The following is a 70,383-nucleotide window of genomic DNA, read 5'->3' as shown; positions in this document are numbered from 1 at the left end:
TTGATTCAGAGGTATTTTGTGACATAATTACTATTCTCTTTGTGTAGATTTAACAGCTTACTGCTGTGTAAGGTAATTAAGTACATTTATAGGCTACTCAAATAGCTACTTAATTACAGTTTTGACCTACCTGTTCTTTACTTGAGCAGTTTATGTTATACAGTAATTTCACCTTTACTTTTAGATTCAAAACATTTGATGATCTTTATAATCTTACGAAATATGATATGATTACCCAATAGTGTATGTGGTTAAACACTGAAGTACCAATTACACATGTATTCATCTGTTATATCACTTAAACAGGAGCCACTCTGTCTCCTCATACTTGTACTTTCATTGCTTTTGCAGATTTACTAGGCTACTACTTTAAAACATGCAGCAGGCAACTTGTAATGGAGTGTATTTATAGTGTATTATAATAAATAGTATCACAAGTAGGAGACAATGATGAAGATATTGCATTACTCTATAACAGCCTATATAGTATCACAAATGCATAAAGGCACTGGCTCATAATCTGGAGTTGGTCCCCGGGCGCTGCACCGCGGCTGCCCACTGCTCCTCAGGGATGGGTTAAATGCAGAGAAAGAATTTCACTGTACTAGCTGTATATGTGACAAATAAAGTAGCCTACCTTTACCTTTACCTTTACAAATGAATGAATGAATGAATGGATTTATTTATTTAAAACAGGGACAATGCACAAAAAACATTCATCTTGTAAAACAAGAAGAAATGCTTTGAGCCAGGTTATAGCAACAATTGCTCATTTCCGCCTGTAGTCCCTGGGCAGGTAAAGTGGGAGCAGATAAGGTATTAAAATCATTGCAATAGGACATAAGTGACATAATGACCATAATATTTTAAAAATTGACAGAATACACTAATAAAAGCAGGGAACAGGAGCGCCAAATCATAAAGTGCACAATAGGGATTAATAGCACATACACTCTCTCTTACTCTCATCACACATTCAAACACAAACACAATACACAGATAACAGTCCAACTATCCCCATCTTCCTCTAATAACCACACAAATACAGACAATGATGAAGACATTGCATTAGCCTATTCTTGAAATTTTGTCTAGATTTAAAGAAAACCAGGTGTAACATATTCATACCTAACAGAAATCAGAATTGGATACATATCTTTTCTCTTAATTTAATTTCAATAATATTAGTGGTAAACGACCTCTTGAGGATTTTAGGTTTTTGATGAGTTTTGATGAGTATCCTCCAGGGTTTCCCCGGCAGCTGTGGTGCAGTTGCGGGGCAGCGGCCACTAGGTGTCGCCCGCAGACCGCTGATGTGCGGCCGCAGTGTGTACAGTGAACACCAGGTGGCTGGGAGCCTGGGATTAGCAGGCTTTGGGGGCCGGCAGTGGCGCTGTGTAGCTAAAGCAGCTTTACTGTATGCGCACTTCTGGTTGTGCTCGGGCCCACACAGACACTGATCAACAGCTGAGAGCAGCCACGATGCGCTGCAACTGTTTCAGCATAGTTTCCCTTTCCTGCCACTCAGCAGCACAGTGATCCGCTGCAGTGTGAACAGGACCATTTGTTGGCCAATAGAGGGGATGTGTGTGTGTGTGTGTGTGTGTGTAAACAGTCACCATTTTAACTGCCTCTCTCAATCTGCTGTTAACTCCTCACACACAGCCACATTCTGCATGTTACAGACAAAAAAACACACACAGTGGGGGAAATGATAATGAGCAGTGACAGCAGCTTGCAGCTGTCACATGTTTGGTAACTGTATATGTTTGCCTGCAGTTAGTAATCCATGCTGCTCTCCTGTGTTTCAGGAACAACAGCACATGTAGACAACACACGCATGATATGACCCAAGGCTGAGGTTAGAGGAAATGTCACCATGGCTATATCAACACCATCACCCACTGGACTCAGCCTGAAACAGGGGGCGGTAAGGGGAGGAAGAGGGATGGAGGGGTGGGACAAGAATCAGCAGTGAGCAAACAGGAGGAATGAGGAATGAGGAATGATCATGGATATAGCAGGAAGCTATGACACCTTCAAGGACTTCACTGGGCTTTTTTATCAGAGCAGTGCAGAGGTCAGCTGCTGCCCCGTGTCTGCCTGTGCTCACTGCTCTGGCTCACTTGATATAGCAAGGATCATCCAGTAGGCCAAGGCTGACATCTGTGCACAGACGGGACCAGATATGCAGCAGAGAAGGAGGAGAAGAAAGACACATCCTGGTCATTTCCAGCAGCACAGATCAGAGACACGTCTGTGCCGCTCCGCTCATTCCTGAGAGTTGGTAACCCCCAAATGAATAAGCTCTCTCTCCCCTGGGTGTGGAAACTGTGTTGTTGAGACCATCATCATGTACAATACGTGTGTGTCTCTTTTAGGTTTGGGCTGCGGTGGTACACATCAGCCATATTCTTATGTCACTGGGTTTTTCAAAGCACATAATCCTTCTTATATAAATGGTCCTGTTTTTATTTATTTATTTATTTATTTTCACCCTGAATGAGACCTAGAGAGTACGTGAGAGATGAAGCAGCTGTATCTAAATAAAACAGGAAGAGTCAGTGATGCATGTTGGCATGCAGGGCTGACAACAACGCCACAACTTTCAGTGTGCCTCCACCAAGCCAGGGAGACTCAACACCACCACAGCCTATTTGCATACAACCACAGTCAGGCTAAGGAACACAGGATACATAAACAGTTGTGGTGATGAGTCATATTTCATAGGAACAGCTTATCAAGGGTCTGGGTAGTTCAATGCTTTCCTGCTCTATTTAATTTTCCCCGGGCACCACAACGTCAAACCAATTTTGCTCCACTGAGCAGACAGCGATGCAAGTTAACACACGTCTCGTCTCCATCAGAATTAACCACTCCACAGTCTCAGACATTGATGCGCACAAAAGTCCAACTCACTCATGTTTATTTCCAAGCAGGATTAGACTGTTGAGGTGTTTCATTTCCTATCATGTTTTAATTGCTACCACTGTTTCCACAGAGCTGTTGACCCAACATCTTCAACAGCAGCTATATTTATTTACTAGTGCAATAATGTTCATTTCACAAATTAACTCTGCTCTTACTAATAAGCCATTTACTGTAATTGTGGAGAAAAGAAAACCTGCAGGATGCTCATTAATGTTTAAGACACCCAATACAAAACCGATTTATTAAAAAAAAATGTTTATTGACATCAGAAGCAATTTAAATTTCAACGATAAACAAGGCTTTTTTTTATTTTTGCTATTACAGTGGTACATAAAGATCAGTAAAACAACTGTGATACGTCAATTTTGATAATGTCATTGAAAATAAAAACACACAGGAAAAGGAAAAAAAAGAAGAAACACTCAGCTCTAACTCGTTTTCAGAACAGTTTTTTATGTGCTGTGCACCTCTAGCTAGGGTAAATACTATAAGCCCACCCCTTTACACTGTACCAGGCAGGATAGTGGTCTAGGAACTACCACTAGAAAAATAAGACTGGCAGAAAGATACAGACACGATACTTGTGTAGTGTTAACTATACAAAAAGGAGAAAAAAACTGTACAGCATAAAAACAACTGATATACACAGCCTTTTTTGTTGGTTTTTTTACCCCTTGAATACTAATGTATTTTCTTTCAGTAAGTGAAGTGTGTCCAAGGGGGTTAAATGCTTTATAAACAAGAAAATGACCACTATATATGTCGCTCGCAATCTACTCGTCATCATCGTCGTCGTCGTCTTCCTCCTCCTCATCATCATCGTCATCGTCGTCGTCGTCATCATCGTCCTTCTTCTCTACCTTGGGCGGGGCTTTCGCTGGTGCTCCGCCGCCTGTTTTGCCCTTAGCGCGATACGCTGCGATGTCCTGTCACAGAGGGGAGACGAGGTATGAAGTCAGTCTCCAATCATGCACTGGGGTCATTGGGAATTAAAGCTCAGACAGTGAGCTGTGTTTCAATAGATCATCTCTTTACCTTCTCATACTTCTCCTTGAGTTTAGCGGCCTTCTTCTCAAAGGGCTGCTTGTCCTCTGAAGCGGTGCTGTTCCACATCTCGCCCAGCTTCTTGGCGACATCGCCAATGGTCAGTCCAGGGCTCTCGCCTTTCACCTTAGGGCGGAACTCGGAGCAGAAGATGAAGAAAGCAGATCTGGGGGGGGGGTAAAAAAAGTTTGTCATTTGCACAACAAAATGTGCTTCATTGCTGAATCTCAACATGAGTCAGCTTTGTTTTGCACATATTTTTCAGTTCTAAGTGGGTTTGAAAATTATCACAGTCAACTTGCAATACTTACGGAGGTCTCTTGGGGGCATTAGGGTCCTTGAACTTCTTCTTCTTTCCCTTGGCTGGGATGTAGTTCATCATCTCCCTCTCGTAACGCGCCTTGTCCTGCTTGGCCAGGTCCTCAAATTTGCCCTTCTCCTTAGCAGACATGGTCTGAAAACAGAGTGGGAACTTCCTAATTCCTCAATCAATAGGAGGTGGCATATTGTTTATTGTCAGGAATTAAATTCCAGACTATACAAGTTTGTAAAACCATAATCATCGTCCATCCAGCCCATCATCTCTTACCTTCCACCGCTCAGAGCACTTCTTGGAGAACTCGGCAAAGTTCACCGAAGCTTCAGGGTGCTTCTTCTTGTGCTCCTCCCGACAGGTCTGGACAAAATAAGCGTAGGAGGACATCTTCCCCCTCGGCTTGGTCGGATCTTTCCCCATCCTTACGGTAGTATCTGAAAACACATGTTTCAAATTAGTTGTGCAACTGCATAAATATTGTATAATTATATTAACTGTATTCTTAGGGTCATTAACTTGCTATGCAATTGTGCTAAAATCAAAATCCTAAATGTTTTGTTAATCTAATAAAGAAAATTGATTTTTGAAAAAAAATATTTAATTTATATATTTTATTTCTTATAATTAATTATCTTTTTATTCTAAATTTAGATCATTCAAATCAAACAAAGCAGATGAGTTGTGTTTACGTTCACTCCTCTGACCCGCCCATACTCACACCTACACAACCAGCCCGTCTTTTATTTCTCTCCATTGATCACTACTATTGATAGCACTACTTAGGTGACCCGCCCTCGCTGCTGTCAAACCGCACTAAGCCGGGGACCGCTAACGCAGTCCGCTAAAATAGAGACCGGCCAGTACAGACCGACCTGATGCGATCAAAAATACTTTTATTTATTGACGCAATCTGTGCTGGTGGCCTTCGGAATGAAAGTCAGTGGTCCGTGGTCCGGCTCCCATTATGCTGCTTTGTAAATGACTTCACCGCGGGATTCAAGGAGGATAAATCACACTAACATCTATAAATATATCATTCTTTGCAGCGACACACTTTTCCGGTCACTTTCACATCTAAGTGCAAAAAGTTGTCCAAGTTCAGCAGCATAACATAAACCACAGCCCTGTGTGGAGCTATAGCAGCGGACTTGGCTTTAAAAAGAACATGGCTCGTGTTTTTGGGAGAGAAAAAATTAAATATATATTTATATATAAAATCATCAAACCTAATCTGCAATAAGAACAGGCATCTGGGAAACCCCCCGTATTATTATTGTGCATGTTTTCATCAAAGAAACAACTTTGACACAAAAAAGACACAATTACACATAAAGACGTATTTATTGAAAATATGTCACTAAAAACTGCGATCAGACATGATTTAACACTCCTCTCATATCACTCTTTCTTTTGCGTTATTCTGGAAAAAATTCCGTACGATTTGAAAATATGTTAAAACTGATCATTTTTTCCTTTACATTCGCCCATTAAATGCTACTGTAACTCCCAAGTAAGCTGCGTCGACCGAAGTAGTAATGGCGCATAGGCTCTCGTTGAGGAAAAGGAGGTCAACAACGACGGCAATATTTCTTCTTCCATTTTGTGAGAATGCCTTCTTCATGAAAGAAAGTCCCCCTCAAATGTCTCCTCCCGCCTCCCAGTTCGCTTTGCAACACGACAAATATGTTTGGAAAGCCGGCGATCTTGACAAAATATTTCCCCGATTGATTCCTATTGCACTAGCCGCCTTGTATAGTAATACATTGGGTCTGTACTGTGTCTATGAGCGGGCTGTGCTACTGCCTTGGTTTCTATGAGCTCCTAATGGCCGCTCGTCTTCATCCACTAACATGGAGAATATGGCTCCTTCTCTTTGTGTCAGCGCACAGCCATTGCACTGCATGCAATAGAGGGCAGAGCGACCGCGGCGACCACTTCACTTCAAGCCCCGATTTAAACCCTTTACAAGTGTCGGAAAAATCCCACAAGGGCGTCGTTGGAACCACGGAAGGTTGAACTTTCTTTTGCCGTCGTTACATGTTATAGTTACGGGTTTGTTTCTCGAGAAAACACGGTTAGAAAAAGTTGAAGTGAACTGCGCCTCTGTCACTGGCTTCCCATTCGCCTCGCTGCCTTGTTTCCTATGCGAATACAGTCAGCCATTACAGTAAAGCGCAGATCGTGAGGTAATTTTTTCACCGTCTTGTCGGTTGAATTGTGCCAAACAAACACACGTCCTTGTATATTTTGAACCCGTCTTTCTTTTTCTCGCTTTTCCAGAAATTTTTAATGTTACTCCCACCACCCGCACGCTCCCTGGTCTTCACATGACAGGCGTTCAGCTTCGCAGTGCACTGCAATGCCAATGGCTAGCTAACGGTGAGTCTTCTACCATTGTCGCTAACCGTGTTGTCCGCCAGACATTCCAGAATTTTTTCGCGATAACGACCGTTCGATTCGACTCCATTTTGTACAAACGTCAGGACAGTAACATACAAAATTATTCCTCTTTGACAAAATCGACAATTTTCGTCGAATTTCGTCAAGGTTAATATTAATTTCTTCCCTTTTTACTGAGCGTCTGTTCCACACTCCCAGGCAAAGTAATGTAACGTTACCTGCTTTGCGCCGGCTATTTCTTTTTTTTCTTGTTGTTGTTTTTTTTGTCTATGGTTCCCCGCAATAAAATTCTTAGCAAGCGACAAAATGTATCTCAGTCGACAGTGGCAAACATACAAGTAGGATATTTTTGAGTGTTACCGTCGTTCTCAGCCTGACGGACACTTGGATGTTCGTGTGTGTGGTATACTTACCTAGGGACTATCGCTGGATCTCAATGCTCTGCAATGGCTGTGTATGAGGGAACACAGGCGATACGCAATGTCTTCAGTCTTCAGCTCTCTAACATTACTCTCGGCGGGGCTGGCGCGCCATTGGCCAGCGCCTAGTCTGGCGGCGCTGCGATTGGTCCGAGGCTTTTCATTGTCCTAATAGAAGACGAGCTCCGATTGGCTGTCTTTTGTGAAACGTCACTGAAGTTTTCCGAGGCGCGTGGATACGAAAACATTTCAGTGCAGCATGCTGGAGCTGGTAGTAGTGTAGTGTGTTTGCCATAGTATTGAATTCACTACGTTGAGCACAGTGTACAGTAGGCAAGTTAAATGAATGAGACGACGCTTGTAGCCAGCGAGCGAAGCAGCTGTAAAATAACGTGCGATTGCGTTGCACGGGCCGTCCTCTCCCCTCCATCAAACACCTCGACAGTGGATTCTCTGCAATACACGTGAGCTTATTTGCAAATTATACCTGTTAAAATGCATAAGGAAAACATCGCGAATTCACGTGCGCAAGGTGTCAGAAGCGGCTGCTGGTTCCTTATCGCGTTTGATGTGGCATTTTAAAGGATCTGGCTCTGACTTTGAGAGGAAACAGGAAGACAATTCAGCTAATGGTGTGACTTTTGATTGCTGTGTTTGTCTTTGATTTTAATTTCAATGCACTATTGAGAAAACGGAACCACGCATGGATATAGCACAGTGTTTATTTTAATTCTCTTGGACAAGTGGGCATAATAATCGTGTGTAGCAGGTACTCATTATGTGCCATAGCTGTGTTTACTTTTACTGCTGCAGACCCCATTAAGATCAGCAGAGACTATGCTATCACAAATGCATTAGATATGCGCACTAGACCTCTAGATATGTTCTTATTTTTATTCTCTCAGCACAATATGCTTATTTATTTATTTATATATTAATTGCCTATGTTCTATAGGCTTCATTTAGCTGATTGAATAATGATGGTGTGCCTCAGCCCAATTAAATCACAGACTTAGGGAGAGGAAGGCTACTCATTTAAAGCCAGTGTTACTAGATAAAGCAGTTTATGGTCAGAAAGAAGGCTATACAGGAAATTAAATTATTTATTAATGATATGACAGTCTGAGGTGTTGCTATTGGTTATGGGTCTGTTGTTTTGCAATAATGAATTCAGACTTGCTAATTGCAGGTCCCATGGATCATTGCAGATGGCTTTTTATTCCCATCCCCAGACCCATTGTTGTGTTGTATGATATACTTTAAGAGACAGCACTGAAGAATCCATTAATTTTAATGCAACCAACTTTTGCCAGCTGTGTAATATAAACAGACCAGGGAAAGATATGCTCTTTCAGATGAATAGCAATACTGCTAATTATATGTTGTTCCACTGTATCTTTCTATCTGATAATTTAACACTGATTGAGTGATACAACTTATCATGTAAGGTTCTTCTAATTTTTGCACCCCTGCCTTTTAATTATGTGTCTGCTAGTAATCCAACAACAGTCGAACCCCACATTTAATTCAGCTGTTATTGAGTTGAATAATTTATCTTACTAGCTGTGTCACAACGTGTCAGGAGGTCACATGATTGTGTCTGTCTGATCAATAACAGATATTGAAACATCCGGTCATGTAGGCATAAATTGTGCTGTGCACATTCATGCTATTCAAAGAACCCTAATGAGTTTCATGACCCTGTGACCTCGCTCTAGCGCCACCATCAGGTAAAGGTTAGAATTTATTCAATGAGTGTGTGTGTGTGCCTCCTGTTTAATTATATGCCTTTGTGCTATGTCCTGATTTGTAACTCAGACATAAAACTTGTTATATTGTGTGTATATGAGTAAAATGGAGTATAACTAAGTGTTACACCTGTTTCTAATAATAAATATTTTAATCCTTATGGAACTATTGTGCATAAAAATATGTTTCTGTTTTGATTCCTATCTCCAGTAGGTACAATTTTGAGTTTTGTGACCTAGTCACCTGAGCTCTAGCGCCACCATTAGGAAAGACTTTTAGGGAAATGAGCGTCCTTTGTAGAAAATAGGCGTGACTGCTAAAAATTCAGAAAAATGATTTCAGACTGTGAAATGGGCCTTTCTCAGGATGACTTTCTTATTTTGCCCAAAGCCTAGGTAATGTAATTATCTGTCATTAAAGGCTGGTCTGTGTGTTTAAATGTAGTTGTCAGGGTGTGGGTGCTAAAATAAGATACATATAATAGAAAATGTCCATTTTCATTATGATTTTGCAAAACACAGTCACACACCCTCTGAAGATAATCTTGTAATCATATGTGCATAAGAAACAGTTAATTATTTCTATATACATTTGATAAGAAAATTAATATCTACAGTAATTAAAATGCCTCTGCTTAACAGCTTATAAAGAAACAAAGGAAAATGGCTGACACATAGTTTGTTCTTATCCTTGAATTAAGAATGGGAAGGGTGAACTGATTCCAAATGCCAATCACAAGCCAGACTCAGGCCACATGTCTGCCTGTGATGCTGCCTGTCTGTGTCTCATTTTGCACCAGGAGATGCCACGGCAGAAAGCTATAGCCTGCTCATGAGGCTTGGAGGCGGCCGGTTTATGCATTCTAATGAGCGCTCCCTGGGAAAAATATGCAAATTCATTTTGTCATCAAGAGGAAAATAGAGGACAGGAAAGCAGCAGATACAGGAGGGGCTTAAGGGAGGAGGGCACATGCAAGAGGCGGGATTGGGTGGAGGGAGATAATGTGTGTGTGCATGTTAGTGAATGTGTATGCGTGTGGGTAGGGGGATACAAGAGCAGGAGGTGTCAGAGCTGGGCTGTATTAAAGAACCAGAGTGAGGGACATATGTAACCCCCATCCCTCCCCCTCAAACAACTCCACCCCTTTAATCATCCCAAAGCCACATATAGCAGTTGTACAAAAACAAATTAATAAATAATGTAAGGCTGCTATAGTCAGCTTTATAACAGACTGGATTAAGTAGCCTAACAATTTCCAAAATGTAAAATAGAGGTTGGCCTAGGAGAAAATTAAATGGATACATTTATGTTTTTTTGTTTTGTTTTGTTTTTTAATGTCAGGTCTACTTTTTCTGATTTTAAGCCACCAATTTACTTTCAAGCTATCATAGGGAATAGTAACTTGCAATAGGCAAAGCTGTTATTAAAGTGAAGTAAATTATCTAAAAAAAAAGTTCATATGAACCACTTCTACTATTAAAAATAATAATGTTAATAAAGTTGAAAATTAAGTAGGCTAATCTTGAAAATTGAACTTGTAGTCGATCCTGTGATTTTTTTTTAGTTTACTTTGAGCTGTTTATAGGCCTATTTTACACTTGCAAAAAGATGCCACACAAAGTTACTCCCAGAATTATTTAAATACAATACACATTTCTGTTAAGTGATAATATTGATACCGCGAATAAATATTCAACATACACATACAGGCACGGATTGGTGCTGGTTTTACGGGCATTGCCATAAAAGCCTACCGCACAGCACTAACATGGAACACAACTGGAGCTCAGGCTTGTGCAGTTCACCTGAACGACCGGGTGGGGTTCAGCGGAACCTTTGTCAGTCGGGGCGGGGGAAGACAAAGGCCGCTGCACCGCCGGCGGGTAACGGAAAGAGAACGTCGGCGGTACGAACGGACTTAACGATGCACATGGACTCACTCCGCAGCCCGGGACTAACGTACTCAGCAGCTCCGTGTGGATGGATTTCACCGACCAGCTCTGCAGAAACACTGATAATATAACTTCAGCAACGGTACGTACAATATTTATTCACCAAAACAGTGAAAACGAGTCCGCAGCGGCTCTAGGCTATTGTGTTAGCATGCTAACGGCTAGGTGCCGGGGACTGGCATTTTGGATCATGTAGGCTTGTTATTAGATGTAGTTTCACTCAAAATAAAACACTACTGCCTTAATACATTAACTGAATCCTGGAATATAAGCTTCATGCAATTCATTACACATTGTTTGGTCTCAATAGGAATCAGCGTTGTGTGTGTGGTCGCCTCACTGTGTATTCATGAGTTGCCTTTAGCAACCATTGTCACAATAAAGTGTGATACGAATCCATTATGATTTTACTATCATAGGGACTTTTCAGTGCTGTTTCTATAAGTCATAGTTTCAGGGTTACCAAATAAACTCAGTTGATGACGATATTCTAAAAAATAAATAAGAAACCCTTCAATATGAAAATGGCACGTGGTTGATGAAAAACCAAGGTACCCTCTTAAATTAATGCAAACATCAGGTACAGGTAATATTGTCATTGCTGACTGGGAATAACATGCTCCCACGTGTTGCTGTGTTTTTCCTCAGCTCCTACCGAGGTGCGCCTGGTTGCAGTGACATGGTGATATTTTTTGAATGGCACCTCACAGCTGTGGACCAGAAGAGAAGCGGTGGTTTGCCAATGACTGGTGAAGACACTAGTTTGGAGGCTTTGGCCTCGCCACTGGCGGGGTATTTGGGAAAAGTCAGTAGAGCTCTTTCTTTCCTCTCAACTCTTGTCACCTGCGCAAAGCTGAATTATAATTGAGAAATACTGTGAAAGTGCAGTATCAACCAAATTGACCAAAACAAACATGGAAATCTTTGATGGTAAAAGGCGAAAGTATATGGGTAGACTTCAAGTCTAAAAAGATGTGGAGACTCAAATCTTGTCATATTTCACATCAGAGAAAGTTGAATTATCTGTTTTCCCTCAAGTATTTTTTTTTTCCAAAGAAAATGGTGCTTAACCAGCCTTGTTTGTTTAATACCTAATATGTATTTGACATCTACTCATGCTCTAAAATTCCAATTCACATGTGCTGCGGTCTCACCGATATGGATGAGTAGACATCTGAGGCCCCAGTTAAACGCATCGAAACATTTAATCTGACGGTTATGTTCAGAAGTTTTTACATTTGTATGCATCATTTCCATAAGGTAAATCAAGGTAAACCTTACTAATTTACTCATTTATATGTGTACAAGTGAAGATGTGAAAATGAAATGAAAATGGGAGATGCAAGAGATGCCAAGAGTGAACTTGTTTTAAAAAAAAATGTATGCAGGCTAAAATTAAACGTCTAAGAAGTAATTTTATGTTTATGTGATTTTGGTTTTTAAAGGTTCAGGAAAGAGCAGCTTCACTGGAGCAATGTCCTTGGTGTACTTCAAAGGGCTTAACTTATGCTCTGCGCTCTTACCGCATCAACCTCCAGGAGTCAATTACCCTCTGCACAAACCCACAGGTAAGTCAAAATATTGCTGACAAACACACACACACACACTCAGCTGAACAGACATAGTTCATGTCTTTTTTTTTGCTAGTTGCCGTACTAATCCTCACATATCCATTTCCACACAGTGCCTCTTCCCTCTGGTCAGCCGGCCCTTGGAGGATGTTTTGGCTTGCTTGGTCCCTGCGGAGACCACGGTTGGGAACAAAAGAAAAAATTCGCTGCCGTTGGAAAAAGAGGAGCTGGATCACGCACCCAAACGTCTGCGATCAAGTGAACTTTGCAGACTCGGCGCACAGAGTGTGACTGACACACCGCTCATCAGCCAGACCCAGCTCTGTGCTGTAAACACTGTCGGCACAGGCCAACATGCAGCACCCGAGATAGATGCTGAAAAGACAAATGGAAACAGCAGGGATTCTGATTGTCCAGTGAAGGAGACAAAAGGATTTGACTCGCTTCCAGATGTTGATGTTGTCCTGGAGGAGGAACCAGACAGTGCTGCTGGAATAGAAGGTTCTGCTCCTCCTACGCGCTCGGCCTCTCCTGGACACCCGCAGAGCTCATCAGAAGCTTCGTTGACCACGGTTGGGGATGAGCCTGCATCTCCTCGCGCCGATGCAGTCGCTGCATCAGAGACGGAGCTGAAGTGTCCTCCTGAGGTGCTGAACAGACAGCGCAGTCTGGCCCCCAATCAGTCCAGCTTGACTAACACGGACATTTATTCAAATCAGATCAATACTCCTTCGTGTCAGCTCAATGAGGAGACGGCGAGGGTGGAGCAGCAATCACCGACTGCAGACATCACCACATGTGAAGACTTAGTAGGCATTAAGTCAGAAAGTGAGGATATGTCGTCTTCCTCTTCCTTTACGGAGTCAGAGGGGCTCGTGTCTGTTCCGAGTCAGCTCTTCTGGAGGAACAGAGATAACCTGTGTTGGCTGGACTCGCTGCTCGCCGCTTTGGTAAAGTGTAAGAGCTTAAGAAGGAGTAAACCCACAGATGAGCCTCAGCGGTCATCTGTCTGGCAGCTGATGAGAAGATATGAAGACATCTGTGCTGCCGTACAAGCCCATCAGCAGACCGGCAGAGGTAAGTTGGTGATTTTCTTTCCATTTTGCTGGTATAGTTCTAGTTTCTAAAACCACACGAAACTTTAACTACTAATTTGACTTTTAAGGGCCAAGCTGCCTCCATTTCTCACTCGCTGTTCCTCCAGTGGGATCTGGCCTTGCACTTATGTTTTTGTTTTGAGTTGCCATGGTTTTTAAAAGGTGTCTCTGGATTGTCTTCTTCCATTTCAATATAAAGCTGAACAGAGCTTTCTTTGTGCTGCTCAAAACATTGAATGAATACATTAAAAAGCACTTGAAAAGTATTGTATTTAGGGGCTGTCCTAATTTTCTCCTGATTAATCTATCAATGTATTTCTTTGATTAATCGATTAGTCTAACGATTGATTTTTCTACTAATCTAGCGATTATTTTTTGTTTGGTGATTATTATCGGTAATTTAAAAATACACTGTACGCCATATCCATTTTGCAAAAGCTGCAGATAGGGATATATCGGTAATCACATTTTCTTTTCATTCATGATCCTCACAAACATTCGGCTGACACCTGTAATGGCACATTCCAGATTCTTTAGGTTTCCCCCCATGTTTCACCAATGTTAAAAATGCACATGAGCAATTAGATGAAACATTTACTTGCACTGTCTTAAATTTTAGTGGCAAAAAGCCAAAAAGGGGCAGCCTGGAGCTCCTTATGTCAACTCATGGGGGCGTGTCGACACGTACAGACTTCCACTCATGCTTTCAGTCATATTTCGCAGCAAAATGTTACACTTGAGGACTGACAGTATGTGCCAGTTAAGCAGCGCAGTCCCTGTGACAGACATCTGCCTGTAAGGATGGTGACACTTAAAAAAAAAGGGGGGGGATGTCGCTCCACTCTCTCTCCAGCCGATTCACCTGCAGCTGACCGAGCTGTCATAGTAGCTCTGCTGTTCCTCTCTTTGTAGCCTGGTGTTTGGCTGCACTTTAGTTTGTATACAAAGAGTTCAACATGTGAAGATCTAACCTCCATCTGAGCACTGTCAGCTGAGCGAAAGCTCAGCAGACGTGGAGCTGCACAGCTGGAGCAGCGGTGTGTTTTTAAAAAAGCACACACATCGTTGATCGTCTTCTCAATTGAGGCTCACGTTGCTGATCGGCACAAGTCTAGCCACACATCCAGTAGAGCATTATAAACTTATCAGTTAATGGTTATTAATTGGTCAACGTGTCTCCACTTCTGGTTATTAATTGGTCAACGTGTCTCCACTTCTGTTTAACATAACGTCTACTGTGCGTGTTTGCATAATCAACGTTATGTTGTACATGTTGACGTATTTATGTAATCGATGTTAATCAGGACAGCCCTAATTGTATTGTAACTGTGGCACATGATAAAAGGTACATACGTCTTAAGACTTGCACAGATAGAACTAAATATTTGCTTGATCACAGAAAGTTTAATCAAGGATAAGTTGTTTTTATTGAATACCTGCAGATAGTTTCTGCGATTTTGCTCAACGGACCCCCTAAGTTTGATTATGTTTATGTTTGCATGAAATTAAAACGGTTCAAATGTCACACCCCCAGAGCATTGTAAATGACCAGGGGCAGTACAAAGCCTTTTATCTTACCGCTAGGAGTGCTCCTAACTAGCGCTAAAAGTTTTTACGTAGGAGCTTTTAAAGGACAATTCCAGGTGAATTCAACCCGGGGGTGTATTTTCCTATCATTTAGGGTCTAAAAGAAGGAATCTGAAGATTTTCAGTTTAATTGCTCCTGTTTTGCGGTAGTTGCGTCTGTCCCCGCATCGCCACGGCAGCAATGAATGGGAGTGGATGTAAGTTCCGCTGTTTAGGCTGTTTACATCCCTCAAAGCCGCAATTTTTTTCCACAGACAGCGTCAGATGGCTACTCAAACATGCACCGAGAAGTTTATTTACTTCAAGCAAGCCGACATGTTTGTAAAACTAGATCTAATTCAAAGTCTCCCGGAGTCTCGCGCGAGACCCAGTTGCCATAAGCGGTGTGCGGTGTGTTCACATGCAGTGGGAAAAGCTACCGTTTGTGTCATAAACACAGGAATATCAACTCTTTACTTGCTTCAAGTAAAAAAAACTTCTCGGTGCATGTTTGAGTAGCCACCTGACGCTGTCTGTGGAAAAAAATGTACACTTCAAGCAAGTAAAGAGTTGATAGTTGAGTTGAAGCGGTAGCTCCAACTGCGCCTGAATACACCAGCACTGCAACCTCGGGCTCGCGCGAGACTCTGGGAGACTTTGAATTAGATCTAGTTTTACAAACATGTCGGCTTGCTTGAAGTAAATACATTTCTCTGTGCATGTTTGAGTAGCCATCTGACGCTGTCTGTGGAAAAAAATTGCGGCTTTGAGGGATGTAAACAGCGGAACTTACATCCACTCCCATTCATTGCTGCCGTGGCGATGCGGGGAAAGACGCAACTACCGCAAAACAGGAGCGATTAAATTGAAAATCTTCAGATTCCTTCTTTTAGACCTAAAATGATAGGAAAATACACCCCCGAGTTGAATTGTCCTTTAAAAGCTATTCACAAAGCCGCTGAGACCTACTCTTACTAAGGATAAATCACTAAGAGCAAAGTAAGAGTGACGCCCTGGTGACGCCCCGTTGCTATGGATTACGTCAATTCTCGTGCACGAATTTGAGGCGCTCAACACAGTGATTGGTTGTTGAGTGCTGGCGGCGCACCCCCGCCCCCTCCCCTCCCTCCTCCGCGGTGCCGCTGCCCGCTCCGCTCCACTTTTTTTTTTTTTTTGCGCTGTGCAAATGCAATGAGGGTCAGTGCGCCCACTCGCAAAGCAGCCGCTGATTTTTTTTTCTTCCCACATTCGAATATTAATTTTCACATTCGTTGACAGCCCTCATATTAGAGGTCGACCGATTAATCGTTTTGGCCGATTAATCGGCGCCGATAGGACGTTTTACAAACTATCGGAATCAGCGGAACTTGGCTCCGATAGTGGCCGATGGCTGCAGTTTTTTCCACAGCGCCATAAACTGCTTCTTCCCTGCCGCTCTCTGTCTCTCTGATCACTGAGGGGCGGGGCTGCTCTTCACACACACACAGAGCATGGGAGAGAGAGAGACGGGGCCTGTGCAGCGGCAGCAGCGGAGAAGTGACCCAGGTGAGGGTAGGTACTGTAGGTGCGGTGCGACCACAGTAAGAGAGAGGCGGCAGGTGGAGGGGCTGACTGGAACGAAACTCTCTTGTTATTTAATGAGAAACACTGTAGTATTTTCTCTTAATCATATATGTACAGCCTGGGTTCCTGCATAGATAATGTGGTGGCGGCTGCCACGCTAAATATCTCACCGCCACCAGCTCACGAGTCAGTGTTTTTTTTTTTTTTTTCCCCCTCCGGCTTTTTGTGCTTTTATTTTGAAAGGACAGCTAGAGAGAGACGGGAAGGAGGAAGAGAGAGCGCCGCAGAGTTGGGGCAGACGCACAATAATGGCTCTTTACACTACAAAGTTGGGCTCTATGGGCTCTACTCGACTTGGTTTAGGTCCTGTTCCATAACAGCAGAGTTCCTCCTCAGCGGGGACGGGGTCGTCATATCACGGCCGCTACGTGCGTCTCGCTCTCTTTTTTCTCTCCTCCCGTCAGCTCCAAACACACTCGTTCAACTCGATCACGATCATTACAGCGTGGTTTTTCTTTTTACAGTCTATGGGTTTTCCACACAGTAGGCTAATTGTAGTGAAACAGTCACCTGTTAATGTACGGCGTAACCACACCACGAGCTAACGTCCTGTTTAGTTACAGTCTCCTCTCCTGCAGCGTCACGTTCTTGCTACAGCTGTTCAGTGTAAACAAACTCACGTGTGGAGTTCGGCTGTTCGTCACTCACAGGGTCCAGGGATGATTCAGTGTCCCACATCCTTTAGTTTTACACTAGCTAATAGCTATATATTATTATAAAAAAAAAAATTAAAAAAAAATTAAATTAATATATAATTTTTTTTTCGTGTGTGGGGGGGGGGTATCGGCCGATTAATCGGCTATCGGCTTTTTCCTGCTCCAAACTATCGTTATTATATCGGAATTTAAAAATCCACTATCGGTCGACCTCTACCTCATATTATATATGGTGATCATAATAATGATGAGACCCAAATTTGTAGCCTATAGCAGGATTCGAACCCAGACTGACAACAAGTTTGGATTACTAGGGGAGCTGCTCTATCACGTGAGCTATTACTAGTAATTGAGATGTGTCTAGCGCACCCACCAACTTAAAAAAATATTTTTGGCTCACATCAGCACGACTGCATCGCAGCAGTCGCAGTCACCTCGGTCCGACCGTTGTGACGCCTATATTGGACAGTCCGTCACTACTCCCACTTTATAGCGAAAATGTTGTAGATATTGTTGCTGTAACAAAACAAAAACAAAAAACACAGATAAAAAGGCACTTTGGGCATCAATGGGCAAAGGGTCAGGTGCTCCAGCACTCCCCTCTGCAGCAATTCGCAGTCTCCAAAACATTTGCCTGGCTGCAGCCATTTCTGATTTTTTGTGAATAGGTCTTACTGAGTTAGGAGTCCTCACAAGGACTTTTAAGCTCTCCCAGACTTAGGAGCTACCTTTAGGCCTAAAATACTTTGTGAATTACTCTTATTTTAGAGTCCTAAATTTAAGACTGACACGCCCACTTTTTTAGGAGTTGCTCCTAAATTCGGCCCTTAGGAGCTACTTTTAACCCTAAGATTCTTTGTGAATACTGCCCCAGATCTAATTGTCAAAAAAACTATATAGGCGAATATCTTCTTTGTTTTTCTAATATATGTCTTAAGGTTTAAGGTCTAGTGACTCATCTGTCATTGCTTCTTTCTAGATGGCGTGGTGGTGGTGCCAAACCATGTGCTGAAAAAGGCCAATGCAGACCTACAGGCTCTGAGGATGTCGGCCTTCAAACTATTGCAACCCAAACTGCAATGCACACTGGGTAAGATCACTCACTGGGGACCCATCATGCAGCAGCCACACTAAAATCAGTTCAGTATGAGAAATCTCATACTTCTCAAGCTTTACTGAAACTTGTACATTATAGTAGCAGGTTTCCACATTGATTAGCCTGCAGAGACCGTGCATGTTTCAGTGCTGCTAAGGATTCAGTGTTGTGACCATATCCAAATGTCGGTAGCAGACGATGATGGTGCTGCTCGGCAATGAATTCAAAATCAATTTAGGAATCCATCCCGTGTGGATTATGTGTCATAGGAAGGTATATTTGTAGTGTGCACTTGTTCTGTTCAAGACGTATTTTCAACGTGATGAGAAAGGCTAGAGGAGGTTGATCTGGTTGAGTTGTTGAACGCTACACGATCACCATTGCTTTCTCACCCATCTCTCTCAGCCTGGTATAGAGAGTGCCTAAAGCATCATTTCACAGTTGCTATTTTCCTCCTACATCACACTACACCGACTAAACAACAAAAATGGTAATATTGGAATCAGCCTTTGGCCCATTGGAGTTCATCTTTTCAGTCAGTTTCATGAATTTGTACCTCCCCCTCAGGGTGGGAGAAGCAAGAACAGCCTGTCCCAGACAGCGGGAGAAAAGTTTGATTGATATAAAGAAGTTACTAAATATAAATACAGAATATGTATTTGGTTGAACTCACCAGCGTTGAGAGGAAATCGGCGTCAGATCTTCAACAACGCGCAAGCTGCTATGAGCAAGAGAGGGATGTCTGAGTGAATGCTATTCAAACTTTACAACACAATGCTTCCCCGGCCCCTCAAGCCCTCTCTTCATGAATATTAGATTTCATATACCCTAATGCTGTGCTTTTTGCCAAAGAAATTACAGTGACAAAAACAAACACATAAAGAAGTGGTCTGACTTGTTCTGGCAAGTTTCCACTGTAAAATATCATCACATGGCTTATACAGAGTGTGAGAGGCTCCCGTGTGAGAACGTCGAACATCTAAAGCACCCAATTACCTGAGATGCTTTTGTGGTGTTTTTCCTTCGTGCTTTATATATTTGGCAGCTCACGTGCAAACCACAAAGCTTCACTGACTCACGCAGCCCTGTTTAGTATCCAAGAGTTAATCTTGACTTTTCAAAGTAACCATTCTCACCTGATGAAACCCAAAGGTGGCAGGTCTGGACCTGCTAGACCCGGGTTTGCTCAGCTTGTTACAGTCAGATCTTTATGTTGTATGAAAGTGGGAGAACTTGCTTTGGTGTTGTTACTTTGTCATTCTGAAAGTGAGTGCACCGAGAGCCGGGTAGCATGTTGCTGCTGGAGAAGCAGGCCGGCAAAGCTCATTGGTTGATTCTTATCACATGACATGTGAGTCGCTTCAAGCGCGTCTACATTGAAAGTGATGGTTTTGGGCGCGCAATAAAAGCTACCGTACATCTGAACTGCCCTGTACAACACAAGGTACGACGGGAGTCATGAATATAATAAACAAAGATCAGACCACAAGTACGCTTTGGTTCTTCTATGCTATGATTGGTCAGTGCATTTGTAGGCAAGTTAAAATGATATCACCGCCTGCTGGTCTCGCATGCAATGCACAGTGTATTTTGTTTTGTTTTTTTGCATTTACATGTGGATGTGATTTTTTTTGGTTGGAGATCCTATTCTGGAGCATTTTTTTTATAAAATTGTTTGAAATCCTCTTTACACTCCAATTGCAACCTATTAATTAAATGCTTTTTCACAAAAATGAAAAAAGTCACCTATGGGACGGACAGTCCTGTAAAAACAGCATCTAATCTTCAGGAATGCGACGTTAAAGTCGATTGGATCGTGATGTGTCAATCAAGCTGCCGTCTCTGTCCCTCTCTCCCTCCTCTGCAGTGCCCGTACCGCTCTTCGTGCACTAATCGCGTGCATGTTCAGAGTTTTCAACGAGTTACAATGCGGAAAAGACAATGCCAGGCGATGCAATGTACCACACTTAAGTCTGGTATTTGGCGATGTAGCTCCAAGCTTTATGCTGGGTGGTTTATTATGATGTCAGGTGTAGGGATGCACATGATTAACCGTTTAACCGTTAACCGATAACAAGAACTTTGACCGATTAATACTATCGGTTATTTATTTATTTTATTAGCTCCTTATGTCGTCAACTCATGGGGGCCTGTCGACACGTGCAGAGTTCACGTGCCTTCAATCATATTTCGCAGCAAAAAGTTACACAGGAGGACTGACAGCAGGCTATAGCAGCCCCCATGAAGGAAGATCAGACAATAAATGTAGCCTACACGGACATAGATGTGCATCACCTGTAACAACGGCGCTGAGAGAAGAAAAAAAAAAAAAAAAAGAGGACGTCGCTGCTCTCCAGCCTGTTCACCTGCAGCTCTCCTGCAGCTCCACAGAGGAGCTGTCAGAGGAGCTCTGCTGCTCCTTCAGCCTGGTTTTTGGCTGCACTTTGTATAAAAACAGTTCTACATTGGACGATCTAACTTCCATATGAACATGATCAGCTGAGACATCTGATCAGTGCGTTACTGATCAGCTGTCGCGGCGCACGTGTGTATTTAACGGCAAAAAAAAAAAAATGGAGCGATTACATTTTTTAGCTGTGTGCAGCAAGCTTCTTAATCTTATCGGTTAACGATTAATAATCGGTTAATGAGTGTCGGTTATCGGTCAGGAAAAAAAATCAAAATGTGCATCCCTAGTCAGGTGTTTTCTTTCATGTGACAGCCACAAGAAAAAGCTGGCGGACAGTTAGTGATGCTGCACAGTGGCACAGTGTTCGCTCACATTGGGATTACATTGGGTCGCGAGAGCAACACCTTCGCAGCTTCACCTTGATGTGAACCCAGCGCTGAACAAGTGCTGCGTGTTACTGTGCTCTGGAGGCTTCAGAGAGAGGTCTGAGGAAAGGGGACTTGTGTATTTTCAAAATGTGGCCTGCTAGAACCGTTGTTCAGGATCCTTTAAACTCTGTTTGCAAAGGTTCAGAGCTACGTGTGGACTAGACCTTAGATTCTGTTGAACCAGCGCTGATGCTCTGTCTGCTGCATGTCCCTCCTCAGGTAAGAGGGAAACTCCGGTGTTTGCCATGCCCCTTCTGCTCAAGATGGACTCTTGGGTGGAGCCTCTCTTCCAGTCCACCTTTCACTGGGACTTCAAGTGCAGTGAATGCAAAACAGTTTCTAAAGAAAGGTAGGTGATCACCACATCAGAAATTAGAATGATTCTCTATGATTTAAAAAAAAAATGTATTCCTCCTTTATGATAACGGTCTAAACTGTATGAATCCTGAATCTGCTTCATGCTGTACTTTACAGGAGTGTGAAAACTCTTCCCACCTTCACCAATATTCTGCCTGATTGGCGCCCACTCAACGCAGTTCATTCAGCCCCATGCAATGTGTGCTGCAAGAAGGACCAGAGGAGGACTATGGTGCCGGAGAGGTGAGAGCTATGTTTTACATATTTATTTAATGTCTGTGTATATACACAACTGTATAGCTGGTAAAATAGGACTTCTGTGTTGTAATGGCATCAATTGAATTAGTTTTTAATCAGAACACCATTGACCAAATACCGTAATTATACTCACAGTATTATGATGATGTTTGGCATCTTTGGGTAAATTACACTTGCATTTAATAATTTAAAAGTTGCAATGACAAGAAGTAAAACCAAGCATAACAGCAAAGAAAGATTAAAACGAGTCTTTGTTCAAACAATTTTTGATTCGGTAAATGTAAAGAGCAGATGATACGAACGGACCCATAGCTGGACACACTACTAGGTTGGGGCTTGGTAACCCCTCCATGCCTGATGGGCACAGGGCTGGATGTATCCTGCTTTGGGGTTTTGAGGCAGCCAGTGACGGAGGAAACATTGCACAGATAGAGAGTGTGGGGAAAGTGACTTCCAATAAACAACAACAAACCCTGGATGCAAATATCAAGCAGTCAGTCAGGAAAGCGAAAACTGGGAAGAGGCTGGCTCCTCCAGCAGGACTGTGAACCAAAGCAAACCTGAAAATCCACCATGGACTTCTTGAAGAAACACAGGCTGAAGCTGTTGGAACGGCTCATGACCTGAGCATGATTAAAAATCCATGAGTAGATCCTGAACGTGTGTGTGCACAAAACAGCCTATAAATATCTAAGACGTTAAAGTGATCTGCAGGAAGAGTGGGTGAAACCTCCTAACAATAGAACAATAGAGAGCCGGCTGCAGAAAGTTTGTAACATGTGATATCTGCCAAAGTGTGTGGGTGGGGCTGGGGGTGGGGGGTCACTCAGCATCAGTGGGGTGGCCAGACGTTTGCACAGGCCACAGATAATATTTAGTTATTTATAATATAGGAAACACAACGTTAACATTTGCATGAAATGTATAGATATTTGTGATCTTTTTGCTTCCTTTCACATCACATCAACAAAAATGTCAAATTGTTGCCCAAACTTTATCCTGCAGCTGTTCTCTTCAGACATGATTAGCCTACACTGTGGCCGTTGAAGCACATGTTGATTACAAGCTGTTATTGATTACTGCCAACAAAGGGTGTCATTTTAACACAGAGTATCAGCCATTAAATAATTAATGACTCTATAGCTGCAGAAGATCTTGCTCGTGTCCGTCCATTGTCTCCAGATTATCCACACCAGACTCAGTTGTATTGTTTGAAAAAAACAAAACATTTATTTCCAAGTCCCATCATTAATGTGCAGATCAGCAGGGCCCACCATGCATTACAGTGCAACAAAGACACAATAAAGAAACCTCCATGGCTCCAGAGCGACACCACACACTAACTAATTAACTTAAATTGTTGCTTTTTGGTGAATGTAGTCACTAATTATTGATGAGTCATACTTGAGAGTCATTGCAATTTAATTATTTTCTAATCTTTTGAAAAATAATAGATTAATCAATGTGAATATTGACAAATAAGTGTTAAATGCAGTTATCTTATAAATTACTGTATATATTCTGCTAATTTCAATTCAGTTTTCAGTTTACATTTTTATTTATAAAGTGCATGTCATGCACAAAGCAAACTTGATGTGCTTTACAATAGTTAAAACAATTATAATATAATGCAATAATAGTGCAAACAACAAAGAAGTGCAGAGCTTTTAAAATGAAAACAAAACAAAACTAAGAACATATTACATGTGCATTAGCTGCAGGTTTAATTAGAGAAACTCTGACCTGGTCTTCACCTGTGCATCTGTTTAACCAGAGTTCACTTTGTGTTTTGTTTAGCGTGCCTCCAGTGTTTGTGCTACACTTTGTCGAGGGGCTTCCTGACAGTGACGTCAGACTCTTCACCTTCAGCTTCAAAGGGAAACGCTATTCGGTCACCACGGTGATACAATACAACCATCGACTAAAGCACTTTGTCACCTGGCTCTGTAATCCTGATGGTAAGTATTCTGACAGTTTTGGCTTTCATCTGATCTTTTGTCACCAACAGTATCTAAATACCAATACTACTGACTCTGCTGAAATGTAGGTCAGGTAATGGGCTTACAGTGGGAGCCTGGTTTGCATGCAACAGCAATTCTAAATATGTTTAATGAATGACTCTGCCATATTTAGTCTTCAGAGGATGCCATCTATTACAGATTGGTCTCCACGGATAACTCAAGTCAAGTGACACTGAACTTTCTCTGAGCTGCTTTTGCTCTTGGTGTGAAACCACAGACACTAAAGCTCATATAATAGTCACATGAAGCTTCATATTTTTATTTCTCCTAGTTGTAGTTTGCCAACAGCACATTCTGCTGGACAGTTAATGTAATGTTGAACTTGAGGAGGGTCCAGCTGTGTAGGGCTTGCTTTGCTTTCATTAATATAGAAATTATTTACCAAAGGTTTTACTAATGCGTCCGATTACTCCGTCTGTATTCGAACCACATGATTAACCTGCACTTTGTACAGTGTTTCCCTGTATGTGCCTCTGCTGTCATGTCAAAAATCTCCTGAGAAAGGGATGATTGGTCTCAGTGAAATGACGTCTTGCTTAATTGACAGAATAACATGTTTTTTGGTCAGAAAATGTTGCCATTGTCAAGAGGCTCAGGATGTAATCATAACCAGGGGTGGGCACCAAAGCCTGTGTAAATGGGCTGCAGGACTATATTTTTGCAAGACTTGGGTAATAATATCAGTATTGAGTTGATAGGCTCTACTTTTATCAGTTCTGCTCTCTGTCTTTGGGAAATTGAGAAAATGGATAAACTTAAGCCTGGCTTTCTCAGGTGAGCTTGGCTTTGTTTATCAACCCCTCGTATGTTGTGTTGTCCCTGTTGCTGATCTAATATAGGGGGTATTAAATGAAGCAATGATAGTTCTCTTTTTTCTTCCTGTTAAAAAATCACACTAAGCACTAATAATAACACTACTGTCCAAGTACCAGGACGATGGTAGCACCATCTTCATCTTATCAACACCCATCCCTAAACCCACACAGCAGTAGAAACATAGATGCTAAACCTACTGTTCTATGTTGTGCACTTGTTCCTCACAGGGTCGTGGCTGGAGTACGACGACTTGAAGCATCCAGACTGTGCGACCCATCAGAAACTCCCGGTCCCTGCTCAGGAGATGCACATCGTCTTCTGGGAAGCGGAGGAGGATGAGGAGCCTCGTGTGTGTTCTCCCACCAGCACGTTCTCCGACTCCACCCCGTCCATGAACAAATCCAACCTGAGTCTCAGCGGCAGAGACTCGGCAGCAGACGAACCGTCGGCTCTCTCTCCGGATCAGTCTCTCCTCGTGTCTCACAACGACACCGACATCGTCTGCGCGCTCTCCGTACCCGAGGACGGCGGCAACGTCGCGGAAACGACCCTTGCGGCCGGCTTCGACACATCCATCGGCTCCACCACGCTGCTCGACGCCTTCGAGGGGCTCAGCCACAACGACATCGTCACGCTCACGCTGGTGGAGATAAAACCGGATTCAGAACCGGAGCCTGTGATTGACAACAAACAAACTCAGGATTCGATTGTTCCCTGTGAATCTGAGATACCAGATAGCTCCTCCTCCACGTTCAGCAGCGAGGTGGGTCACGGCCCCGATGCCGAGCCCCCGGCTGCCCCCATCGAGCCTGAATCTGGAGACGACTTGTCTAGTGATCCATCATTCGTGCCCAGTGCCAGGAGAGGACGAGGGAAAGGGAGGGGGAGGGGGAGAGGAGCAGGGAGTGGAAGTGGAGCAGCTCGAGGCAAAACTGCTGGTGGAACCCGAGGTAAAAGATCAGCCTCGTCAACAGCGGCTCCAGAAACTCCACCACCCGAGTCCTCCGTCACATCTGAAGTCACCAACACCAGCCCAGTGGCTGCTGCTCCTCCGCCCGTTGAGACCACAGAGAAAGCCAGCAGCCCCCCCGAGCCCCGCCCGGCGCCGACGCTGGACCAGAACGCCCGCTGGTCCTTCCTGCTCAGCAAACACCCGCTGACCCAGATTCACAAGTCCATCGCAAAACCCACTGCCGCCCACACGCCGCCGCCCGCCCCGGTCACACGGGCCAAACCCGTCCGCTCCACCCACTCCACTCCCAACCCGGTGAGGAAGCAGCAACCCCCCGCAGCGCCGATCCCCACGCCACAGCTCAGGATGGAGGGGAGCGACGGCCTCCCCATGAAAGAGGCGGAAATGTACCACGCGTTCGGCTCCAAGATCTCAACCGCACCGAGCCCTCTCCCGTCGCCCATCGCCCCTCGCCACCAAAGATCCCCGACAAACACAGCGGTGGTGTCTGCGCTCTGCTCTCAGAAGGTGAAGGGGCTCACCGAGATCTCCTCCTCCAAGAAACAGAGCAGCCACTCCAAAGCTCTGTCCGGTCTCAGTGAGACCGAAGCCCTCAGGTTGAAGCTGATAAAGAAACTGAAAGCAAAGAAGAAGAAGCTCGCCAAGCTGGATCAGCTGTTGGGCCAGCAGGGGGGGGCCAGCCTCCGACCGGACAGCACCGGCCTGGGCTCCCCCAACACGGTCACCTCCAGCACCTACAGCGGCTCAGCCTGCGACGACTTCCTCTCAGACCTGCTCTCGCCGGCGACAACGGCCAGCAACCTGTCGCCCGACAGCACCGGCTTCCTGGAGATGCTCGCCAGCGCACAGGACGGAGCGCAGCAGCCCGAGGGGGGGATCAATCCCGTCGGCACAGAGTCACAGACGAGCGGGATGCACACGGAAAACTTCCTGGAGGAGTTCCTCTCGCAGGCTTCGGCTCAGAGGCCGACGGAGATGGAGACGGAGGCGCTCAGTGCACTTGAGTTTTTCATCTAAGCTGCAGGGTGTTACTGTTGGGAGGAAATTATGCAACATTTAACTTGTTTAACAATCAGACAAACCTCATGTGTCAGTAGGGATGAGTTCTGATGGCAGGTTCCACTCAGGGTCTGGATCCAGTTTGGTTAAATAAAAACGTTTAAGATGCCTTATTCCTTCAAGAAGTGTTATTTAAGCCAGCGTCTTTATCCTCTCATTGACACTAAAGCTTGCACGTGTAAAATGGAGTAAACAGAACTGGCTTTTCACAGTTAGACGAGTGTAGAATTTTATATTTGTTATGAAATAATTTGTTTAAATATTGATCATGTTCAAGGACTTGTGCTGTTTTTTGAAAAAGATAAGTGGTGCGCCATCCACTGACTCACCTGTATCAGTCTTTATTTAATTGATGTACACTGACTGAAGTAGAATTGATATAATTGACAGTTTCTTCTCTTGAGCTTCTACAGCTCTGCAGCTGAGTGAAATAAAAACTGCATTTTTAACAGATGTGACCACTCCACATTAAACTACCTGAATAGATCCTTTAGGGATCTGGAACTGGATTCAGATTTTGAAAACATGCTATTGAACTTCATCCCTATCGATCAGTCAGACACGTCAGTTTGTCAATGAGCTATGATGTTTGCAGGTTCAAGTAGTAAAATTCCTTAGTGTATTTATGTTGTTGTTAATTTAGATAACTTCATGAAGTTTGTATGTATGCCAACAATGTTGGCGAGTGTATGATCACTTTAGGATAAAATATGTAAATTGTATCTTGAAAGGTTTGGCACTTTGTTGTTTATATATACTGTATGTATGTGGCTCATATGTTCACAGCAGAAGCTGTTGGTTTGGTCTTTTGACAAAGTACTTGAAGATTTTCTTAAAAGATAATAAATGATTTAGATGACTGTTTGCAAATTGTGAGAATTATTCTTTTGAAATTCACCTTAAAGGAAATTTTTGTCCTTGTTTAGTAGAGTAAAATATTAGTCATTTTGTTTTTTACTGTGCAAAGTGTAATTTTATTTTTATATATTTAGTATCCAGGAAAAGGATCAGATATATTTACAACAGAATAACAATTACTGTAATTGCAATCGCCAATACAATATTAGCAGAGAAACAACAAAGCTTCAAAACAATGAAATAAAATATCACAGCTGTATACATAGCTAGTTGTCACAGGTGCAGCTGGTGACTAAAAACTCAAATTTTTGTATAAAACCAGACAAAGGGCTGAGAGATGAGCCCATCCTCAACCTGACCTGTCTGTCTGCACAAGAGGAACCTTAAACCACTGGTTCTGAGACTGTGTGTGTTCGAGAACTTGGAGCAGATGTAAAGAGGCATCTTAAAATAACCTTTTATATTGAAATATACCAAAGCTGCAACCTGCAAATATCTACTAGAGAAAATCCAGATAGTGTGTGTGTAAAGTGTAACGGTGAGTCTGCTGGAGCAGCACGGTACAAAGGGTCCAATTTAGCTAAGGTGGTGGGGCCGGCATATCTATTGATAGTGTCACTGTGGTCCAACTGTGATAAGAATAGGCCAGTGACTAAACGCTCACAGGAGGCAGCAGAGGAAAAGCATGTTTTTAATCTGAACAAAAAAACACTATCTGAACTTTTTTAAAAATCAGATATGAGATTATGTTTGATATTAAACGGTGAGTTATCATCATAGTTTGTTACGCGATCAAACTATTTTTAGCTCAAAAGCAAAACATATTTAATGTTAAATTACAAGCTGTAAGTAAAACCTCTTTTTTAAAACTGCAAAATCCAGAATTCAGTATTATTTAGGTAGAACCCAGATGATAATTTGTCTTAATTATAGTCAATCTTTATCTTCCTTATCATAATCAGTGCTGTTATAGAGATTTCATAATACATAATATATTTAAAAATTCCAGACATTTTTCTCTCTTAACTCCACCCAATATAAAAAACCAAGGTCTTTCTCTGCTTACTGAAAATAAAGAAAGATCATTTTTGTGGTCACTAAATCTGCCTCTGGTGGTGCAGCAGAGTGCACTAACATTTTCAAAGCACATTCACAGATTTTATATCTGACCAAATAAAAAAAATTAAAGAGGAAAACAAATGAGAAACAAATTATTATTATAACAAACAAATAATTAGGCTATAACTTAATATTAGATACTTGATGTTGATATTTCTTATATTAGCCGTTTTTATTATTCTACTCAATAGGCTACTTAGAATTGGTGCCTTTAGAAACTGGTGTAATTGTCGTAAACATGAAACGATGTGAAAATTGTGTCGATATCCTGCTCATTCTGTGTCAATACTCATTCATTACAAGACATCAGCTGACAAAAGAAGCCGTTCCCATACCGGGAGTCGAACCCGGGCCGCCTGGGTGAAAACCAGGAATCCTAACCGCTAGACCATATGGGACTCGATATCCGCGTGTTACCCAACTGCAAACAAAACAAGCACACAACCTGCGTGACGTGTCTGATTTCTCTCTCTTCGGGCTGGATGAGTCTGACCCGAGGTGATGGTTCAGGCTGCGGTGTCAAACCCCCAAAATGATGCGTTCACTGACATAAACAAACAGCAACAAAAAAAGACAGTGACAAATAGTCTGAAGCTGAAGCCACTGAACTGAGTGAATATAATGACTGTTGTTCATTCTGAAGGTAAATATGAGCCCAATTATTTGGGGCTTAATCTGGGCATGATTGTTTATTTTCTAAGGGTTTGATTAATTAGTTACACTTAGCCTACATCTAAAGGTAGCCTATTACAAAAATATAGGCTAATTTGTAGTTAATTTGATGAATGATTGATTTGCAGTTTTGCAGTAAATCAAAAATCAAGTGTATTGTGTGAAAGGATAATTTACAATTTTTAAAAATCCTAAATTTACCAGTAACTTTTAGTTAGTGGTTGATTAAATATATGCGTGTAGCAAAGAATGTAAAACTGCATTAACTCCAGACCCTGCACAACATCTGGCCTATTTAGTCAATGTTTTGTTAATAAAAATGTAGAAGTTCATTCGTGAATTGTGTCACAACCTGAGGAGGGGCATGGTGGCGTGGTGGCGTCGATGCGATGGAATTAATTTCATCAAATGAAGAGGTGCAGCTCTCTCTGTGCACAAATCTGTTGGATTAATTTGTGGAGCGATGGTCTCTGGGGAGGAAAGGCAGGGCTCAGTGCATTACCTTGTCAAAGCACATGCAGGTGCTGTTTGACTGTAGGTGAGTCAGTCACTGACACAGCCTCCATAAAGCTGTTTTTTACTGTAATGACGTATTTTCACAGCACTCTGTTGGTGGAAGTACATGCACCACTGTAACTGTGCCTTAGTACATTTCTATTATATATACATATTACGTTTTGTTACAGGTAATACTATTACTCCAGATATTTCAGAGGCAAATTCTCCATCACATGTATTTGATTACCATTTTTAGTCAACTGGTTATTGTTATTGCATTAGCCTATAATGTTAAGGTGATACTGTTTTTTCATGCACTGATCAATTTTGAGATTTTGGGCTATTTTTCTTCTTTAACATGTATTCTTTTATAAAAGTCAAGTGAGTAGATTTCTCCCAAATTCACCAAAAGTTAACCTGAATACTTCACAAAAAGGTCAATTTTGCTCATATAACTTCTCCCCATGCAAATTAAGCTACACAGTATGTAGTCTAAATGACTAATTTAAGTTTCCACTGAAATGCACATATTGGGTTAGAGTACATCACAGTGTATTGACTCTGTTAGATTAATTCAAAGACAACTATTGTACAGCCAAGCTCATATGATGAGTTAGAATAATTTTGCTTCTCATACATTTGTACTATGTTTCTTCAGCTTGTTAAATGATATTGTATACCTCTACAGTGAATATTTTGAGTCCTGATTTAGCTGAGGTAAATAACTTCAAAATCATCAAACTGTGTGAGTGAGTCTGACACGAACACACACAGAGGAAGTAACAGACCTGCCTGCAGCGCTCTGTTTTGAGCCACAGGGTCATTTACATAAAGGGGAAGCCACAAACAACAGTGTGTGTGATGAGGGATGGAGGTGAGACAGGGACTGCGTGACACCACAGGGGGACAGACCATCAGGTTTATGATCAGCTGCTGACTCGTTGCTGTTCATTCACTGTCCGCCTCCCTCAGCCTCAACATCCACCTGCATCTCCAGCCTTGACCATGGACTCTCACGAAGTGGTGAAGAACATCTACCTCCTGGTCATCGTCACCCTCCTCAGCGTCCTTCAGAACGGTGAGAACAAGAGGGATTTCTGCCACAAATAACAGTTGTTGTTTTTTTCAAACGTTAAACTTTTTTTTTAAGACAGACACCATGGTTTTCAGCTGGTTTCTCTCTGTTTCTTCAGCATTCTTTGCCCAGAAGGTAGAGAGGGAATGCAAGAGTCAGGGGTCCCACACGTCTTGTTTCGAGCGAGTGTCTTGTGCCAAGTAAGTGCCCTTTCTTCCATCAGCAGCCATAGTGACACAGTCGGCTACTTTGTCTGTTACTTTACTTCCTACTACAAACTTTCCATTTGGTTTCACACTCGCCCATTGTTACTTTGGCCATGAGGCATGCAGGCCTCATTTGCCTGAGCACTCCCAGCCATGTTGGGAAATGGGGGACTGCGAAAGAGCTCATTTGAATGTCGGATGGGAAAGCAACAAAAGCCATTAGGAAAAAATATTTTCTCTTAGTTTCTCAGGAATGTGAGTCATCATCATCTGTTCAATTGACAGCTCGTACATTTGCAGTCTGTGGCCGAGAAATTAAATCTTTAGATTTACCAGACCACCACTGTGATTCCTCGTTAATGAGGGGGGCATAGATAAATGAGGCCCAATTAATCCACTGATTCGTCAGCTGTTCAGTTAAAAATGTTTAGGATTTTCTACTTTTAAGGTCAGAGATGGATTATTTCTGGATGTTAGTACCATTTATCACTTGTTTTTGGCATTTTAACGATGAATTAGGAAAATCGTCCATCAGTTCATCAAAGGGGTTAGGGTTGGTGTTGGGTTTAGGGGTTAGGGATTTTGGGTGCTCCAATGGACATGTATCCCTGGTTTTTGGAAATACAAAGACACACAAACAACTTGTCAATCAGAAAAGTATTCAGTAACTTCATTTATATGATCAGTGTTAAGAGTCAGGGTTAGGGTTAGAGATGCACTGTCTACATTTTCCAGATTGCAATGAATATTGAACACTTGCATTTGGCATAAAAAATATAGATTATTAACTTGTCAATCAGAAAATTAATCAATCAATCAATTCACGAGGATTGAAAATTATGCAGCACTATAAGCGATAACACTTAACACTAAAGTCAGAAATGGAAATTCAAACTCTAATCCAATCCAACTGAAATCTAAAAGCTGTAGGCTAACAGATACAACAGTTCAGTCCATGTTTGAGGGACACTTCCTGTTTTTACGCGGAAATGTTTCTGCCACTCCCCGTCCTCTACCTGATGTTGGGATTTCCAACAAAAAAAAAAAGATGTGATGCAAACATTTAATGACACTTTCAAACTGCCCAGATTCCTTCAGCCAGCTTGTAAAGTGTGGTGTGTTTTGGCCTGATGCTCCTGACATGTGAGATTGGAAAAGGTTTGTGGGCCATGGTTCTGCACAACACGCTGTCCTGATTATTGCAATTTATTGCACCAGCCGGTTTCAGAGAGCAGCCTCAGTTTTTCCTGGCCGTCCACTTCAGCTTTGCTCCTACATCGCTCACAAAGCCAAAGGATCGTTTTCTCTCTCTCTGTTTTTTCAAAGCCACTTCTGCTCTGCAGCTTCAAAACATTTCCCAACACCCGTAGAAAAGTCTCTCTGTATGGCCTGCTGCTGTCAGGAACAGATCACCGATTGCCCCACACATTTGTCGTTGCGCGTTACTTCCTGGAAATTGCAGTGTTAATCACAGATCTTGTTTGTCTTTCTTCTAGTCGTAACTGCATGGATGCTTACCCCACGTTCCTGGCAGTCATGTGGTGCGCCGGTGTGTGTCTCAATCAAGGTAATCATTAGTCAGTTGCCATAAAGGAGACAGTCACACTTTTGTATTGTGAAAAAAACACACCCAGCCGAAGTCAGTGGAGCTGTGGAAGGTCAAGTTCAATCAGTAGTTTTTGCTCACGTTTCGTATAGTGTTTGACCTACATTCATAAAAAAAATTAACAACATTTACTTGATTTGATTATGACACATTTCATTCAAATTCTAGGAGTTGATGTGTTGTCTTCACTGGCTGCAGGTCCTGATGCAGGATGATCAGTCCTGACCTGGTTTATGAGCGTTAGTAGACTCTCTGCAGGCCTCTCAACTCAAAAACTATTTCCTCACCATTTCTTCACGGCCCTCTCTCTTTACAAATGGTAGCTGCTGAAACAGGAAGGGGCTTTGACCAAACCGTAGCTATTGCAGGTCTCAGATGGCAGGACAAGCAACCTGATATAATATCAAGGTTAAAAGGAGAAATGAAATGAAATGATGTTCAGTGCTCTCTATTCACTTTAGGTGCAAAAGAAATACACTGTCTTTACACTCTTTACACAGTTAGTCCAGAATGTTTTTCGAGTACCTGACTGAAAACAGCAAAATGCAAAATGCAATGCAAAAATAAAAACTATACATTTAAATATGTTCTTCTGATATAAATATCACATTTATTTTATGGATTTTAACCCTTTATTTTCAATATATCAGCAGAAACCTTTTAAGCCATGTTGCCACATGTGTCATCCACTTTTTGTTGACATAAGGCTTATTTACTTGCACAGGTATTCATACCACCCGGTGCCTGAGAGCTCCACGTGTCTCTGTGCAAATTCATTTTTCATTCCTTTATTTTGCTCTTGTTTAAACAGTACCAAACATTAAAAACACCATATAGACAAACAGAAGACAGAATAGACAGACAAAACAAAAAACAATCCAGTATGAGGAGGGACAGAAAGAAGCAAAGCTTATCATGTCCTGCCCCTTACAGTCCCATAAAACATTTTATGTGTGTTTGTGTCAACCATGGGTGCAGATCCTGGGGGGGACTGGGGGGACATGCCGCCCCCAATTTCTGAAAACATGAATTGTCCCCCCCAATAAAAATACCCTAAATTATTCAAAATTGAATAAATGTTCAGACTTCACATTCTTCACATTTTAGATTCACATCATTCACAATAAACAAGTAAGGTAAGCACAATGTGATTCCCTGTCCAGGACTTTTTGAATGATATGGCGAGCCTCTACGAAGTTGTGATATGATGGCATGGTAAGAGTTGTATACGGGCAAAAAAAAATCACTTTTGTACCCCCCCCCCCCCCCAATCCTTACATCGGATCTGCACCCCTGGTGTCTCCGTAATAAACCAAACTAGACAAAATTTCAGGAAGAAATGAATTTTTAGATCTTGTCCAGATCATTTCTCTTGTACAGGCCAATAAAAAGCTGTTTATAGCTGTGCTTGAAAATAATGATGTTCTCACTCACTTTTCAGTCTTTCGTGTCTGCAGTAGGAATTCCCAGCATGAATAATGCATAAATGAGCATGCTGTAGCCTGCAGAGTTTTACCTAATTATTTTCTGTTGTCTGCTCAAAGCTCCTGCTGCCTTCGCTGGGATCATCTACCTCCTGGTCAGACAGAAGTACTTTGTGGGATACCTGGGACACACCTCTCAGAGGTCAATGAACACAAACGATTCGGTGTGTTTGCATGTTTTGAAGAGGTACGGTGTGTGTAACTTGTTTTATCTCTGTGTAGCACCCCGGGCTACCTGTTTGGGAAACGCATCATCTCCTTCCTGTTCCTCATGTGCGTCGTTGGCATCTTCAACTACCTGCTGCTGCATTTCTACGGCAGCGACTACAAAGAATACGTGCAAACCATCACCGGCGCTGCGTCCGCTCTTCTCCTCATCCCATAAAACAGCATGTGTCACCATAGAGGCAACGTCACCCAGCCCACATTTATGCTTTATCTGATAAGAACTGTTGAAATAAAACGCAGTCTCCTTTTTTGTTTGTAAAAAAAAAAGGCATTTATTGTATTTGAATTTAATAAAAAATTCAAAAAAGGTACAAAAGTTTTCATGGAATTGATTTTTGGACACAGATTTGACCCCTCGAAACCTTCATACATCCATAGTACATGAGGTAATTGCATCGTCAGTTACAAAAACATGTTAAACAGTCAAGTTACACATATAATTTGCCTGAATAATCTTAATGCCATCCAGAATTTCCTCATCAGTCGCGGTCAGTTCAGTTTCCATCCAGTGGACTGAAGAAATATAGGACCCAACAGCACTTATAAGTCCCCAGAGGTAGGCTGGTGCTTCACCTGGCAGGCTGCTGTTAAAACCACACATCTGTTTTTTTCTTTTTGCAGCATTTTCTTGAGGAAACAGACCAAACATCCACCAAAGACACGGCAGATGAACTTGACTTTTACTGTCTCTTTATCCACTGCTGGCTCAGGTCAGTCTCAGCTTTAACAGAAAGAGATTCAAGTTGATCAGACAAGACAAATGTAGAAAATGTGAGTTATTATTAATATATAATAATAAAAATATGAGACAAGTACCTGGAAGTTTCTTTTGCTGAGGCCGAACCAGAATGGGAAATCAAACAGGGCATCGGAGTAGTATTTGAGGGTGAAGGAGGCGTCTCTCCACACAGGTGTGACTTTTATGAGGTCGTCAGTTATGATGCGGATGTTTTCAGCCGCCCAGCTGTCCAGGGCTTCAGCCAAGTCAATCTGACGCAAGAGAAAGACACATTTCAACACTTAAATCTGGAAATCATCAGCAAAACACAAATCCCTAGAGTGCAACGTCCTGCTTACATCCACCCTGTAGCTCTCCCCGGAGACTGAGGAGATGGTCCAGTCCAGGCCTCTCTCCATCTGCCACCTGATGAGAGGATCGTTGCCGTCGATGGACACCACGCACTGCTGCAGCACTGGAACAGAGATGCGGATCATTCATGAGGAGAGGCAGGAAAAACGTTTGCAGAAAAACATGTTGCCCTCAGTACTGTGCTGTCATTGTAATTCCTCCACCCCACCCATTGTAAGCATCCAGAGTCAGACAGCCACCATGAGTCACTCATGCCACTAAAAACTGCATGAGCTAGCTACTTTGCAGCCTACACATCGGTTTCAAAAAAGCAAGAAAAAACAGCAATGGTGCATTTGAGGACCTTTTTTTTTTTATAACTTTCTTTTTTCCTTTACTTCATAAACAGATGGCTTGAGTTACCTCTGGTTTCTCCGGCTGCTCTCTTGTTGCTCTCTGAGAAGTTTTCCTGGCAGGCAGACATAAGCAGATAGATCCTCTTGGACAGCAGGCTCTTCCTCGTGCTGGTGTACTCCCACAGATTGTGCATTTTAACTTTCCTGTCGTTGGAAACAATAAAAACAGCTCCATGTGAGTTTGTCTGTAGGCTACACATAATAGCTACATGTGTTTATGGATAAAGCTGTGTTCAAGTGTTTTTTTTTCTTTCTTTCTTGACCTCTCACCTTCCCAGCGATTTCTCGAAAACTATTTTCCCTCTGCAGGAGAACAAGTCATCGATGAGCACCAGGCTGGTCTCAGGGTCGCTCCGGACCCGGTACCCGCAGCCGAGGGGCTTCACGGAGAAACCCGCCGGAGGATCCCTCAGAAACTCCCCGAGCTCCGTCACCTCCACCCGGCTGTGGGACACTGTGTTCGGCGTCATGCTGTCACTCTTCTCTCCTTTGCTTTCCAGCTGCTGCGGCTGCTGCTGTTTATATTTGCTCGACTCCAGCAGCCCGCAGCTTTAATAACTCCCAGCCACCGTCGAGTCTGACGCGTTTACCACACCGCACTTCCGGTCTGCGTTCTACAAAATAAAAGTCCCTCAAGGAACACGACACCGCTGAAGTTATAATTATGTTGTTAATGATTGAAAAAGAATAAGCAGCTTATTAAGAAACATTGTTAGTAAAGAAAACAACAACTGTCTTAATTTGCTGCTTATGTCTGATTTCCAATTTTGCCACTGCTATAACCCTAACCCTAAACAGAAAATGCTGTTTGTAACACTTTTTATTTTTACTATTGACATTTTCTAAATACTTTGGTATGAACAAACCTAAGGCTCTTTAATACTTTTGACCTTTCATAATTAATTGAATAATTGAGAAATTAAAAGTAACCTTCACTGTCTGTGAGTTGCTTCAGTGTTTCAAAAATTACAAAAGTGAATATTGACAAAACTCAACATCCAACAACACATTATTTAATGGTAATGTCTCAGATGTCTCCCATTTATTCATGCAAGTAACAAGCATTGTGCTTTTATCTTTAAAGCAGATGTAGCCTATTAACTTCCTTTTGCATTGCACGTGACACAGCTCCTTCACAGCACTCATACAAATGTTACCACTGATCATAAATGTAAAGGCCATGGGAGCCTCTATGTATAAATCTATGCAAATATGACATACACCTAAGTGATGTGTGTATTGTCTGGTTCTTTACAGGAAGCTAGGCAGCACTTGGCCTTGTGCTCGGAAAAAACATCACTCCTCAACCCAGAAGGAAAAGTACAGCACCTAATTTGAAACTTAAGTGAATTGTGAGTCACCTTTGACTGTGTGTGGTGCAGTGAAAACATGCGTATTTGTGTTTCATATCAGCAACATGTCTAATCATTCATTGCTTTAGTTCAAACAAAATGTTTGCTCAGACCTTTTTTCCCTCAACTCTATCTGACAACATAGATTTGTACTATTTATACTCGGCACATTACACAGGTTCATAAATCACCTATTGAACCTAAATGATTTTCCGTCAATAGCTGTTTGACAATGTGGTACTCACTTGTGTGTTACAATAAACCACAATAGCCTATGCCTCTGTAAATATACACCTACTTGAGAGTGCAGCTTTCCCATCTGGATTTATTTCTGCACAGTTCATTTTATTTGCACAAAAATGTGAACACTCACTGCGGCTTCACAGAAGAACCAGGCCGAACCAGCCAAGAAGTCCATGTTTAGCCTCTGTGGTCTGGAGACTATTGACTCATTTGTTCTGGCTGTTTCCATCAGTGTGCACGGCCTACAAGAGTAAAACTTTGTTTTCAGCCTCTAATCTGGAAAGCTTTCTTTTCACTTTTACTGTTGGACTTCAGATTTTAACTTGAACTTTGATTTTCTACCCGTCCCATCTACTGCTGTTTAAAGGAAAGGTGGATACACTTCAGTCCAGTTCATCATCACCATACTTCTCCTCCAGCAGGCTCCTGTTGGCTGTTTGTTTTAATCATTACCTCTGGGGTGTTTGGGTTCAAAAGACATTTTAAAGTTTCCATTGGCGTTCCTTTCAAATATTTGTGTTGCTATTGTATACCGTACTTGCTCTTTGTAGGAACTGTTCTGTATTAAAGTAAGGCCTTGACCTTACCATGCTAAATGTTTTGCGATTAGGTGTATTATGATTTCATGCGGTACAAATAAAATCAAATTGAATTGAATTGAACCACATTCTCAAATATCTTTCCTCATGTCCCATTTAATTAGTAAACCCCAAGCTCCTGTTTGTTTTACTTTGCACTGTAATGTGCCAAACTAGCAACTTGATTGTTTTACGATGAATTAGCCTATAGCCTATATATAGGTGATGGCTGTTTTGTTTATGAATGAGTATGGGTGGATGAACTTTGAAAGGTGAGGTGAGATGACTATGTATTTTTTGGTTCATATATAGCTACAAAAAGCCATCCAGAGTTTAGTTCACATTGCAACCAAGATTTAATCAAATCTGAGCTGTTTGAGATCTTGTGAAGAAGAGAAATTGAAAGAAAATGTGGGTTTCTGGCTGTACAATGTTTCAGCATAATGATTTTGCCTGGTTTTCCCCTCTCGTCCACCGAGGCCCCACCAGGCCTGGGACTGTGCAGGTCAAATCTCTGGTGCCAGCATCAGGAGAGTGATAAACATGGGGACTGCTGCATTGCGTTAGGTTTGTTCTGACCATAGACTGTAAAAGAAAAAAAAAAGTTCTGACTCATCGTCGTCTTAGTTCAGTGTCTGTGTCCTTGTTGTTTGCCATTTTCTATTTTTAGCAGTGTCTCTGTGTGAGTATTTTGGAGGTCACTGGCGGAACCAATTGTGCCCCCTTAGGACCAATAAAAGATGGGGAATAACAAAAAGGGTCCACTTGAACCCCCCCCAGCAGGCCTCGGTGAGGTGAGTGTCCGCTGGAGGTCGCTGCAGCTCCACGCTGCCGCCCACCGCCCACACTCCTGTACAGTAGTACCGTTAGCTACAGACTCCTGCCGGTGCAGGAATGTAGGGGCCGGTTTCCCTCAGGCCGCCGTGAAAACACGGTGATTTTAAAAGGAAAAGCAGCGTCCACGGGAGTCATGTCACACCGTGACGTGGTGAGCGGATGTAGGCTGGTGGCCGTGCTCCTCCTGTGGCTCGGTAAGTGGCCTCGCTGACCCGCCGACAGCCACACAGAGTACAGCGTTAGCTAGCCCGCTAGCATCAAGCTGGATGCACAGAGAGAGAGAGAGACCGGAAACTACTCCGACTCGGTCTTCAAAGTAAAGTTGTATCACTTTAAAATAACAATACACAATCTACTTTTCAGTTTGCAAATGTATTAGTAGATATTTCTGACTTAAAGTTTACACATATCAGATATTCAAGTGTGTCAATGCGATATTTTTCTCGCTAGAAAAATATTCGAATATTTTATTTTGAAATTTTCAATAGCAAATGGATGTTTTAGTCTGAGAAACTTGACCCATACACAAAATCAGGCTAGAGCAGGTGATCTCGTGGGGTTTTGTAAACAAAAGACAGCTAAAAGTAGTACATTATTGAACTTTAGGGGAATTGAATATCTGCTGTCAAAACTTGTTTTATTTTTATTTTTTTCTTGGAAACATGCCACCAGGGAAAGTGTGAACAGACAGAAGCCTTCACAGAGTGAAGTTGATTGTGAATTAAGAAGCAGTCTTTACAGCCCAGCTTTAAATGGGAATTGAGCCCCATGGCCAGTTTTCTGCTTTCTGTTCACTTGTAATTTAATATTTGCCATATGACATATTCAGGCCAGTTACAGCAAGAAATCAACCTTTGAAGTCAAACAGCATTTTATTCTGGTCACAGTGGCATCTGCACAGGGTCAAACAGTGCTGAGAAATATACAAGATTACAAAATAAAAAAGTATCATTTCTTTAAATTGACTGATTAACTGATAAAGTAACCACATCTATCTGCACTAGTAGTTGCATCCATTTTGATGATAGCCTACTGTGACAACATCTTTCCTGCTGCCCTCAGGTCCCTCTGCTGAACACGGACCTTCGTGTCTTGCTCATGTAAGTGCCACCGTCAGATTCTTGTTGTGATTATGCTTCATCATGCAGCTCAGCAGTGTGTGTCAGACTTAACAAGAATCACTGACCCCCGCAGGCTGCAGAGCACCAGGAGCACGCCGCACACAGCTCTGGTGGTGAGTGAGCCATTTCATTACAGATGGTCACAGAAAGGAAAGCACATCACTGTTGTAGTGCATATTAACTCCTTCATTCTCCATGCCACCACTTTGTAGGCTCTTTGAAGTTGTGTGTGTCATGAAAAGCTCAACCCAGACACCACCATCTTTGAGGTTATACATAAGGTTATTCATAAGGTTTTTAATTCCGGAAAATAAATGATTATTATGTTTGTATTATTATATTTACAAAATTATCAAACTATTCCCCTCAACAAGTTGAGACCCTGTGCTGAGAGAAAACTAAGAGTCGACGATGGCAGTTAATATGTATGACTATGTATGACTTACTATAATTTCCATACAAAAATGAGATTTTAGATCCTTGAACCTGTCTCTGTGCCATCCCTCTGCTTTCCTCAGGACTGGAGGAGGTGGTGCTGGTGATCCAGGGTCAGAGAAACTCCTACCACCACCGTCAAAGTGTTGAGAGGAGGGCAGAGATCCTGCAGCAGGCAGCTCAGCTTGGACAGGTAACACCTGGCTTAGTGGGAAGAACTGTGGGAGCTCAGAGGAGTTATAGGTTTAAATCTGACCCCGGTCTTCTTCTTTATGTGTATGAGCCTCTGGTCTACCCTGAGGATGTAGCACTGCTCCGAGGGCGTGAACATACAGTGGCAGAAAAAACCCTTATGTTTCTGTAATCCCATATTTAAAGCTTTCACATTTATAGTATGTGTTTTAATTCATTCATTACTGTGGTATTACACTGGCACCAATAGGTGTCCTCCTTGCCATGCAGCTCCCCTACATGAGATGACAGAAAACCAAGCTCTGTGTCATCACACAGTAGTTATTTAATAATATTCGGCTGCAGGGCAGCGGTGGAAATTAATGTGTTCTCGACATCAATGAAATGAGACAACAAACATATGTGGACAAAACAGACTGAAGGAGAAACACAGAAGTGTTGGTTTAAAAAAATAAAGAGTCCTGCACTCGTCTTTGATCCTTCCTCTTACCTCATTTTTTAATCCACAAAACCCTCCTGGATAGGAAAAGTGGCAGGAGGTAGTCAGCAGGGGCTCCGCATGAGGAACCATTTCAACCACATCATATTAAAAAGCAAAAAAGTCGGGGGCTGTTGTGAAGAAGAGAAGTTATTTGAAATCTAAATTTCCCTAGACAAATGAAAGTTTAATTTTCATGCCCACCTCTGTGAGTCTGTGTCATCCTCCTTCAGCGCAGCCTGTAAACAGCACGTGTGCCGCAGCAGCTGGAAAATCTTTAATCACATGTGCTTTGTTTGTGAACCCATCAGCGTAGGATTCACCGAGCGACACCGGTGGGAGCGGTGATTGAATCTGACGTGTCTGTGATTGTTTTGTTTTGAAGCCATGTGCTGCCATGTCGTTGTCTGTGGCGGTGCTGAGTCAGGATGTTTATGCACCAGCGTCTCCCTGAGAGACAGAAAGAAGATGCAGTTAGTGAGAACGCAGAGAAACATCAGCTCAGCTCAGCTCAGATCAGCTCCACGGTCACACAAAATACACAAAACACAAAAAAATGAGCGAGCTGACCCACAACAGCCTCTACTTTGTCATTCACGACTTATTCTGTGGCTGCTCCTGCACAGCAGCCGTGAACAGCCATTATACACTCAGGAGGGAATATGTCATAGAAGATGAAAAGAAGAATGAAAGTAGAAGAGGCTCAAACTGTCCAAACAGAATTCACAATTTCATGTTGCAGCCTTATGCTGAAAGTAAAGATTACATTTCCCCTCATCAGTCTGCTCTCAGTTCTCCTTAATGACAAGGCCAGTACTGAATTTAAAGGAATAGTTCACCTAAAAATGAAATTCAGTCATTATTGATTCACCTCATGCTGATGAATCCTCCGGAATAGTTATTATTCGTCAAAGTGCATCTGTAGACCCGGGAGGGGGGGATTTCGTAGTCCAACGAAATCTTTATATGAGAGTCAATAGCGTCTCACACAAAAAGGTCCATAAAACTACACAAAACCTTGTAACATTCCTCCATACTGCTCATCCACTGCAATCCAAGTGTCCTGAAGGGATATAGTCCAGAGTTGACTCGAAGGTGTAGTTTTATGGACCTTTTTGTGACGGGCGCGCGCTATTGACTCTCATATAAAGATTTCGTTGGACTACGAACCCCCCTCCCGGGTCTCCAGATGCACTTTGAGGAATAATAACTATTCCAGAGTATTCATCAGCATGAGGGTGAGTCAATAATGACTGAATTTCATTTTTTGGTGAACTATTCCTTTAACATTTGTTTGCAAATTTGTTAAAAAAGGAAACATTGAATCATCACGTTGACATGAGTGCTCTGTTGTGATGTCTGAGTGAATGGTCATTTCACTTTTAATTTTCAGTTAGTAAAAGATAAAATTGAATTTTGTTGGGTCCCTTTATGTCTTAAGAATATGATTTGCTGTTGTCTCTGTAGCAACACAACACCGACGGTGCTCAGTGTACAACAATGTTGTGACACATTTGACCCTTATCAAAAAGAAATTGCAGCTCCTGAAATTTGGATATTGTGATTTCAGTTACATTGTGATTAATCGTGCAGCCTTAGAGTCCAGCTATGGTTCCTTCAGTGGATTGGACGCGATGTGGAAAGGCTTGTTGTGTTTTTGAGGTCTGACTATTGAACAAAAATAAAACCATGAAGTCCCTACAGAGCTCAGAGACAGGGTTGTCTGATGGCCCAGCTCCGGTTAGGGACGTTTCTGCTGCAGTGAAGGTTCAGTACAGGGCAGTGACCTCCATTACTTTATAACAGAAGAAGTGTGAAACAATCAGGACCAAACCAGACGGAGCAGTCAGGTGAGAGGAGGTGATGAAGAACCTCGTGTCCGGTCTGACTCAGCTTCAGAGATCTTGTGTGGAGATGGAGAAACTTCTAGCAGATGTTTCCTGAGAACAGAAAAGTGAAAATGCATTTATGTTACACAATACATAAAGTTTTTTAATTAGTCAGAACATCTTGAACCTGCGACTCCAATCTAGTTTGATGTACTTCTTAATCTACAGCTTTTCTTGTTGTCATTTACTGAACAACCTGAACCTATGAATTTTATCAGAGCTTAAAACACATAACACATAACAGGAGAAAAGAAACCAAAAAGAAGATTTATAACGATGAGTCATCAAACATATCAAGAGAAACATGATTGCGAGAATACTTGTGCTGTAGCTGAACCAGGAAATCATTTTTTCTTTTGTGGATAGAGATGTTGAGAGGTTTTTTGAAATTATAATGCTGCAATTTTTCATAAATAACACTTTGGGATGAATCCACGTACACAATCATCTGTGTGTGTGTTGGTGCTGACAGGCTGTGATGAGAGTGTGTAGTCCAGGCGAGTGTGTGAGCTCCGTCTAAGCTTTGATGTTTGTCACAGCCACATAGACCTTGATTGTGGCGCGCTGTGTGGAGCCAGGGCAGGTTGTGCGTCATGCGTTTTTTGTGACTGACGCACAACCAGGTGTCGAGAGAGTGGTTAAAGGTGGCAAAACACTCTGACACGCCGACAGCTCCGAGTGCGACGTCTAAAAAAGGTTTGGTCATCCCATAATAATGTCATCATGACAGGAGCTGTAGATGGATACACATCTCTTTATCTCTATTAATGTTCAAATCGGAGGTTATTAGTTCAGCATCACAACTGTCCCCGTCCGCGATTGGCCGTAAATTTGGGGCTTTACTCTCAGTAACGCGTCTTTTCTGCCTCATCATCCAACCTCCTTACAGAGTCGTTTCATTCTGACGCAGCTGTTTTCAGTTCACATCTCACCACAACTCCTAGAGCTGAAAAAGAAGCAGGATGTGTGTTTACACAGGGACTTTCATCCTGAGGTTCAGATGTTTTTGCTGTGTGCGACAAAACAAAACACTCCTCAACGTTAGCAGCTCCGCTTCAGGTGAGGTGATGAGGTGATGTCAGTCCGTCAGTCCAGACTGAAATATCTCAGAACTTCTCAGATGGGCTGCAGTCTTTTTGTGCTGCCCAGAGAGTAAAACATACTTATTATTTTACTTGTGGTTTTAAAGATAAATGGAAGAACTGTTGCAAAGAGCCAAGTCAGAAGTTGCAAAAACAGAAGACTGAGACATCTTTATGACTCCTCCTAAAACCATAATGGATGCGTGGCCGTAAAGAGGAGCTCTTAAGTGAAAACATGATCTTTACCAAGGTCAGTTTCAAACAAAATACACTCCAGACTTCAGACAAATAAAAATCAAATTAATAGAAGATCGTCTGGATCTGCCCCAAAATGTCATGGTTCTGTTCCTGGCCTGTGATCAGTCTCTCTAGTGCAAAAACTGTTTTCTTATAAGGAGAAGAGCTATTTTATTTAGCATACATTTGCCCCAAGGCTCCCTCTCATTCATACGTTATTTTACACATGTTGTAAATTCTCTGCTTTGGTTCATAGACTCATTTGATATGTGGAATGTTTAGTAAACCAAAACTGGAGCACGGAGGAGAGTGTGCTGCTGCCAGAGGGGCCCCACCAGAGAAAACATATCATTAGAGGGATCAAGTACGTTGACAGGTGCAGAGTAATGTAGATGCATGGGAAAAGAGAGCAAACAGTATGTCAGTTTCAGCTTTGTTTTTGTTGTCTGCACCTGTACCTGTGGTACCTGCAAAAAAACCTGTGTGTTTAGAGATTAGATCTCACAGGAAGATCTTAAAGGGAGAGTTAAACATTTTAACAAATTCGCCTATTGCCATTATCGCTACAGTCATAGCAGTAGGTTCATTACCTTTAATTATTGGTGCATGTTGTTTTGAGATCTGCAGGGCAGAGACGCAAGCTGCTTAACGAACACAATGGAGGTGAACGGTACACGTCCCCTGTCCCTCATCAAACTCATCAAATACACAATCCAACAACCCCAAAACGCTCACGTGGAGAAGTTGTGACCTGCACATTCATCACGTTATGAAATAATAATAATAATGTTACGAGACAGAGTTGTTTTCAAGGCAAATGCAGCCGGAACTACACTCCAGACACGGCTGCTGGGCGGAGAGATTTCAAAAGTGTTCTTCAAAAGTACTTCTGAGTATTTGCTTCATGTTACATAATTATACATGATTATTTCATAACATTGTGAATGTGCAGGTCACAACTTCTCCACGTGAGCGTTTTGGAGTTGTTGGATTGTGTATTTGATGAGTTTTGAGGGACAGGGGACCTGTACCATTCACATCCATTGTGTTCACTGAGCATGAACCTACCCCTATGACTATAGGGATTATGGCAATAGGCAAATTTGCCAAAATGTTGAACTATCCCTTTAAAGGCTGCAACAGCTGCTGATGAGCTCAGAGTGTCCAGAAACACACTCTTCATCATGACTGATGCCATACAGCACAGTCATTTCAGAACCTGTACTTTTATACATATGTCATGTTTTATGAGATAGATTGCTGTGCATTACTGTCAGGCTGGCTCATAAGACCTAATGTAGCCTGTACAGTGATGTAATGATCTGTTAAGTCAACACAATGCTGCTGTACCAAATGCCTCATTTACACCTCTGCCGCCTTGAATAGCATCCTCACCCTCATTACCATAAATGCCTTTTGCAGCTTCAGTTACTTGAGACAAACTTGACTCGATGTGACTTGATATATTTCCGAGATAAGAAAGAAGTCGACACTGAATTTTTTTTCCAACCTATTTTCAGGCTTTATTAATCTTTCAAACTGCGTCTGTACCGGTGCTATACATAGCTGCATGGAAGTTCTTCTGCATGAGTCACTTGATGAGGACGGAGGCCTGAGACAGGAGCTGCTGAGCGTCTCTCTCCCTCCTGTTTTGCCCTCGTTTTGACTGTGTAATTGCCCAAACCATGATGGAAACCACACACAGCAAAACAACACACACAGCGCACACAGCAGGGAGCAGCAGTGCAGCATCTATCATTTCCTACAGGCTGTCATAAGAACATGTTTCCAGATGAGAGACCCGCTCATCACTCGTCCGTCCTGGTGTTATGTTTTATTTCATTACATTTACCCAAGTGCTGATTCTTGTACCATGCTTGAATATTTCCATTTTGTGTTACTTTAGATTTCTTCTCCCAGCAGAGTGAGACATTCTACTCTATTATTCATTCGATTAAATATATGTGATAGCAGATTATGACTGTACATTTAAAACCATTTGATTAGCTTTTAAAATGCTCTTTTGAAGTTTATAGAAAAGTCAGTAACATAAATTTGCATGCATACTTTTTCTTCTAAATTTGGAATGGTTAAAACTTCTATACATAGGAACTTGTGTGATGATAGATGTGTACTTTCAGTGCATTTTGCTGATAATACTGTATTTCTGCAGTTTTGCTGCACTTTGACTTTGAATGGAGGACTTATCCATGTAAAGGAGTGTTTTTGATTGTTCTGCTAAGGTAAAAAATTAATTTCTCTTGTAATCAGACATCAAATTACACATGAGAAATTAGTTTTGAAATTGTATTTCTTAAAATTATTACTATGATCTTAATAACAGAGATTGTATAAAAAAAATAACAGAAAAAAGAAACATCAGCTCTTGGATACGTCTATAAAATACAAATATGTCGTCTTACTGATTCATAAACATCATGGTATCCTTCAGCTGCCTGAAACAAGCTGTTTCTGTTTATCTCTCTTATGGCCCATCATCCCTTTTTCCTGGGTTGCACAAAAAATAAGAAATGATAAAATAAAAAAGACATCGGCATCAGAAAGTATGAAGCTGATCTTGGAGCTAACAGACTGTGAACACTGTCTACACTCAGCCTTTATTCCACAGTCTGGGTCACGTACTGTCATTTGACTTTTTCCACTGCACTGGCCAGAGGATCCGTTGTGTTTCTATTACTCTACTCATCATGTCATCTCTCTGTATGAATCATGGTCATTGAACGAAACAGGGTAAATGTAGTTTTGTTTGAGCAGTTAAAGCTTCTATAACTCTGTTGTGTGGGTTTTATCTTCCCTACAGTCACAGTGTCACTGTTGTTGTAGCTTCTCCATGGAGCATCCCTCATCATGCCCTCTAGTGGTAAATATTAGCATCATGACGGTAAAAAGACCTTTGTTGTTTTAACTTGTCATGTGTTGAGCATCTTTACGTACAGTACAGCGAAGTGTCACAGTTCAAAGAGCTGTTTCTCTGTGTGATTTTTACTAATGAAGCACATTTAACAAACCAGATATTCATGAATTCACGATAACAGCATTTATAAAGAAATACGTTCACCTTCATGACTGCAGAGATTTTAGATCTGGCATTGATTTGTTTTCTTTTGCTCACAATCTGCCAGTTTGACCTGAGCTCTCACTGTTGTTTACTTCCCTTTACTTTCATCCCCTTCCCACGCTCATTATTAATTAAATGCGCTAATTGTTGTGTTTCATCCAGGGAGTTCCAGTCGTTCTTCTTCTCCATGAGCTGTCAGCGTACCTCGGCGACTGGAGCGTCCTCCCCGCTCTTCCACAGTGAGTGGCAAACACACATGGAGAAGATTTTAACAAATCTAATCAAACATAATTCAATAAGATATAACTCAAGGATAGTTTATAATGATTCCTGTGCGGAAGTGAAGGCATAAACCTCACGGCTTCTCGTGGATTTTTCCAGTCTCTCCGCCACTTATGGCCGATCAGCGTCCTGGTTCTTCTTCATGGAGGAGGAGACCAGAGTCAGGCTGTCTGCTCTGCTGCAGCTCCTCCACAGATATGAAGCTCGGGAGGTGAGCCATACAAACTGATTCCTAACAAAATACATGCAGTCGTTTGGACAAATTATAGATTCTGATGAGATATTCAGATGAGCGTCTTTACAATAGCACGACACTGCACTTTACTTGTGTTTCTAACCCTAACCCTTTTTTTGTGTGTGTGTGTCTGTTTGTCGACCCTTGACTGCTGTGTCCTTTAGTCTGTGAAATGTCTTGCCTTTTAAGCTACTTTAAAGGGATACTTCACCCAAAATCGATAATTCACCAATTGTCTACTCACCGTCATGCCAAGGAAGGGTTTGGAGAACTTTCGGAGTCATCAAAACGCTTTTGGAGTTCCAGGGGGGGTCCAGCTGGCAACGGATTTTCATATAATGGCAGTGGATAGAGTTCACTTTTGAATCGTCCAAAACACACACTATGAAACATCCAGATACCTCCATACTGCTCGTCCTACTGACTCAAGTGTCCTAAAGCCAAGATATGTTGTTGTAAACCATTGGATGTATGATGTAAACACAAATGAACATCTCGCAGCAAATCTTGCGCATGCTCACAAACATCAAACATGTTGATGTTTGCACAACAACAAGGCTAAAAACAGAGATCTAATTATTTTTTTCCGAACACCTTTTTCATGTCGCGGCTTCAGGACACTTGGGTCAGTAGGACGAGCTGTATGGAGGTATGTGGATGTTTCATAGTGTGTGTTCTGGACGATTCAAAAGTGAACTCTATCCACTGCCATTATATGAAAATCTGTTCCCAGCCGGACCCCCCCTGGAACTCCAAAAGCTTTTTGATAACTCTGAAAGTTCTCCAAACCCTTCCTTGGCATGATGGTGAGTAGATGATTGATTTTGGGTGAAGTATCCCTTTAATGCTCTTTTTAAATTGCCCCCTTGGGACAAATAAATTATTTTCAAATTGAATTGAATTGAATTGAATTGAAATGAATTGACATGTTAATTCTTTGCCACTTTATTTTTTATTAAATTTCATAAATGTCCCAGTGATTGTGGTTTGTGCAAACATTTGGGCTTCCTACTGAGTCAGAACTTAGATGTCACAGTTTTCAGACACTTTGTTTGTCACTCTCTCACTCTTCCTGCAGACCACCTGACAGTCTGAGGTATTTTCAGGCTGTTTGATGTTTCTTGAAGATCTACCTGTAGATTTTCAATCATGCTCCAGTCAGGGGGGCCACGAGCTTCAGAGTGTTTCTCTTTAAGCAGTTCAACTTCACGGTGGATTTAGCTTTGGGTCACAATCGCCGTCCTGCTGCAGGATCTTTTCAGTTTCACTTCCTCTGCTGACTGCATGACATCTGTATCTGTGCCCCTCTTTTACTTTACAGTTGGCAGCACACAAAGCAGCCAGATGTTGCTTTGCATATTTCAGTCTTTGTCTTAGTTTTGTGATGAGGTGGTATCCTCATAGATCCTGTTTGTGTATTAAAGGGATAGTAGCATTTTTTGGGGGTTGAACAGACCCAAAGAAATGGCCCATTTTTGCGGCCTAAAAGAGGTTTTACCTGAAAAAACATACACAGTTCCATTGTTCGCTATAATATAATTTTTTCCAGCCCTTCAAAGTGCAGGAAAAACAGTTTTTATTTGGACCTAACCAACTGCTGATTGGCGGGCATTAACCCTGGGCGGAGGGATACGTGAGTTGGTTAGCTCCAAATAAAAACTGCGTTTTTCCTGCACTTTGAAGGGCTGGAAAAAATTATATTATAGCGAACAATGGAACTGTGTATTTTTTTTTCAGGTAAAACCTGTTTTAGGCCGTGAAAATAGGCTGTTTCTTTGGGTCTGTTCACAACACTGTATGTTGTAGGGCTATGGGCTGGCGTTGCTAACGGGAGGAGTGCAGAGAGTCTTCTACTGCAATTAAAGTACTTACAGTAGGCGCTATTTGTAGATCATACAACCCCACTTTTAAAAAATGCTACTATCCCTTTAATGCTGCACCACTGCTCCCGTGTCAGTTAAACCTCCCTGCAGCCACCTCCAGTCATGTGGAGGTTCAGCTCTGCCTCTCTGCCTCTCCAGCAGACACAGTTTATCCCAGGGTTTTCCTCGTCTTGACTCAGTTTCTTAATGACATTTGAGACTGAAAAAGTCAAGCTGGGAGCACTTTGATGTCTTTTCTTTATAGCCTCTAGGGATCAATTAAGCCTTCATTTATTCTCAGAGTCATTCTGAGTGATGTGACTGTTGTTACCACTAGGTTTGATTTATCATCAGCTGACGAGTAATGATGAATCTTCAGCTACCTCTCTTTAATGGCTTGTTTCTTTATTTACCTCTTTTTTTACAAAATGAGAAATTTGACTTTTGCACACAACTCTATAAATCTCTTCCTGCTGAATGATGATGATTGCCTTAATGGTGGATTAGTTCACCACATGTGCAATATTAAACAAGCAATGAAAGGAAAATAACCCAGCATGTTTCTCTCTGTATCACCCTCTTACCCTCTTTGAAACCCACAGGAATGGTTTTTGGGAAAGTGTATCCATGACAACGAGGCCTCCATCATCCACCATTACGCCTTCTCTGAAGACCCCAGTTCCTTTGGTTACCCTGACCCTGCAGCAGGCTGGGCTCTCAGTGCCCCGCTGCTCCACAGGTGTGTGTGTGTGTCCTTGTGTGTGTGTGTGTGTGTGTGTGTGTGTGTGTGTGTGTGTGTGTGTGTGTGTGTATTTTTGGAGACAATTAGACACTACTATATGAATGACATGAATAAAAATAAGTTGTAAATACAGCAGTAAGAGACTGAGCAGAAAACATGTCACAGTGACATTTTTGGTTGGTTGTTTTTATCCACAAGTTTCGGAAGGTCAAAACCGGCTTCCGGTTTTGCCGGTTTGGTGGAATTGTACGTTTACGTTTCCATGGTTTTCAGTCATTGTCATAGTTGCGGTAAACGCATGGATCTATTAACGCTGGCTTTTAACACGGATGTCAATTTGTGTGATATCCACTGTTAAAAGCTGGTGTGATGATCCATGCGTTTTACAGATTTTCATTGAAAAAAAAAAAAAATCCATGCATTTACCGTGACTACCGAAACCATGGAAACGTAAACATAAAATTCCACCGGAAGAGCAAAACCGGCAAAACAGGCTTACGTTTTTGACGTTCGGAAAAAGGTGGATATCTGTTGCTGCTGTGACACTGTGAATGCCCCCCCCCCTCGCGGATCAATAAAGTTTCATTCTATTCTGTTCTATTCTTGGGCTCCATCAATTTTCATAAAAAGTCTGAGGAGGAAGTTTGTATTTTCACAAGTAACTTCAAATCTAGTGAACATGGACACAATGATGTAATCCCAAAGCAGGAGTCAGAGGAGTTACTGAACCAAACCAACGCCGCAGGACTTCCAATACTTTATTTCACTGTTGTAAGCCCCCATATAAAACATATTCCATCCTGCTACTTGTCGTCCCTCACCTTCTTTTTCTCTCTCTCTCTCCTGTGTGTTTCAGACTGGCTCTGCGGCTCCAACACCAGCACCTGAAGTCAGATTTTACCATCGATTTAAAACACGAGGTACTCTGAAACAGTCTCCAAGAGTTCTATGAATGTGTGTGTCGACTCCTGCCACTCAGGTATTTACTGTAACATTACTGCTAAGCCTCTGGTTCAAGTGTATCACGTTGTGCCTCAGGTTTCTGCTGTAAAGAGCATGACAGTCATCAGTGTCACCCTGCAGGCTGCCTGCTGGTCATGTAATGATGATGGACAGCTCTCCCCAGTGGCCGACTAGTGTTTTGTTGAAAAAGCTCTCAGACTGAACCCCCTGTAGCTTTGTGTTACGACAGCTCTTATTATGCTACTAATGCAAGAGCTCTACTACAGAACTGGTTGAAGTGTTTTTGTGTATTTGTGCGCTGGGGGAACAATCGATTAAGTGACAGTCACACACTGCTTTGAAGCGGTGGGTATTTCTTAAAGCAGAAGTAAGCGGAATGTTTGTGTCAATATAAGTCTTAAATAGTTCTATCTTCCGACAGCAATCACTTCTATAGAGTGTTTGGTCTGAAACACGGGTCTGTCAGTCACTCTGCTCTGCTGTAAGCCGAGGAGAAAACTTTCCTTGTATCCTACAACCTTTATCCAATGAGGAGAGAGAACAGCATAAAGGGGCAGTCCTCTCTGTGTGTGCAGCCAAGGGATGCGCGTGAATGTGGTGACGTAGGGACGAGGGCGGGGACTGCTAACTCCATCGGCTGACAGGAAGTTAGCCAAAACGACTGGATCGCTTACTTCTACTTTAAGGAAAAGCTTTGCAGCACAGGATGTTGTTTTTGTGTTTTGTGTGTTTTTATCAGGTTCTTTGGAACTGGCTGAAATGGGACAAAGTCATTCCCATTGTATATTTTTTAATTTCTCTAATCCTAATATTTTATCAAATTCAAGCTGAGGAAAAGCTGTGTTTTATGTCACCCCTGAGGCGTTATTCTTTGAAAGTCTAAAATGAGTAACAGTAATGCAAATTAATTCACTAACCAAGGCTGAGCACTGAAAAGGTTCAGAGCTGACATCAAATCAAATTAATTTACTGTTTGAGGACCCAGAATGAGATGTTGCACATATCCAACACTGAGTTGAGATCCACTGGTTTATTTGCTTCATCTGTTTTTAATCAGAAATGCTTGAACTTTAATCTGCAATGCATTAGTGTTATGGCCTCAAAGCAAAAGGAAACTTCACCGTCACTCAATACAAACTACATTCATCTGTCTCTTGTTTTTCTAGCTTGCTTTGTATATTTGGGAGGAAGGAAATGGTCCAAAGCTGACAGCAGTGCCAGAGTTTTGCACGGAGCCAAAACACAACTGTGCGACCACTTTCACAACATACCTACCTAACTGTGTACGTACATTTTTATTATTATTAACATTTATAAGCATGCATTTGTGCTCATGGTAATGGCTGTATGTAGATAAAAGTGTGTGTTATGGTTGTTTTCTGTGGCTTTATTGTCTCCTCCTACTGGCTGATGGTTCAGCTGCACAGTGTGAAGTGTTAACGGCTAAATGCTCATTAGTTGTGCAGCAGGTGAACACAGCAGACAGTCGCTCTGTTTCATGCAGTTAGGAGTTTCACTGTCGGTGATTTACAAAAACTCAAAATCAAGGTCGTCTGTCACAGTTGTTTTTTATATTCCATCACCTTCAGTCACATTCATAACTTTAGCTGTCCCGCTCAGTTAAATGTCAAACACGGATGCACATGGGACCACGAGGATGAGAGAGCTGAGTCACTGTGTGTGAAGGCCGGAGAGAGACCGAGTACATTTAACCGAGCTGAGTGGTGACGGATCACTGCAGTTTTCAGGCTGAAGGCCAAATAAGGAAGTGGATAAATAGGAGGATTTATGAATGAATCACAGGGAAAGTCTTGTTTTCTGCCCAATGAAAAACCTTGAAACATCCATCATAATTTGTCTTCATTAATTATAGCTACAATTAAATGGTTAATTTAGTTTAACTTGGTTTGATAACAAAATGTTAATCATTTTGGTATAAAATGGATTGTAACCTTGGTACTCAGAGAGTTGTGAGCAGCTGTGTCGGCCTGCAGCTATTTAATTTTAATTTTATTGACATATTTGTGTTGTTAACTGGTGGTTTGTGAAAGAGATTATTAAGATTATTCCTCTTTCTGCTCATTTTCAATCAAGATTTGACATTTTTGGCAGGGTTTTAATCATTTTCTTGTTCAATATATAAACGTATATATAATTCATAAACAAATAAAAAATAGTTAAAAGCAACCAGCTTATTCACACTCCTGATCAAATTCAGACCTTGATGATCTCTGGATCCCCTGTAGAAATGCTCAGTAAATATCCTGAATGACTGATTAATGGACCTGAACTTTACAGCTTAGGAAGTTAACTAGTTATGGAGTCAGTTAACAAATGGAAATGGAACACTGTATTTCATTTTTTATCATCATGTGAGTATGAAAATCTGAATAGCAATTAATTAAAATTTGATATATGCCATAATAGAGTAGCTGCAGAGGAGTCCATATTTTACTGTCGACTCTGTTTATATCTAATATATTAAAAAGTTTTTCGGTGTCTGGTATCTTTTATTGCTGTGGAGTAAAGCTGGAGACTGGCGCAGCAAAGGTCCAAACTAACAAGCCAAGGAACAAAGAGTCACACACAAAGAAATATAAAAGAAATCTGGTTCTTATTAACACAGAGGAATGAAAGTCATCCATCATGCTCAGCTGTGTGGTGTTTCCACTGAATATCCTGCAGTCGCAGCAGACCAAAAGTGACAGCTATAAAGAACTAATACGCTGCTGATTACTGTCGGTCATTCTCTGGAATAAGAAGCGACACCCGAGATGAATTCAGAGCAGAGGGAAGTATTGATATGTCTGGCCAGAGGATTGAAGTGGCACACTAACACCGTGCTGTGAACAGTTTCTCTTTTCCTGCACCCACATGATAATACTGTCAGAACTGAGTGTACCTGATTCCCCATCCTGACTCAATTTTAACTCCATTACTCTCTGTATGCTGCACCTCACACTGTTTGTGTGTGCACCTGTCAACTTTTATTTTTTTTACCATCTTATTGCTTCCATTGGTCATATTTTTGATTATTGGACCATTGTTTTTGTTTATTTCTATTTTTAGGGACCTCCAGTCTCAAAGAACGACGTATTTGTTGCTGTGAAAACCTGTCAGAAATTCCACTCAGACCGAGGTGCGTGTTTGATATTCCCTATCGGTTTAAACGCAGTTTTATTCATTAGAAATTTAACTGCTTTCTGCATTGTTTAAAGGATTGATATCATTTACTTAAGTAAAAAGACAAGCAAATAATGTAAAAACACCTGATTACAAATAAAAGCCCAGCATCCATAACCCAGAAGTCTTACCAACAATATGACACGGCCATAAGCAGCAGCAGGAGGAGGAGTCAGCTCCAACTCACGACACAGTCGAGTGTTTAAGTCTCACTGTCCCACAACACATTCATCTTTAATTTTAATTTTTGGCATTATATTCATTATTTATAATTGTATGCATTTATATTGACAGCCTTAATTATTGTTCTATGTTTTTATGTCCAGTCAGAGAGGCAACATGTGTTTCTGTCAAAAAAATGTTGTGGAGAATGTACACAAATACTTATCCTGCCTTCAAAGAGTGAATATTAGATATAATATTATCAGTTTATATCCATCTTTCAGGTACCGCAAAGTGAAATAGAACGTTTTTGATAAATTAGGCACTTAGTCCAAATGTGAAGTCAGCTGCTGACTTCCTGTTTGAGGGTTAGGGTTAGGGTCTGTTCAAGCTGCTGCTGCTGATGTTCCTTCTAGTTTCTGGAACAAACTCTTTGGCTTCGTATGCATTTATTCTCACAGAATAAGTGAAAACTAAATGGAAATGTAGTTGCAAAAAAATTCTACCACGGCCTGTTAATTATCCCTGTTGTTTTGTTTACTCGCTTAACAGTCTGCTGGTCACTCAGCCCCCGTTAACCTGTCGGGTGAAAACTACTAGTTTAAATTCACAGCCTCATCTGGACTGTCTGCTGAAATTACAGCAGTGTGTGTAATTATCCAAAACATCGACGGCTGTTTTTAAGGTCAGGGAGTTATAGACTGACTGCCTCTCAGCCATAAACAAAATACTAACTTTACTACAAAAACAATTAATTTTTCTATCACTTGATTAGAATGTAATAATTAGCTTATGTGTTCTCTATTAAACCAATTAATTCTGTTGTGGAATAAATAAATAAATAAATAAATTCAGGTTTGGTTTCACATTGAGATGGATGCGATCATGTTATTATGACTGTCAGCTATTAGTTTGTGTTTTTAATGTAGATCATATAGTTAACTGCTGTTCAGAGACAGTGTAATTGTTTTCTCCCTGTAGGCAGAGGCAGTTGACATTTTCCTTTATTTAATAACACTCCTCTATTCAGTTTGGGACGTGGGTGGGTGCATTTTTAATTATGTTTTTAATTATCGCTCTTCGTTTTGCTCCTCACAGTACCGGTGGTGAAGGCGACCTGGGAGAAAGACGCCGGGTATCTGGAGTATTACAGTGATGTCAGCGATGCCTCCGTACCTACAATCAATCTGGGAGTTCCCAACACCGAGAGAGGTGAGCTGATGATCACTGCAGGGCATATGATGGAGATCACATATATACATTGTCAACACATGATTTCCAGAATACACCTTTACATCTCTGGTGTAGAAATTCAATGGACTCTAGTTTAGCCAGTGACTAAGACACTGAGTGATGTAGGGTTTCTCCTGAACTCAAACCAGTTCAAATACACGTTGTTCCATAGAGCCAGAGATATGACTGATCATGGTTTACATAGAAAAACACAGTGGACACAGTATTGAGAAGATCTCAGAATATAATTATCTTGGCATGTACGTAATGGGACCAAAAAATGACCTTTAAACTCCACATCAACTCACTCATTTGTAAGTTACAATATAAAAATTGGATATTTGTACAGAAACATAAGCAACTTTACCGTCTCTAGCAGGAAACAGATTATTGAGGCAGTCCTCATCTTCATCCTAGAATACAACAACATCATCTTTAGACACGTCTCTGTCTCCATCACTGCTTCAAACCACTGGACTCAGTTTATCACTTTACACTGAGATTTATTACAGACAGCTACTCTGCTGCTCATCATTACATCCTGTTTGAAAAGGTCAGGGAGACATTTTATCAGACTGATGCAACAGACAAAAAAACACAAAATTCTTAAGGTTGGTGCCAACTTTTAGATTTAGGATTTAAAAAAAAAAATCTGATAATGTGGCAGAGCTGATAATCATGTTTTTAACAGAAACAAATCACAAAGACTATATAAACAAACAAAGACATTTGGTACAGATGTCTTACGTTTGGTTATTGAGGGGGCATTCACAACATTTACTAGATGGATTGTCACAAAATCTTGTGCAGACATTTCTGGTTCACACAAGATGAATCGTAATGACTTTAGAGACTTTTTATCCAGAACAATCATCAGATCAGTATTTCAGTTAATCCAATACTTTGATTTATTGAGATTCCTTGGAAAACAGATATAAATTCTATCAGCTTCAGTTGATTTAGTAATTACTACTAGGGACCAATGTGAATCTATCTATCTATCTATCTATCTATCTATCAATCTATCTATCTATCTATCTATCTAACTATCTATCTATCTATCTATCTATCTATCTATCTATCTATCTAACTATCTATCTATCTATCTATCTATCTATCTATCTATCTATCTATCTATCTATCTATCTATCTATCTATCTATCTATCTATCTATCTATCTATCTATCTATCTATCTATCTATCTATCTATCAGAGTGTCCTGGTTGTCCGAGGTTGACCGGTCAGAAACTTTTTTTGATTTTGTTCCTGTTTATTATGACGTGAATGAACGATTTACATTTTGACTGAGAACATGTTAGCGTCATGACATCAGCAGCATCACTCTGTCTGTCACAGTCAACAGCAGGGCCGTACAAACACCACATCGCTTGCAGGTCGGCGACGGTCAAATGGACAGTGTGGTTCAAGTGGTCGGTCAGTCACCACACCGTCAGCTCTCCCTTCGCTGGGAGATCATTGTTCAATGGAAACACTGTTCAGCACTGAGGCGAAATGCTGCCGACTCACACACTCATCACACTCTGAGCGCACCACAGATGGATGAATGGATGTATGGGCTGATCCCTACCTGTTAGCAGAGCACAGCAATCACAAAGCCAGAGAGAAAGGTTGCTAGGTGACAGGAGAAGCTGGACATATACCTGTGGTAGGTGTGTTCCCGCCTGAGAGGCCTCTGATTACAGCACAGATTTACTCCTGTCACTCCCTCTCATGTACTTTGGAGTCCTTTCACACAGCAGGGAACGGTGTCAATGACACCTCCGTCTCTTTCATTTTCTATTTCCCTCTCTGCTCTCGTTCATAGGGCTGATGGAAGATTTCCGCTGCCTGACTGTCCTGTTCTCCGTCCTCTACCTTGTTGTTCAATCTCTCTGAATTTCCCAGCACTGTTTGATGTCTTCCTAACCTGTGCTGCTGTTCATTTTCTCACTTTTTCTCACTTTTTCTCCTATTAGTGAAGTCCCCTTCTCATTTCCTGTTTCCACCCTACTGAAGCACCACATTTATCTTGTGCTCGGGAGAATAAAAGCAAAAACAATGTTCCCGTTCCTCCTTTTATTCTAGACAAATGAATTTGCCTTCGGGGAAAGTAAAGTAATTCTTATTCTTAGTCTTTTTCAAAGCCCACACTTTGTTGGAATTAAACAAGAAATTGCACCTGGCTAAAACGAACCGAGCCTTACACATCTCCTCCCTTCATGACACTATAACATCCTGTTTTTGTTCAACTCTTCCAGGCAGGTGTTGTTTCTGCTTTAGGGTCACTGTGGAGGCTGCAGTTTGTGCTGCTGTTGAATTATATGGTATTAAAGAACAGGTGTTTCTGTCCGTGACTACGCTTTCAATAACTCTTCCCTTTTCATTCATCCCCAACAACATTTCTGTTCTTTTCTTCCTCTCCACCTCCCCCTTTTGATGTCTTTATATTTCCAAACCGTCTATTGTGTGTAAACAGCTCTTCACCGGCCTTTTATGACTCAAGGACTTGTATTGTGTGGAAACTTTTTCAGTATGACCACAAATTAACTTTGTGTCAAACACAAACACGCACACAAGTGATATCCTCACTAATAAGATTTAGTTTAAAATTCAGCACTTTTGCTGTGTTGCTTCAGTTTTAAAGCTCAGCTCAGACGGGCAGAAGCAGAAACCTTTGGAAATGATGATGTGGGATTCACTCCCTGATGTTTTTCACTCTCATCCACCAGTGGTAAATGAAATCCTAATGTTGTTTTCTTTGCCAGCAGCTGTTGTGCAGTTAAGTTCTGACAGTTATCATTACAACTGCCATCACTGGTCCTTATTCATAGTGTTTCATACAACTAAACAATAACTGCACAGTAAACAATCTGCTTCTAGTTTACACCCACACATGACCGCCTAGTGAAGGTCATGTGATATCTGGATCAGGTGTGCTGGTATGAATGAAGATTATTTCTGATACGGAGCTAAAACACTTGTCTGGATGGAGATGTTTTCATTTTTTGAAATGTTGTTTTGCTATGCACACACACATTTTCTTCCCCTAATTTGATGTTTTTGATTCTCTGACATTTGATTTGATTTGATTTGATTTTTTATTTGGTGCAAGGAGGGAACGAAGCCCAAATGGGCTTGTACAAGAGTTCCACCTCTTTCAATAAATACAAACAATACAGATTTCTAAGGCTAACAAAAAACCTTTGAAAAAGAAGATAAAGTGCATAATCAATGTTATATAGACAAAAATGAGGAGATAGAAAACAAAGTAATCAATAACAAGCGGAGAGAGCGAAAATAAAGTACAAAATATTCAAATGTACAGTATATGTCTGGAGAAAGTGGGAAGTGACTGTATGTAGTAATGATTCACAAACCTCCAGCACCAGAATCACTGACCTCTGCTTCATCTTGTCGTCTTTTACCTTGTATCCCCGCAGGGCATTGTGGGAAAACATTTGCCATCTTGAACCGGTTCCTGAGTGACGCTGTGCCGAAGGCTGATTGGCTCCTCATTGTGGACGATGATACACTCATCAGGTACCTGGACCAGGGAGGAGAGCTTTTCTTTCCTCGAGGATAAATAGAATAATTTGAAGCTTTAACAAAAGTATTCTGTCACAGCGCACTTTTGATTGATGATGCAGCTGCGACTATCAAAACTAAAAGCTGAATTTCCCCTGTGTTATATCTCCTTTAATGATGTGAGTTATTTAAAGACAGCGCACACGCCCACAGAGGTGTTTCTGCTTGCAGACTAATTACAGCTGTGTTCAGGCTCATGGAGCTGTTAGGGTGATTATGCAGCGGTGGCACCAAAGAGAAATCCGCTCATCCAGGTGAAATAGATTGGGCGGGAAACTTGATGAAAGTGACTACTCACAGGGGAATGAGCTGTACCGAGCTCCCACAGCTTCTCTCTGTTTACACTTCCACTGGCACTTTGTTCATCATTATTTCATTAGAAATTATTTCAGCATTAAAAAAATGATTGAAGTTGGGAAGTTTATATTCAAAAGTGTTTGTACTGCTGACTGCTGTGTCAACACTGCTGTTCTTTTATGCACACATCTAGGGATGTCACGATAACTTGTTTTCGCAATTAACCGCGGTATTAAACGCCACAATGAACGAATCGTCATGATTCCTAAATACCGTCACTTTCCAAAAAAGATTATGTCGGTACCATATAGGCAAATACGCACAAAAGTAAAGGTAAATGCACAGATAGCCTACTGGTTTAAATGATGTTAATTTTCCAAATGTAACATTGAATTGATAGGAATTTAAATGTTAGCGTTTCATTTGTAATAAAAAAAAAACTATTTATAGATTTCAATTAAAGCAGAAGTAAGTGGTCCGGTCGTTTTCGCTAATGCTGCGTTCCAGGCAGGCTTAAGGTAAATTACAGCTTCAAGTCACAACTTACGACTTTGTAGCGTTCCAGGCAACCCACTCGTGTTTTTCCGACCTGTTTTACCTGTGAAAGTCACTATAACGGCCACTCGTAACTTCCGACCGGTGAACTCGTACCAGATCGAACTGGTACCACTTCACGGTCGGAAAAATACGAGTTTCCTTGAACGCACCATAACAGTCCTCGTCCCTACGTCGCCACATTCACGGCGTCCCTTGGCTGCACACACAGCCCTGCATGCCGTTCTCTCTCCTCATTGGATAAAAACTGTAGGATACGATAAATGTTTTTTCCTCGGCTCAGAGCAGAGCAGAGTGACTGACAGACCCGTGTTTCGGTCCAAACACTCTATGTAAGTGATTGCTGTCGGAAGATATAACTATTTAAGACTTATATTAACACAAATATATCACTTACTTCTGCTTTAATGACTTGAATATTAACTTCTGTTAATTAATTAATGTATAATAATTGTGATAATCGTAATACCGTGATTATTTCTCTGACAATAATCGTATCAAGAAAATTAAAAAGTCGTGACATCACTACACACATCATAGTGAATGGTAAACTGCTCTCCATCCCAACCACTGTCAGAACTGTTGGCTGTTGCCCACATTAACATTGACACTGAAACTTACACAGAAGATTTGCACTGATTAATTGAAACCATCATAAATTGAACTGATTTCTTCAGAACTATTCAGACTGACTGAGGAGGGTCAGAGAGAGTTCATCATATATACACACCCACACACTCCTGAGAAAAGCTGTACTCTGCCTGTGAGTGTGAACTGTGCAGAACTTAACAGTTCACCGTGTTGCCTTTAAACCCTTAAAAAATCTGTGAACTCCTGTAATATCTAACATAAAGCAGCTAGGACTTTGTTTTGTATGTCTCCATGTCCGTTGATCACTGTCCATCTGCAGTTTACCCAGGCTACGGCGACTGCTGCGATGTTATGACCCCAAGGAAGCAGTGAGCCTCGGAGAGAGATACGGCTACAACCTGGTTCAGAACGGCTACAGCTACACCACAGGAGGAGGAGGGTGAGGCTTCATGGTGTCATTTGATATTTTTAATGTTGAATAGATGTTCAGACAATTAATTGGACTTAAAAATAAATTTTTGAGGAAGCTCAGTTCAAAGAGAAATGGATGAGATGGACAATATTTATGACAAAACAAAAAAACTTGATTGAGTAAAAGAAAATGGAATATGGACAGATTGCTTTGAAAGTGACTCCCATTTGTTTTTTATTTGTTTTTGTATTGTATTAATTGAGTTGTTGCTCAATTCTCGATAAAAATTAAAGTGAAAAAAAAAAAATACATTTTCGAAATTGAACAGCTCTTCTTGACACGTTTAAATGGTGAGAATACAATAAATAAAACATGTCCTTGGTTTGAAAGTAGAGAAAAAAACAAGCAGTTGGAATCAAAAATCAAGCAAAACAATAAAAGCTTTTACAGTCACTCTATTAGTAGTTATATAAGTAAACAAAAGCAGATATTACCTCAGGTCAGATAACCACACTCTGGTAAATAAATCCTGTATCAGATACATTTTTGCTCAATGTCTTATTGAAAACTCTTTGTTTTGTGTGCATGTGTGTGTGTGTGTAGGATGGTGCTCAGCAGGGTGGCAGTGTCCAGGCTAATGTCCAGTGGCTGTCGGTGCTACAGTGATGATGCTCCTGATGACATGGTGCTCGGCCGGTGCCTCACTTCCCTGGGCGTCCCCATCACACACAGCCCACTGTTTCACCAGGTACACAACAACACACCAGCACTTAAATGTTCAGATATTCTCATAAGAAGTGGATTCATGACCATGTTCACAAAAGTCCTTCAATTCTTATGAAAGTGACTTCTTGACTTTGGACAAAACATAAACAAAAAATAACACTTTTTTGATTCGGCACACTTCCAGGTCACTGATTATGTGGCCTGGAGATAATCTGTCAGTCAGGGCACAGCTGGTCCACTGAGGATGAAGAAATGTGGAGTTCATCCAGAGGCAGATGTAGCTCAACATATCATTTAGCATATGAAGGATAAAGTTCCTAGTAATAAATAAATGACTGAATAATTACACAGTCTTCTTGAAATATTCAGCGATTATAAACTCAACACAGATTCTCACTCTTGTCCTAATAACCTCATCTCTAATTTCTTCATAAGTACCAAATTACACAGGTCTCTTGAGATAGCTCCTTGATATTTACATACATTGAAAACTTTTAATTTGAAGAAAAAACAACTGATACATGTTGCTCTACATTTTGTATACATATTATAAAGTCTTATCATCAAAGCATATAAAGAAAGGAAAATAGATTAAAAAAGAAAAGATAAGAAAGAAAGAGAAGTAAAAACATTATTAAAAAAATCACATCATTACAAAAGCACCTACACTCACACAGTACTATCACTTTAACTTCGTCTTGCCTATAAGTTGCTAGATAGTTTGTCCAGATTTTCCAGTAACTTTCAAACTTGTCTTGTTCAAGCTTAAGAATGAACGTTAGCTTCTCCATTATGAAAATAACCTTAACCACTTTGATCCAATCATCGACTGTAGGAGAGTCTTTTTCCAACCATTTCCTTGTGATAACTTTCTTACTCGCTAATAGTAAGATATTATACATTATAATTGTTTTCAGGTCCCTTCACAGTGTCCGGTCTTAGCCCCAGACATACTGTAAGATCTCAAACCCTGATGGGATCACTATTTTCATGATTTTCTCCATGTTCAATTTAATTTCTTCCCAATATTTTTTAAATGACCAGGCAGTCCCAAAACACATGAAAATGTGTTGCCTTGCTCTCGCCACAGGATCTCCAGCAAGATGACAGCTAGTATTAAAGTAGAAAGTTATAGGCCCTTAAAGCAAAGTGCCACTGAAGTCAATGACAGAAGGAAAGACTTGTGTAATTATTGGAAAATGAAAAGAGCTCTTCTCAACAATCAGTTTGTGACACTGATCACATCTTAAAGCAGATATCAGCTTCACGGCCGTTTCGGCTAATGCTGCGTTCAAGGCAGGCTTTTGAAACCGTAAGTTACAGCTTCAAGTCACAACTACGACTTGGTAGCGTTCCAGGTAACCCGTAGCTCGTGTTTTTACCGTCTGTGAAAGTTCCCTATAACGGCCACTCGTAACTTCCGACCCGTGAACTCGTACCAGATCGAACTGGTATGACTTCACAGGAAGGAAAAACACAAAGTACGAGTTTCCATGAACGCACCATGAGTTAGCAGCCCCCGCCCTTGTCAGGCATCAATTGGTCCTCGTGCTACGTCACCACATTCACGCGCATCCCTTGGCTGCACACACAGCCCTTCATGCCGTTCTCTCCCCTCATTGGATAACACTTGTATCCCACAAGGAAAATTTTCTCCTCGGGTTACAGCAGAGCAGAGTGACGGAGAGACTCGTGTTTAGGCTGAAATACTTCATGTAAGTGATTGCTGACGGAAAATAGGACTATTTAGGACTTATATTAACAAAAACATTCCACTGATATCTGCTTTAAGGACCTTCACTTCACCCTGTGTATTGGGAGTAGTATATCAGTATAGCGGCTTAATACAATGGATTTACTGCACCAATACCTTTCTAGAACCAATACATTTGAGATGAGTCAAAATACTTTGTAACATAGAGGACCACTCAGGCAGGCCTCTTTTCAGATAATATTGATCTTCTTTTTCTATGAAGCAAACTCAGGGCAGAAGGATATCTGAAACAGACAAAGGGAAATTGATTCAACTCTCTGTCTGAGCGACATCAGTGAGACAAAGGCAGGGGTCAGGAAATGACCTGAAGTGACCGAGAGTTTATAGTACGATAAGATCAAAAGGAAAAACTACACTAATCATAAAAGAGATCAGGGAAAAAGTTGATCTAGCTCGAGCTCAGAGACTAGGATTGAAAGTGTTGTTTTCAGTGATCTACGTAAGGCTGTGGGTGGTTTTCCACTGAAGCAGAATGAATGCCAGTGACTCCCACTCACCCCAGCGGCTATCAGTCACTCCTTTCTGCCTTTTCATCCAACGTCAGTGCTGCCAAAAGGGTGTTTCATAACGACAACATCGGCAGCACAGACACGACAGAGACTATTGTCACACTTCAAAACTTTACTCACTCACCCTCCTACGACGTGTCTATCCCATGTTAAAGACACATCCTCCCTCTCAATCACGTCCACCTCTCTCACTGAGTATGTGTCAAAACATTTGACTGGTTCTGACCTTATTCCTCGCCCCAGCAGGCAGGTGTAATAAATGCTTCACTGGCTTTGGCAACATTTCCAGATGCATTCAGGTTGGCTCTGGTATTGTAGCTCTGCTCAAGAGCAGAACTGTCCGCGTCTTCTGCTTTTCTTTAAAGGGATAGTTCAACATTTTGGCAAATTGGCCATCGGCAATTGAACATCGGCGCCCCTCAGGGTTGTGTACTATCACCTCTTCTGTACTCTGTATACACACATTTTTGCCCATCACATTCTAGTTCTGTTTTGTTTCGAGGCAAATGCAGAGACTGCTTGCAGAAAATCCTGCCCCTGAAGGCAACGCGCATCAGCGGTTTTGCATGAATTTTGCTCGTAAACAACTCTGTCTCATAATGTTGTGTTATTATCTCAGAGCGTGGTGAATGTGCAGGTCACAACTTGTCCACCAGAGCATTTTGGAGTTGTTGGATTGTGTATTTGATGAGTTTGATGAGGGAAACCAAGAAATCCCATCAGCCTCTGTAGCGTAGCTCTCAGCAGCTGGCGGCTCTGCTCTGCCGTTCTAAAAAATAGCTTGCACCAACAAATAAAGGTAACGAACCTACTGCTATGACTATAGGGATTATGGCAATGGGTCAATTTACCAAAATGTATTGAAAGCTTCCTGATGGGGCCTCTGCACACATCGCCACGGGGCTGAATAGTGGGAACCTGTCATCTAACTCATCCGTGGCCCAGTCTGCCCTCAGTCTTTATTTCCAGACAAATATCACTCGAACATTTTACTGGTTGCCTAAACTTCGTTAAGTTGTTGCATGAACTGTAGAAGGATTTATTAGTGCACTTGAAAGACAGCTAAGTATCTGATGGACTACAGTGATAAGGATCACAGTTATAACAAGTTTGTTTGGCAGGATAAATGAGCTTATTCTTTCTGTCTTTGCTTCTCCTGCTCTCCCCTAAATCATTCGTCACGTCATTTGCTGAGGGAGGACGTGTGAACCAAGGCCGCTAAGAAACCGCTCCAAGTGTTGATGGGAGTCAGATTTAAGACTCTGACCTTTATTCATTATCAGATAATGCTCTGCATGACACTCTGCGCATGATATCCTTTTCTAAATGTAGGTGATAAGAGAAAGACTGTTCTCTGGGCCATGGAGGCTGTAACAACAGATTATTGAACTGAGCTACCCTGAGGCAACAGTCAAATTGTCTGCAGCTGAGGGAACCCCCCTGAATAAGTGAAACATGATTCATTAAGCACGTTGATGGGCAAACACGCACACACACACACACACACACACACACAGACAAAGCCCTTGTTTTTGATATTTCAGGCCCGACCGGATGACTACTCCGAGGCACTGATCTCCTTGCAGCAGGCCATCTCCTTCCACAAACACTGGAACATAGACCCCATCGCTGTCTACAGACACTGGCTGCAGGACCCACAGCCACGAGATGAACTCTAGACACATTATGCAAGATGCATACCTAATTGTAGTTGACAAACTTTGAATCTTTATTTGCACAACAGGGAAAATCCCAAGGTCAGTAAACACTATGATGGCTAAAATATCCAAAGAGAGCTGGCAAACATGCCCTGAAACATAATTCTTACAAAACTTAATATCTGCATTAATCAATTTTTTTTAACGACCATGTAATAGGCTGCAGATTCTGCAGATTATCACCAAAGTGTGACTCTCCAGAGACTGTTGAGACTCATAATTAAAGCAGATATCAGTGGCACGGCCGTTTCGGCTAATGCTGTGTTCAAGGCAGGCTTTTGAAACCGTAAGTTACAGCTTCAAGTCACAACTACGACTTGGTAGCGTTCCAGGTAACCCGTAGCTCGTGTTTTTTACCGTCCTGTTGTCTGTGAAAGTTCCCTATAACGGCCACTCGTAACTTCCGACCCGTGAACTCGTACCAGATCGAACTGGTATGACTTCACAGGAAGGAAAAACACAAAGTACGAGTTTCCTTGAACGCACCATGAGTTAGCAGCCCCCGCCCTTGTCAGGCATCAATTGGTCCTCGTGCTACGTCACCACATTCACGCGCATCCCTTGGCTGCACACACAGCCCTTCATGCCGTTCTCTCCCCTCATTGGATAACACTTGTATCCCACAAGGAAAATTTTCTCCTCGGGTTACAGCAGAGCAGAGTGACGGAGAGACTCGTGTTTAGGCTGAAATACTTCATGTAAGTGATTGCTGACGGAAAATAGGACTATTTAGGACTTATATTAACAAAAACATTCCACTGATATCTGCTTTAAGCCCATCATCTTGGTTTAAAAGCCAGGCAGAGTGGATGCTAATGTTTCTTTGCTTCTGCTGGATGTGTGTGAACTTGTTTTGAAAATATGCAACAAAATAATTAATTCTGCTTTAATTAAACCGTACATTTACAAAAACTGTTAGTGCAATTAGATGCTAAAAATCCTAACCTGTAATAAAGATGTGTTGACTTCAAATTTCTATGTGGTAAATTGGCAACCCTCCTGTTGACATTGGTGTTTAAAACTGTATCTAAAAGTTCAGCTGCTTCTTTTGTGAAGGTGAAGGTATTGAGTGTCACTGCTGTCACTTTATTCCCAAACAAAATTTTAACAATGTGATGTACCAAGATGTTTAATTTATTTAAGAAAGATTATGTTGATGATCACGATGATGATCATATTGTTAAAGTGAGGAGAGTGGAAAATGTGAATGATCAGTGTTGTGTATTGATAAAGACATTCCCAGTGTTTATTTTGAGTTCCTTTTGAGTGGAAACTTCTGCAAGTCATGTTCATGTAGGCTATTTCCCAAAAATGTCAAACTGACTGTTTACATTCTTTATTCTTTTTTTCTTCCTTTTTTTGTTATTTGTGAAACAAAATTCTGCTTTTAGGTGGCACTAGGTGCTATATGTTTACCACATGAAATACTACGCTGTGAATGAGTTTGTAATGACATTTTTAATACTGTTTATTCATTTATTTTTGATCTGTGAATGGCGAAACTGTGTGCATGTCTTGTGCATCTGATCTTTTTAGTCAGCATAAAAAATGCCACTTGAAAGCTGTTTTTGACAATAAAGCTTTTATTTGTGTTTTTTGTCTGTTTTATGTTAAGGAAACACAAAATTATGTATTTTCTCTCCATTTTATAGCAGGAAAATGTGTTCATATTATCCGTGTTGACCACAAAAATATGCTCAATTTTATGTGTTTAATGTCACGATGCAAAGAACAACAATTATAAGACACAGTTTATGATTGATTTACAATCGGTGTCTGCTTATCAAAAGAGATCGTGTTATATCTAGTCTAATCCGTTTTCTTTTCTTATTTTTTTTGGCAATTACTTATTTTGCAGTTGGTTTTTTTATACAGTCTATGCCGGTTTTACCTTTAATAGCAGTCAAACATGTATTCAGTGTATTAAATATTATGATAGTTGGGTAACATTTCTGAAAGGTATTTTGTATATATAAAAAAAAAAAACGACTTTGGTTTTATTTTACCGTTTTGCGGGCTTCCGGCTTCCGGACGGCCCTTGGTAACCACGGTAACTGCGTAATGGGTAATTACCTCCGTGAAGCAACAGGTGGTGAGCTCGAGAAGCTTGATTAACGTACATGGCAGGTGGACAGATGGGTGGACAGTGTCCAGGTGAGTGCACCTTACATACGTCTCTCTAACAACATAAAAACTGAAGTCGCATAAAATGCGTCAGATGAAGAAAGGGGAGTCCAACTGGCCATGAAGACCCTCATCATAATATCCATGAAGTTTGAACCGTTTTCAGCGGCTCCCTCCATCAGTGTCCTAGCTAACGTCACAGTTTCTCTCCAGCCCTGCCAGCTGCTGAAAAGCTCCAGCTTGACTCAGAACTTGACTGTCTTCTCTTTCACGTGTAAGTAACTTGATTTACAAATATTACATGTCTGTTTTCATTTTTACTGGTATGAACATTAGCTAACTCGGAGTAACATATTGCTATGGCTTGCTGGCTATACCTAACCACCATGTTGTGGGGCGTGTCACGGCAAAGTCGTCTCTGGTCACGGTCATGTTTGTTTGGGCTAATGGTTGAAACTGAGACGCTGCCGGCTCTTTCAGATGATTTATGTATTTATTCTAGAGACAGTGTGGGCGATATATGAAAGCTGGGTGGAGGAAGGGAGATGACAACAAGCAGAGAGCCACCTGGCGGTCGGACCCAACGCCCGCCCTGTTGCATTAATGGCGCGCAGCCCACCAGGTGAGCACCGCACCTGTCTCTCAGTCCACTGATCCCAGCCGTGTCTGTTCTCATTCGCTAAGTATGGTGCAAAGAATAGGTCTGAACGTTCGCTCCGCAAATGCTACACAAGCTATCCAGAAAAAAGTGAAACACTAGTTAGTAAGTTCGTAATTAATTTGCTAAAAATATTGAAAATAAATTATTATTGTGGAATTAGATGTAAGAAGTTGAAATAAAATGTGGTTCTCTGGTGAAAAAGGTAAGGTCTGTCTGTTAGGGGATTTGCTGCATAAATAAGTTGTCAAAGTCCTTTTATGGGTCTAAGGGAGTTAACTGTCAATGGGGTCTGAACAGCGAACATGAAAAAAATCAGTATTTGGTAGGGGTGTCACGATTTCGATTTTTTTATCGAAATCGATCGAAATTACGTCACGATCTCGAGCATCGAAGTCAAAGAGAGGATCGACGATCCCCCCCCCCCCCACCCGCCCGCCCGCAAAGCTACAACTGCCCGTTGTCCCCATTGCGCACCAAGCGTCTTGTCAGTCACTGGTCCGACTTTTCCTTTACTTTTTATTTCGAGACAACACTCACTCATTCTCTGCAACTCTCCCTCTCCCTCGCTCTCTCTCTTTTTTTTTTTTTTTTTTTACCGGCGGTGTCAGCTGAGGTGCACGTCTGCAGCAACCCAAACAAATGCACATGTTGACCGGCTCTATTCCAGCCACATGATTGGTTCGGCACGGCGCAACTCTCAATATCATTGGCTATTTGCCAAAACATGGATGAATGAAAACTATCGACCACGTCTCATATTTCTATCGAAGAAAAGTTATTTCTCAATTTATAGCGTTTTATCACCCAGCCCTGGTGGGCTATTGTCCCTCCTACCTGGGAAACAGGAGGGAGACACAGCTCTAACTACACAACACCGACAAGCACTGAGAGCCGCATGTTGCAGAGACTTTATAAGATTTAAAAAAAAAAAAAAAAAAAAAAAACCCCGCAAATAATAAGCCGACGAAAAGGTGCAACTTGCCACTTTTTGTCGATGTATTATTTGCAGGGGCTTTCGGGGATCTGGTGACGGTGGAGGATCCGGGACTGATTGACTGTAGCAGGCCACCGCCAGTCTGATCAGGACCTGATCATCAGGTCCATGGCAGGACAGCAGCTGCAGCTGCAGCTCTGCCCCGCTGTCACATGACTCTCGCGTATCAGCGCAATCTCGTTTACATTACATTAAGCCGACATCAGGAGAATAATGAGACACGACGGTAAATTAATGAAAATAAAATTATGATAATGTACAGATATAAATATATTTGTT

The 70,383-nt window shown here is 41.6% G+C and overlaps 5 protein-coding genes and 1 non-coding gene across 7 annotated transcripts; 3 read left to right on the top strand and 3 right to left on the bottom strand.

Annotated features, from left to right (window-relative positions):
• Window positions 1-3,175: 3,175 nt before the first annotated feature.
• On the bottom strand, window positions 3,176-7,173 carry hmgb1a (high mobility group box 1a). The gene is made up of 5 exons (XM_085798613.1): window positions 7,105-7,173; window positions 4,565-4,725; window positions 4,287-4,429; window positions 3,967-4,141; window positions 3,176-3,857 (listed from the first exon to the last, which is right to left on the bottom strand). Exons 2-5 carry the CDS (start codon window positions 4,709-4,711, stop codon window positions 3,705-3,707), a joined length of 618 nt encoding a protein of 205 aa, XP_085654739.1. The 5' UTR covers window positions 4,712-4,725; window positions 7,105-7,173; the 3' UTR covers window positions 3,176-3,704.
• Window positions 7,174-10,712: 3,539 nt separating this feature from the next.
• Window positions 10,713-26,974, top strand: uspl1 (ubiquitin specific peptidase like 1). 2 transcript variants are annotated; one of them, XM_085798611.1, is made up of 9 exons: window positions 10,713-10,893; window positions 11,460-11,616; window positions 12,257-12,379; window positions 12,496-13,459; window positions 18,304-18,414; window positions 21,478-21,607; window positions 21,733-21,858; window positions 23,671-23,831; window positions 24,938-26,974. In XM_085798611.1, exons 2-9 carry the CDS (start codon window positions 11,491-11,493, stop codon window positions 26,698-26,700), a joined length of 3,504 nt encoding a protein of 1,167 aa, XP_085654737.1. In that variant the 5' UTR covers window positions 10,713-10,893; window positions 11,460-11,490; the 3' UTR covers window positions 26,701-26,974. The 2 variants fall into 2 exon arrangements, with proteins under 2 accessions (XP_085654737.1, XP_085654738.1); XM_085798612.1 differs by lacking the exon at window positions 11,460-11,616 and having other exon boundaries at window positions 10,732-10,893.
• Window positions 26,975-29,045: 2,071 nt separating this feature from the next.
• On the bottom strand, window positions 29,046-29,117 carry trnae-uuc (transfer RNA glutamic acid (anticodon UUC)). The gene has a single exon. It is a non-coding gene; the product is annotated as a tRNA-Glu (tRNA).
• Window positions 29,118-30,711: 1,594 nt separating this feature from the next.
• alox5ap (arachidonate 5-lipoxygenase-activating protein) lies at window positions 30,712-34,788 on the top strand. Its single transcript, XM_085798608.1, has 5 exons — window positions 30,712-30,967; window positions 31,083-31,164; window positions 32,667-32,737; window positions 34,321-34,402; window positions 34,483-34,788. The coding sequence occupies exons 1-5, from the start codon at window positions 30,895-30,897 to the stop codon at window positions 34,643-34,645; spliced, it is 471 nt and encodes a 156-aa protein (XP_085654734.1). The 5' UTR covers window positions 30,712-30,894; the 3' UTR covers window positions 34,646-34,788.
• Window positions 34,739-36,521, bottom strand: medag (mesenteric estrogen dependent adipogenesis). The gene is made up of 5 exons (XM_085798607.1): window positions 36,244-36,521; window positions 35,981-36,117; window positions 35,566-35,681; window positions 35,305-35,478; window positions 34,739-35,209 (listed from the first exon to the last, which is right to left on the bottom strand). Exons 1-5 carry the CDS (start codon window positions 36,441-36,443, stop codon window positions 35,195-35,197), a joined length of 642 nt encoding a protein of 213 aa, XP_085654733.1. The 5' UTR covers window positions 36,444-36,521; the 3' UTR covers window positions 34,739-35,194.
• A 2,489-nt stretch (window positions 36,522-39,010) lies between these two features.
• On the top strand, window positions 39,011-66,550 carry b3glctb (beta 3-glucosyltransferase b). Its single transcript, XM_085798610.1, has 15 exons — window positions 39,011-39,177; window positions 40,046-40,083; window positions 40,178-40,217; window positions 40,623-40,732; window positions 47,659-47,735; window positions 47,878-47,989; window positions 50,478-50,614; window positions 51,474-51,537; window positions 52,747-52,863; window positions 54,650-54,719; window positions 56,024-56,137; window positions 59,599-59,698; window positions 61,506-61,625; window positions 62,202-62,346; window positions 66,152-66,550. Exons 1-15 carry the CDS (start codon window positions 39,117-39,119, stop codon window positions 66,284-66,286), a joined length of 1,440 nt encoding a protein of 479 aa, XP_085654736.1. The 5' UTR covers window positions 39,011-39,116; the 3' UTR covers window positions 66,287-66,550.
• Window positions 66,551-70,383: the final 3,833 nt, after the last annotated feature.

The sequence above is a fragment of the Trachurus japonicus genome, chromosome 14 (assembly GCF_045865225.1).
Source record: "Trachurus japonicus isolate A0001 chromosome 14, Traja_1.0".
In the NCBI taxonomy this organism is placed as follows: Eukaryota; Metazoa; Chordata; class Actinopteri; order Carangiformes; family Carangidae; genus Trachurus; species Trachurus japonicus.
The sequence above is the reverse complement of the archived record's forward strand: the minus strand, read 5'-3'. Positions and strand labels throughout refer to the sequence as shown.

What these genes read in the sequence shown, in the direction of transcription:
- hmgb1a (XM_085798613.1), bottom strand. Translation starts at nt 4,711, where the DNA reads ATGGGGAAAGATCCGACCAAGCCGAGGGGGAAGATGTCCTCCTACGCT. An exon ending in AATGCCCCCAAGAGACCTCC is followed by an intron (nt 4,142 to 4,286) that starts GTAAGTATTGCA and finishes CCCCCCCCCCAG; the next exon opens with ATCTGCTTTCTTCATCTTCT. An exon ending in TCAAGGAGAAGTATGAGAAG is followed by an intron (nt 3,858 to 3,966) that starts GTAAAGAGATGA and finishes CCTCTGTGACAG; the next exon opens with GACATCGCAGCGTATCGCGC.
- uspl1 (XM_085798611.1), top strand. Translation starts at nt 11,491, where the DNA reads ATGGTGATATTTTTTGAATGGCACCTCACAGCTGTGGACCAGAAGAGA. An exon ending in TGGCGGGGTATTTGGGAAAA is followed by an intron (nt 11,617 to 12,256) that starts GTCAGTAGAGCT and finishes TGGTTTTTAAAG; the next exon opens with GTTCAGGAAAGAGCAGCTTC. An exon ending in CTGGCTCTGTAATCCTGATG is followed by an intron (nt 23,832 to 24,937) that starts GTAAGTATTCTG and finishes TGTTCCTCACAG; the next exon opens with GGTCGTGGCTGGAGTACGAC.
- alox5ap (XM_085798608.1), top strand. Translation starts at nt 30,895, where the DNA reads ATGGACTCTCACGAAGTGGTGAAGAACATCTACCTCCTGGTCATCGTC. An exon ending in CCTCAGCGTCCTTCAGAACG is followed by an intron (nt 30,968 to 31,082) that starts GTGAGAACAAGA and finishes CTGTTTCTTCAG; the next exon opens with CATTCTTTGCCCAGAAGGTA. An exon ending in CGGTGTGTGTCTCAATCAAG is followed by an intron (nt 32,738 to 34,320) that starts GTAATCATTAGT and finishes GTCTGCTCAAAG; the next exon opens with CTCCTGCTGCCTTCGCTGGG.
- medag (XM_085798607.1), bottom strand. Translation starts at nt 36,443, where the DNA reads ATGACGCCGAACACAGTGTCCCACAGCCGGGTGGAGGTGACGGAGCTC. An exon ending in TTCGAGAAATCGCTGGGAAG is followed by an intron (nt 36,118 to 36,243) that starts GTGAGAGGTCAA and finishes TTCCAACGACAG; the next exon opens with GAAAGTTAAAATGCACAATC. An exon ending in GGGAGAGCTACAGGGTGGAT is followed by an intron (nt 35,479 to 35,565) that starts GTAAGCAGGACG and finishes CTCTTGCGTCAG; the next exon opens with ATTGACTTGGCTGAAGCCCT.
- b3glctb (XM_085798610.1), top strand. Translation starts at nt 39,117, where the DNA reads ATGTCACACCGTGACGTGGTGAGCGGATGTAGGCTGGTGGCCGTGCTC. An exon ending in CGTGCTCCTCCTGTGGCTCG is followed by an intron (nt 39,178 to 40,045) that starts GTAAGTGGCCTC and finishes TGCTGCCCTCAG; the next exon opens with GTCCCTCTGCTGAACACGGA. An exon ending in CAACATACCTACCTAACTGT is followed by an intron (nt 52,864 to 54,649) that starts GTACGTACATTT and finishes TTCTATTTTTAG; the next exon opens with GGACCTCCAGTCTCAAAGAA.